Genomic DNA, 72,089 nt, shown 5'->3' with positions numbered 1-72,089 from the left:
CAAAAAGTTTCACAAGAAAAATAAATTAAAAATCGAAGACATACTAATACAAAATAATTTTCCCATATATTTAATAAAATCGTTGATAAGTCAACACGAAACAAAAAAACGAGAAAACGAGAGAACGAGAAACGAGACAGAATCGGAAACAAAAAAGATATATAAATCACTGATATATTTACCAAATATATCTGAACGATTGGAAAAATCTGATATTTACGACAAAACAAAATATACAATAGCACATAGCTCATATAAGACAACAAAATCACTATATAGTAAAGTAAAAAGCAAAATTCCAAAGATGGACAAACATAATGTGATATACGAGATAGAATGTGGTGGTAACGAGAAAGAAGGTTGCGGAAAATTATATGTTGGAACAACAAAAAATAAACTGAAAACGCGAATGTCAGCACATAAATCTGACATTAAATTAAGAAACACAAATTTAATACAAAAAACGGCGTTAGCAGAACACTGTAAACACAACAATCACATACCTAACATAGACGACGTGAAAGTGTTACAAGAAGAGAGCCATTACAACAAGAGACTAACAATAGAGATGCTCCACATTAATAGTTTACCAACAACAAAACGAATCAACAACAAAGCAGACACAGACAACACAGCTTATTGCTACAGACATCTAACGCGTAGGAGGGGATCGTGCAATTAACAAATAACAATCAGTGCAATAATAACTTTTGACCGTGGTAGTCACACTACGCTAGTTTTTAAGCTAATTATTTAATGTTTGTTATTTAAAAGTAAGCGATCACATCTTACGAGTTATATATGTTTTTAGTATTAAAAAAAGCTGTGATATATATTCTAATTAGTTGTAATGTTTATTTATTGTAGATCAACTTCCCTGAAGATGAAATTCAACGAATTTCGAAATATTGGAAAATAATAAATAAATAAAAAAACATTGACCTCAAGCTCGATCAACCATCTCTAATTTATTATATTATACATATGTTGTTTTTAAATAATTGTACCCATGGTACAATTATAAAAGGTAACAGCAAATCCCAGCTGATTTGATTCCAACGTAATACTAGTGTCAATATGAATTTGACAAATTATGTTTTTAAAAATCACCCAACAGGAAAATTGGGAACGCTTAAAATTTGAAATTGTTCTTTATTAAGTGTGCTCCCGTATTCAATTTACTCAATCTGCCTACTGGGAAAGTTTGAGGAAGCAAATCTTTCTTCATGGAATAACTTTCAATTCCCTGCATTTTCATACGTGTAAAAGTACATCTACATATACAATTTTAAATCGAGTCGATTAACTAAATCCAGAAATACACCCTAATTGTTTACACATATCTTTAATCATGATCTAAATACGGATCAGCTGATGTTTGTTAGTATACATACAAAATTATAAATTTGCTGCAAAAAAATATTTGTTTGCAATTTGAACATGAAACGAAGAATAACTACAATGGAAATGTTTTTGCAATGCTGCGATCGTTTGGAAATGATAAAAAACTACGAAAAACCTAAAAATACTATAAATAATTGTTATTTAATTTTTGTATTTGGTAACCGTTAAATTTAAAAACAAACAACATGTGAAAACAGTTGCAAATTTTGGTACATTGTGAGAGAGTTGTATTTTTTAGCACAAAAACCGCGTTGCATCTCAGTAGTATCATGATTTCGATCATGATTTAAAATAAACCATGCCGTACGATGATTTAATTTTGTATGGTAAATCATGGTAAATTTAGCCTGATTAAGAAAATAAACCCTGATTCGACCTTTAATCATGATCAAATGTTATATGTAAATCCGCTTAAACACATATAAGTGGCAATGGCTTAATTATAGGAAAGATGTGGAAGCGATAAAAATATAAATTTGATAGATTTTCAAATTTTATTGTGAGGATTTAAAAATATTTCATTTTCAAAATTTATATAATTTGTTTGTTTGTTTACATTTTTCTGCCAAAAGACACTGACACTAGTAAAACTTACAACAACAAATTTCCATGTGGTTGTTGTATCGTTTGTTGTACAACAACACTTGCTGTTACCTTCTATTATTATACCATGAATTGTACCATGTATTGAACATTAATGCGCTGTTCAATTGTAAAGGAAAAACGAAAAATTCGCTCTCGGGGTTGAAAATAATTCTGAACAAAAACAAGTAAAAATGCCAAAATTGGATGGCTATCCTTCAAAATCACCAAAAGAGCCAATTAGAAGTCCGCATTCCTGGTTACCATATTTACTCGGCCAATAAACACTATTCTAATTAGAAGGAGATTCAGTCGCGGAGACGTAGTCCATAGGAGAAAATGTTATATCCCCGGCCGATGGCCGCTATCCACAAACATATACATAAATAAATAACAGCTGACAAATAAACGTTATATCATTTTAATACTAGTCTAAACAGTCTATTAATGTGTACCCCACTTTACATACTCATAATATCATGTGCTGTGTAAACAATATAAAGCCCTTAATGTCGCTGTCATGTTGATTTGCCGATCCCTATTGACCATTATAGATTTGTAGAAACCTATTAGTCCTACTCACTGGTTTAACCAAGTTGTAAGCCCATCTGTTTTAAATTTTGGAAATACAATGAGTGCCGAACAAGTAAAGGATTCCAAAATGAACGAAAAGATCATTGCCGAGTTCCAACAGCTCCGCAATGAACAAAGAAACTTGGTAAACAATCTGAACACACTGGAAATGGATCTGAAAGAGCACAAGTATGTTGTTGTAAACATAACCTCAATTTATTTTTCCTAACGAATCCTTTTTTTTACACTATTTCTGGTAATAGGACTGTGATAGATACCCTGAAAACGGTGGATCCCGATCGTAAATGTTTCCGTCTTATTGGCGGTGTTCTGTGTGAGAGAACTGTCAAAGAAGTTCTGCCTCAACTGGTCGAAAACAAAGATTTCATTGAGAAAACCATAACATTAGTCACCGATGATTTGACCAAGAAGGGACAGCAAATCAATAAATTCAAAGAAGAGCACAATATCAGAATACGTGGAGAACAGATGGCTGGTGAAGCACAAAAATCTCAAACAGATGAGAACAAATCGGAAAATCGCAATGTCTTGGTATCCAACTGAAATTAAATCACTCACTAAATGCCGTGTTTGGTTGATATTAGAATTCTAATACAATCTGAAGACAAAAGAAGGCCTGGATGTCTTCGTCCATTCTTAAGTAACACTTAATAGCTTGTGTTGTGTATTTCATCTAACTGTATGTCGGTAATATCATTTCACCTTTGATTTCCTTTTGGCGTGATATCATCACAATGTATGATGGCTTCGATGATGGGCGATTTGAAATGAAATGTTAGCGTTCTACTGTGAAATGATAGTGATCCGATGTATATACAATCTATGCAAGAATTATTAAGACATACTAACATTACTTTAATTTCATTTGTAATTTTTCCCCTCTTCTGGCCTCTTGACAGTCTACATAAATATATTTATATGAATAAAACTAATGTGTTAACGTATTATTAGTGGAAATAAAAGCCAAAAAACGAACATCTTCATGTCTCTCCAATAATATAAAACTTTACACAACATTCTCATTTTGTCTTTTTTGTAGTGTTTTAAGTTTTGCTAATTTAAAGGCTTTATTTAATAAAAATAAAAACATAATATCTACAACGATGTTATTTGAAAGATTAAATCACATTATAGTTAATTCAATATAATGATGCAACGTAAATGATGCAGCCTATTCTACATGTTCGGAAAAATTGTCAAAATTGTCATCAGCCTTATTCTGGATGTCAAGTCCACGTGAATTTACTCGCTCTTCCCCTTCGACTTATTCTGAACAACATTTTTGTGTGAATTTTTTCGCATTCTCGCTTTCGCCTTATTCTGAATGAAGTTCGAAAGCGAAAAAATCTTTGGGGAAAAATTAGGTATTCTGGATTACAGGGAGTAGGAGAATGAGATGAAATTTTGTGCGAAATTTTTCGCTAATAAATTCAGAGTTGACTACAAAAACATAAGTTATAAATATTTTTATGAAAAATATTAACACAATACATATTCTATGACGATTTAGAATATTATAAATGATAATAAGCAAATATTTAACAAAATGCCTTTGGAAATCCTATTGATAATGATGCCTGCTGAACCAAATATTGCCAAAGAATGTATAAAGGTAATAATGAATATTTAAGTCGAGTTTGATGCATTTGGGAGGCGAAAAACAGACATTTTGGGTGAGGATCTGTCTCTCAAGAAAAAAATTATAGAAAAACCAAATTTGCCCAATGAGCCGCTTAACAGTGAAAACATAAATACAAATTATGAAACAAAAAAAAACTACAAAAAATATACATATATATTTTTTAAATTATCGTTTGCATTATTTGAAGGTAGAAATAAAGGAGTATGTCACTTTAAGAATTTGGAGAGATAAAATATCGAAATAAAATTAAAAGGCACACAATTATGTGCCTGTGTTTTTGCCATCATAAAAAAATGTTCTTTTATTTGAAATCTATTGTAGTTGTACCAAATTGCATCAAAACAATGTTTCACATGTCATATTGTAGGTTGCCATATTTTCAAACTTTAATTAATTTTCTTTTAATTACAAAGCATTTATAAAGCGGATTCTTGATATTTCACATTTGTATTGTTATAAAGTTTAAACAACAATAACAAGTAACAATTTTTAATAAAATAATGAATAAATAAAATATTGAAAAATATTACACAATTAAATTACAATATGGCAACACACATTACAACTTAAATTATAATATGGCAACACGAATCTTTTTTTCAACCACCATTTTCGAAAACTCGAATCCGCATCTCGCATTTTTTGCGTCTCCCTATTCATTCAGAATAAGGCGAGAATGTGAAAGCGAAAATTTTTGTGCATGCGAGATATCTCCCAGCGAATATATAGTTATATATATAGTAGTTAGCCACATGCCAAACATTGAAATATATTATTATTTTTAGAATAATACCTTCTAAGATATCATTAAGAAATCTTGTTAAATGGGGTAGTATAGTTTGCAATTTAAATGAAATCGGCCTTAATGGCTTCAAATTGCATTTTTGGAATAAAAATAAATAAATATCCAGAATAAGGCTGTATATTGATTTAGTTTATATAGGCTAAAAGTCTGTAAATCAGTTACTTTCAATGATTTTTTTCACGGACAAAAATTAAAGACTTGCCAGAGAGACCTACTGACAAGAAAAACGCATATTAAATTACAATACGTAGTAAAATATATAAGCTCGCGCCATTCAAAAATCAGCCAATTTTTGTAACTCCGCAAATACTGCCATGGGATGACCAACAAGCCTTAAATAATGCCATGTTCTTACATTTTTCGTCAATATTGAGCCATTTTCGAACACAAATACAAAATAAAAAAAAAATAGGTTTTATTTCGAGTTATCAGTAAATAGAGATTTTCGAGAAACGATTACTTATTGTGAACTCGATTGGAATTTGAATGAATTACCGTGATTAAGTAAATGTATTATTTTTTATTTTAGAATATTTAATGTGCTGTTGATTTTAGAATTGCTTCTGGCCTTTCAGCTTGATTCTCATATTTAAATATAATCAGCCTTATTCTGGACATTCGCTAGGGAGAGATCTCGCTTGTGAAAAAATTTCGCTTTCACATTCTCGCCTTATTTTGAATGGATATGGAGAAGCAAAAAATGCAAGATGCGGATTCGAATTTTCGAAAATGGTGGTTGAAAAAAGTTTCATGTTGCCACATTGTAATTTAAGTTGTAGCCCCATTGTAATTTAATTTTGTAATATTTTTCAATATTGATTTTCTTTTTTAAAATTGTTACTTTTTATTGTTATTTAAAATTTATAAAAATATAAATATGAAGTATCAAAAATACGCTGTCAAACTGCATTGTAATTGAAAGAAAATAAATTAAAGTTTGAAAACATGACAACATACAAAGGCAAGCGAAGCAGCAATTTGGTGCAAAAATTACAACAGATTACAAATAAAAGAATTTTTTTTTATGATGGCAACAATCGCATTGAACGATGTCGAAGACACAACGAATAATGGGAGGAAATCTGCGATTGAATTTAATAAATTCACAGTTTATTATTTCACTACATAATTGTGTGCCGTTTTCTTTAATTTCGATATTTTATATCCTCCAATTCTTAAAGAAGCGATTTATTTTATGATATGCTCTTCCTTATTTATTTTGCCTTTCAAATTTATTTGAGCTTTTCACTGTTAAGCGGCTATTCAGGCAAATTTGGCTATGTGGTTTTTCCAAATTTTTTTAATATTTTTTTTTCAGGGGAAACAGATATTAGTACAAAATGTTTTTATTTCAAAAATGGCATCAAACTCGGCTTAAGTAATAGGTACTTGTTATGTATAGAAGTATTGTGTAGATATTTTTTCACACAAATATTTAATACTCATATTTGTGTATTCAGCTCCCCTTAAATTTATTAACGAGCACAAAATGTCATCACATTCTCCAACCCCTTGTAATCCAGAATAAATAATTTTTCCCCGCAGCGAAATTTTTCTCTTTCGAACTTGATTCAGAATTAGAAAAAGTGAAAATGCAAAAAAATCGCTGCGAGTTCTAGTTCAGAATAACTTTAAAGGGAAGAGCCAACAAATTCAAAGTGAATTGATGTCAACAATAAGGCTGATAGTCTAATTCGTATTACTCTAAAACTTCATTAGGATTATTTTTTTTTACTTTTGTAAAGTGAACATCTTATTTAACAAAATTTATTATTTGCTGTTATTAATTTCTATACTACATATAGTAAGAATTGTATATTCTTTGTACTTATGATCATTGACCTTTTAAAGGTTTTTGTTTTTTATTGCCGCAATGTCAACAATAATAACAGATAATTATTAAAAAAAAAAACAGAAATCATGTATAATATTATGCTTACAAACTGTTGTTGTATACATACATCTATAGCTACAGTATATTTCAATGTATATTCTCTATCTAATATATACAAAATATTCCCTTAATTACGTTTAAAATCACCTCGTTGACCACCAGATTTTGATACCAATTGAATGTCTTTTATTATCATGTCATGGGTAACAGCTTTGCACATATCATATACGGTAAGAGCTGCCACAGAAACGGCAGTTAGAGCTTCCATTTCGACACCCGTTTGTCCCGAACATCGTACACTGGCCTCCAGTGTCACAATTTCATTATCTAAATCTAATGCAGCATTAACTTTTACCGAAGAAATTGTAATGTTATGACACAAGGGTATTAGTTCGGAAGTTTTCTTTGCTGCCATTATACCGGCCAATTGAGAAACACTTAGAACATCACCTTTCTTTAAATTATTTGAGTGTATAAGTTGTGCTACTTCCCGGCCAACATAGATTGTGGCTCTGGCTACAGCTGTCCTTGTGGTATTTGGTTTTTCCGAAACATCTACCATAGATGCTTTACCCGTTGTATCGATGTGTGTTAATTGTTTGCCATCCGAACTAAATAAACGAATTTGTGTTGAAGCTGCTGAATTAAGTGGGTTAAACAAATGTGCAAATTTTGAAGTGCAATTAAATGTTTGGTATTTGAAGATATCCGGTTGTCGCTTGTGGATTTGATGGTAACCTAATAGAAATAAAATAGAAAATAAATACATTTTTGAATTAGCATAAGAGTGTATTATATACCCACCTTTGGGGAAGGGCTATCCACCAATCAAAATCATTGGACGATTTTCCATTTGTGATAAATTCAACATGCCTACAATATTCGGTAACAATTTAATAATTTTGTTTTAATTATACAAATTCAAAAAATCTTCCAATGAATGATTGTGATTGATTGTTATGATTACTAGGTGCTACAGCATTATATTCGAATTAAGTTTTTTCGATATATTTATGGTAAAAATAATATAAAAGTCGGGCAATATTTGAGTCAGGACTTTGATTGCATGTTGTAAAGTGCGGACGGATGCACGAAGCTAAACTGAGTCAACTAGTGCAGATAAGATGGATGGTATACTAACAGGTGATCAGCGTACTGGGAACATTCAATTTTTGCTTTACTGTCTACCTAAACCTCATCCAGAAGTGTACCATTTATGTGAAATTTCTTTTAAATTAACATTAATCAGACGGTATTGTTGTATGAGGAAAGTGTGGAATCTTGAACAAGCTGGAATGTTGTGTTTATCTGAAGATTATATAGGCACTTCATAGATTCTCAAAAAAAAAAAAAAAAAAAAGTTTAAGGTTTCACACAAATATTTGGAAATAAATTCAATCATGGAGTGAAAAAATTGTAGCACCTAGTAGTTAATGTTGTTTGGATAATGACATCAGTGCTCACCTGCATGTTGTTTCTTCTTCCGTTTCACAGCAGCCGATATTAATGCGACCAAGTCATCCTCGGAGCATTTATTTCGTATGGCATCTCTCAGCGATATCTCCTTATTGCCAAATAGACACACTTTTAAATTACCATCAGCTGTTAGACGCAAACGATTGCATGATCCACAAAAATGTTCTGTCATTGATGTTATAAAACCAACTTGCCCCTTAAACCCAGGTACCTTATAAGCTTTCGATGTGTCATTTGGTCCATTAGGTAATGCTTCAAACTCTGGCCATTTCTCTCGTATTATTTTCAATGTTTCATTAAACGACAACAATTTATCTGTCTGCCATTTATTACCCATAAATGGCATATATTCGATAAATCGTACATCCACATTACGATCACGAGTGAATTCTATAAAATCACATATTTCATCTTCATTGAAATTTTTCATAAGGACACAATTGACTTTGGGTGTGTAGCCGAGTTGTATGGCCAAATCAATGCCGGCTATAACACGTTCCCAACCTTTGCGGCGTGTTATTTCTTCGAAACGTTTCGGTCGTAATGTATCCAAACTAATGTTGATGGCATCCAAGCCAGCTCTTTGCATGGGCAGTAGTAAACGTGTTAAGACCAATCCATTTGTGGTAATTCCAACATTTTCTAATCTTGGCAATTCTTTTAGTTTAGCTGCAATTACAAATCATTGTTTTATTAGATTCTTTCTTTTTTTCGATAGATTTCAAATAATCTTACCTATAATATCAACAATATCCCGACGTACAGTAGGTTCACCTCCTGTCAGACGTATTTTTCTTACACCTTGCTCAACGAAAATTCGTGCCAAATAATAAATTTCCTCATTTGATAAGAGATTATTTTTGGGTTGTAAATTTACTCCTTCGGCAGGCATGCAATATTTACCTGTAATATTAAGAAAAGTTTTTTTTTGAAATTATCTAGAAAGTATTCCTTAAATTTCATAAGCTCCACCCTAAGGTGAAGTGTATTTTAAATTGACCGATATATTGATTGGTCGGTTAAGGCAGATCTTTAAATTTACATTGTCTGCAATACTTGGATGTTTGATATTGAAAAATGGAATATTAGTCACTTTTTAGTACAGCCCACATATAACATTACTTTGAGGGTGCTAGCTGTATTTTCCCACCGAATAGACTGCAATTTAGCATTGCAGATTCGTGAAACATTTTCAATATAGGTCCCGACCAAATTCGGTATGTTAAAGGTTTAGGCAAATTTTCCAACCTGAGTCCGAAAAGTCAATGCCAAATAACGAAGATTTGTAATTTGGCATTGCGGATACGTGGAAGCCGAAAACATTTTCAATATAGATCCTGTCCAGTTTCGGTATGTTGAAAATTGAGCCAACTTGAGTCTGAAAGTTTGTATTTCGTTCGTGAAACATTTTCAATATAGGTCCCGACCAAATTCGGTATGTTAAAGGTTTAGGCAAATTTGTCAATCTGAGTCCGAAAAGTCAATGCCAAATAACGAAGATCTGTACTTTGGCATTGCGGATACGTTAAAGCCGAAAACATTTTCAATATAGATCCTGTCCAGTTTCGGTATGTTAAAAGTTGAGCCAACTTGAGTCTGAAACTTTGTATTTCGTTCTCTCAACAGGATAAAAAATCGGCAGAAATTTGATGTATTTTAAATTCCCAACCATGGTTAAGGATGTACATATTTCGAGACGGACTAAATAAACGACGGGTTTGCTTGCTTTCATTTTATAGATTGTTATTCCGCGATTTTTTAGACTTATCGATATGAGTCTGGAAGAAATTGCGATAATGGACTCAATTTTCACTTCTTGAATATTTGATACCTAAAAAGAGGCACATTACGTTTCTTTTCGGAACTCCGACACCAAATTAATTTTTGTTTTTATACCCTTCACCACACTGTGGTACAGGATTTTATGTCTTTGTGCATATGTTTGTAACAGGCAAAAGGAAATGAGATAGAGCCATGGTTTCTTTTGAGAATGTGCATAGAATCACTTTCAGAGTCGCATGTCCGTCCGTCTGTTGATGTAAAACTCTAAACAAAGTACAGGTTGCATTTATGATCCGAATAAAATGAAATTTGGCACAGCTCACATATTTGGCCCAAAGACGAATCCTCAAAGATCGGCCGATGGATACGAAATTTTGTACAGCGCGCTGAATTAGGTCCAGATTGATGTATACAAAGTTTTGTTGAAATCGGTTCAGAGTTAGATATAGCTCCCTATATAGTTTCGACCGATGTTAAGTAAATGTTGCACCAAAGACCCAAAGGAAGGCCGATTGATACGAATTTTTGTACAGCATACTGAATTAGATCCAGATTGATGTATGCAAACTTTTGTTGAAATCGGTTCAGATATAGATATATAGTATATAGTTTCGTTCGATTTTATGTTAATGGTGCACCAAACTCCGAATATTTGTCCGATTGCGACAATTTACTATAATTGTTATTAAACTGTTTACTTAACATTTTAATGTAGTTTACCGCCTTAAGATCGAAAGACTAGGCATCATGAATTTGAAAAATAAAATAAAAAATAAAAAAAAAATTGTACATCGTATTGAATTGAGTCTCGAATGTTGTATATTATTTTTTTTTATCAGTTTAGATATAAATATAGCTCCCATATACTTTTTCATCCGATTTGATGTAAATGTTGTCCCTAATAGCCTATCTTTGGTCGATTTATACGAAAGTTTACATGTTCAAAGTAATTGAATATGTGATAAGGTTGGTTATAATCGGTACAGATTTGGATATATCTCCCATATATAAGTTCAACCGATTTTATGTAAATAGTGCACAATAGATCAAAGAAACAAAGTCTGCGGGATTAACATTCAATTATTCATAAATCTCGGATGGTATGTGTTGATTTAAATTGTTCCAAATATCGATGTAGACCACGTATAATTTCGTTCGATTCATTTTCAATGGTCCTCCAAAGATGCTATGCCTGTTCTATCTGCAGGATATTTTGTAACATCTCTTGTATGTACACCAAGTAGTGTTACTAGTTTGGATTTACAATTGGCAGAAAACCTCCTTGTTTCAGCAGAAATTAAACAGTAATTTCAAATTGAAAGCTATTAATTGATTTCAAACTTCATTGTTTTTTTTTTTTCTTCTCAACTTTCATGAAAATTTCCCTTTGACACTGACCACTTGGGAATGACATTCCATAATTGTGACATTGGCCGATTTGTTTATCTTATCATAATTTACACTAAATTTGGCAATCGACCATGTTCATAGTTTTATTTGTATTTGACGAACACACTGAACATGAGCATGTGTATATAGATCTACTTGAAATTATTGGAGAAGATTTCTAAACAATTTAGTTTTGTAGTACATACTTACAGCGTAAATTACATCGTTCGGATAGTGAAATACGTAAATATGTGTGATAACGTCCAAATGTATCTGTCAGAGGTGAGGCAGGAGTAGTATTGGCCGATATCTAAAAGTAGGCGTGTTAGTTTTATTAATGAAATTTGCAAAAATAAATAACTTTAATTAGAAATACCTTTGTGTGTTCTTGTTGTTGTTGTTCTCTGGTTGCAATGGTCTCTGTAGATGTATCCAAAGCAGGAACAGGTTGGGCACTTGTTGTTGATTTTAAACGTACACAGATATATTTCAATTTTGCAATATGAGACAATGAATTGCATTTACCGGTTGTTATTGCGGCTGTTTTAAGAGCCCTCTGAAGTAGGGAAGACATACTGGATAAGGAATAATCTACAAACCGTCAGCCGTATCAAGTAAATAGAAAATTAGACAATACTAATTATTACAAATAACAAATAAACAACCGAAAAAGATGAATGTCATCTACTTACACGTTGATCGGAATCCACAAACACGCAACTTGTTATTACTTCATAGATGACGACCACCAACCACATCTAATCATCATCAGAATAAATGCCGGATTTTTGTTTTGATGATAAGCGTTCGTATTTTTTGTCTGTTGTTGTTGATTTACGCTGTATTCTTTTGCCGTGTGGTCAGTATTGATTATAGCAGTCTAACTCTCCGTATATTTACTGGACGACTATTAGCGAAGAGTAGCGACTTGTAGACTGAAAACAAAACTTGTGGAGCATGGAGCACATCGTTACGTTTCCCTCCAAACATATGATTTTGACTGATGACAAATGTTAAAAACGTGTTGCCGTTTATTTGAAAAAGTGTATAAGTCATTTGATTGCATTGCTGTTGTTCTAAATTTTGGATAGTATTAAAATTACCGTTACACTACAGCTTTTCAAATAATTTTATGAACAAATTGTGTAATTAAAAAATATAATAAACTAATTAAATATATGTAAAAATACCTTTTAACGCCAACAAATTTAAATAAAAAGCAACTTTGACACTTTTATTTTAAATTTGTGATTTGTTTATAATAAACGTAATAAATGACATAAACAATTAATTAAAAATAAAAAAAGCTTTTATACACAAATTTGTTTGATGTCTTACTTCGTGGTTAACAAGGCATTTGCGGACAAATACACACAAAATACAAATGGTATCCCAAAATAACCCGTCGAAATTACTGAATTCTTTTAGAAAAAAACTTTAAATTTTAGAGAACTTTAAATATGTACTATAAATTACGACCGAATTAACAATAATATCCTTTGAATGTTTTTAAATATCATAGGCATGGGAGTAACCTCCTACTCCTGATAATTTAGGATGCGATTTTTAAAACCTCTATGTGAGTGAGATTTTTTGTAACTACGTGAGTGAGATTTTCCAGATTCGACAACGAAAGAAAATGAAGCCTCAAAAAGGATATCCATATTGGAAATATTTAAAAAATCAAATGGTGCTTAAAGTAAAAAAGACAATAGGGCGTTTTTCGCATTCGAAACATGAAATCTATGTTAATGGAAATGGTTTTGGAAGTGTCTATACGAAAAATAGTAAACGGTACTAAATTTGGTACAATTTGAGTTTAGAGTGTAGATTGGGATAAGTAGGTAGTAGTTATTGATTTTTTTATTAATTTGTACTAACTGGTAGTAAATTTGGATTTGTGTAATAAGTGATACCAAATTTAGTATAGAGGTTTCTATTGCGGCCAGAATGTGTGTGTATTGTTGAGATATGGAGGAAGTTTTAGAAATACGTACTATAATAGATCATGGTACTACAATTTTAATGATGGTCAGTATTGGTTTTTAAATCATTTCCACACTCGTAGCGGACATATGCTAGTATTTAATATAACGCTTATGCTTCTATGATATTTAGTAGTGATAATGGAATATACACCCATTCTCGATTTGAAATCTCTGCGATTTAAACGGCTGACAAATGAACGTGCATTATATTGACGCAATTTTGTAGTTGTGGTTTTTGAGTTGCTTTTGTAATTAAAGAAAAGTCCTTGCTTTCGACGGCGAGAATGATTACGACCACTGGAACATCCTGATTCAAAACTTTTAACGGCATTTCAAAGAGTGCATGTCGCAGAAAAATTAACAAAATGGCGGACCTAGGAAAATTGAATTTGGGAAAATTCCCTATTATAGACCACAAATCAAGTTGAAAAACCAGTGAGCGGAGCAGTATAGTCGGACGGGGCCGACCATATGATACCCTTCACAACTTCCACGAAAATCTAACTTTGAGTGGTTCTATATTCTGAGCATGAACAATATTTCGCAATATTTTCACCATCTTGATCGACTAGAGGTCAAAAAATATTACTAATATTCAGTACAGCTCTTCTAATTACTTGCCCAGATTACCTTCACTGTGGGTTGTGTTGTTTGGTTTTCAATTGTGGCCTATAGATCGACTCCAAAACAACACAAAAAGTTTTCGGTACACTTCATCCTAATATTATTATCTGATCATCACCGAAAATTATAGGCGTTGTCCTTGACCATACCTGGATTCTCATGGGAAATTTCAAAGCGATCAGCGCTATATTTCCGCCCTCTAGTGTGGTAATGGGTTACGATATAATAAATCAATACGTAAGTACCAGTAATTATTTAAGTATATCTCCCTCATCCGAGTACATACGACAATATAATTTGTATCAATTTAAAGGTCACCCACTACTCTTGGATATACTATCAACTTCTCGGGTCTATGTCCTTCGGGGGTAAATATATATATAATAAAGGTAGGTCTAGGATCAATATTTCGTGGCGTTACAAACTATTGGGGCTGCACAAAGCTATAATACCCTGACAACATAGTTGTGTGGGTTACAATAAGGAAAATTTTGACAGATTACATTTCATACGATGCTATGTATGTACAGAATAAGGTGTTCAAATTTGGAAATGATTAGGTTTTGATTGTGATAATATCCCAGAGTGTCATTTATCATTTCACTAAAGAAACAATCCTTCTTTTCCAATTTAGTTACCTCCAAAAGGTCAAACGAGAATTATCTTAAGAATCCAGAAATGTTTCTGGTCGAACATAAAAATAGTCGTGTTCATAAAAATAGTCGTGTTCATAAAAATAGTAGTGGAATTTACAAATGTCATTTGAACAACCAAATACGCACATATAGTTGGTCATTGGTATAAAAATTTTGTTATTAATTTTCAGTGGGAAGAGGAAACCTTGCACGGCTGCGACAAGAGGATTGATAATAAAGCAGAGAAATTAAGGAAAAGGTACAAAGAAATTTATAATACGATTAAAATAACGCAATAACAGATAAGAAAAAGATTGAACAACGTGTTCCTAGACGTAGCACTAGAAATATGGGGGATATGTGCCTAGCACGATTGAACCCTTCAGCGACCTCTGAAATATTAAAAACTAATTTAAATTTACAAATCAATCATGTGACTGTACGCCGGAGATTGATCGAAAATAATGTATATGCCAGAAGTCCAAGAAAGGTCCCAATTTTGACAAGGAAGCATACCAATGCTAAGCTGAGTTTTGGAAAATCTCATAAAGGTTGGTTGTGTAACATATTATGGACAAATGAAAGAAAAATTGTCTTATATGGAAGAATTTCCCCAAACACATATGTCGAATTTCCGATTTTCGAATATTTTAACACATATTATGGCATAGGGCCAATCTATTGGTTTCTTCCAGTACTTTTTTAATAATAAGCTAGTAAAAGGGAAACATTTCCAAATCGCTCAAAGTACAAAATAACTTGAAAAGTTCGGGAACGCAAATCTAGTAAATATGCCAAAATCAGATGTCAATACTTCTAAATCAACATAACAGCCAATCAGAAGTAGGCATTCCTGTTCACCATTTTTACTCGGCCAAATTTCTTGAGTAAAAAGTTTACAAAGAGAACGCGATTTTGTTTTGTGCTCTCTTAAATTTTATTCAATGTTTTACCAGTTTTATAGGTTCAGGAACGGTTTTCGAAAAAAAAAGTTGCAAAATTTGTAAAATTCGTAGATTTTTTTAGGTTCTGGAACGAAACATACATTATTAATGGTATAATGGATAGAACAGTGTATGTTAATAACCTAAAAACATTAGGAAATTAACATTTCAACAGAATAAAAAACCTAAACATGCCAGAAAACTCGCAAAGGATTGAAGTAATGCCACGGCATGTGCTGTCACCGGATCTTAATCCCATAGACAATTTGTTGGCAGATGTAAAACGATGTATGTCCAATGCCAAATCAACAACAAAAGCCGAACTATATGCTGTAGTTCAAGAAATATGGACCCAGATACCAGAGCAGCGATACAAGGGCCTTATCAATCATATTCGTGCCGTTGCGAGGCTGTAATTAAAAATAAGGGATTAACAACAATATATGAAATAAGCCAAAGTTATACTGTATCAAACTATTGATTTTAACCAACATTACTACACCAAGTTATTTACAATAATTAACCAAGTTAGTTACTACAATTTTTATGAACAGAGCAAATTTGTTTTTTTTTTTCTTTTATTATTTTTTTTTTTTTTAATATAAAAACAAATGTTTTTTCCAAAATAATTGTGTTGAAGATAATAAACTACTATTTTAATATACACAGCTGTATAATCTTGTATGTATCTAACATAACTCCACTGTTATGCGTCTGCACTATGCGAGACATTTTCAATGTACAAAGCCATAGCACTTCCTGACAAAATAAATGTTAATGAATTCAGTCTAGAACGATGATAGTGCGTTTAAATCAATTATTCCACAGGCTTTTCGGCTCATACGAAATGTGACAAATTCATAAAGAATTCAAAACACGTGTACAAAAGGGGAAGAAGAGAGACCATGGTTTAATAATCATATAAAAGATCTTATATAGAAAAGAGGTTCTAGCTACAAAAGATGGAAAGTATACAAAACATCGGAGCTCCATGAATAGTTCAAATCTTTAAGACGTGAAGTAACAAACTGTATACAAAAGATGGAAGAAAATACGAGAAATAGGCATTGGATACAAATCTAGACCCCATTCAAATATGATATCGATATTGAAGAGTTAAATCTAAAATTCATTGGCCCAAACTTGGCGGTCAATTCTGATAATGTTTATTCACATTTGAATATTGTTCAAAATTGGATGTGTCGAATACACTGAAGTTCTTTAAACATTCAATGAAAGTAAATTGAATGCTAAGGGCATGGATGATATTAATCTTACCAAAAATTCTGCCCCATATATATATATATATATATATAACACCATTTTTGTTAAATCTACCTTCCCTGGAGCATGGAAACAAGCGAAAATTATTCCAAACCCAAAATTTAATCATGATTATAGTCCTATAGCAATATTGCCCTTTCGCCTATTTCAGTGTAAACTGGTGTTTATTAACTCAAGAAGTCTATAACGTAATTTTTAAAATAAAATTCACAAAAATAGCAAACGTTTTTGCCTTGATTACTTATTGTGTCCAAATTATTTTATTATTATTTAATTAAATTATGTTTTTATTTAATTAAATTATATAATGTGTAACAGCTCTCTTAGGCAACACTGAAGATCTGAGATGTAATCAAGCCAGTATGCAAGATTCCTTCCTCGTACTTCTAGGAAGGCATTTGACACCGTAAATCACAACGTTCTATTACAGAAACTTCAAATTTCTCTGGCTCTGTCTGCCGTCTTATTAACTAATACATGAGAAACCGATCACAAGCAGTTTTTCACAACAATATTGTTACGTTCTTGGACTTCACTTATTCCCGTGTAGACGTTGTTTTATTTCCCGATACAGTTCGTACCAAATAAAACGCGGGTTCGTTCTGATTACGATTATTACAATGATTTTATTCACACAACTTTACTTTGCACTTTACTTTACACAACGTTTTCAATTCGCGATCTGATTCACAACTGACTCACTGTCTTTCCATTTCCTCTATTTATATGAGCCCTGCCTGTCGCTACAGAAGTTTCTAGACGATCTGGTAACGTCTAGATTACGAACAATCTACCAATGCAACAAACACACATACAAACTTACATTGAGTAAACAATAACAACAACACATACAAACTTACATTGAGTAAACAATAACAACAACACATACACAGGCGAGGGGGTAACAAAGAAAGAGGAATTAAGCGATCATCAATGATGACGTTTAACAAGAATTGTACGACAATAACAAAAATAGAAAATGAAAGAGGAAATGGAAGGATGTAGAAAAATCTATACAGTAGTTGTTGTTGTGAAGTTATTCGAATAAACTGCGTAGTAGAAATTTACGTTACAATTCAAATTCTTAAATTAACGGAATTCATCTAAATTAATCTTAAATCTAATGTTATATTCGTAACATTGCCCCCCGCTTAAGCCTGTTCGTCCCGAATAGGCACAGTTCCCGTTCCGTAGGGGGTCAGCCGCTCCAAATGTACAACTTTCATCTTCGACCTGGGACTGTCGCTCCTCTGGATGCGATAAACGACGTCATTTATTTTCGTGACAATCTTGTAGGGTCCTTCCCAGTGCGTTTGCAATTTGGGGCATAGTCCTTTATTTCGTTGTGGGTTGAACAATAGTACCAGTTGCCCTTCTTGAAACCCATCGGTATTTGCCGCTCGATCGTACCTTGCCTTCATGCGGTTGCTAACCATTTTTATTCGATGTCGGACTGCATCGTGGACTTTACTAAAAGAGTTTTGGCTGTCTTCATCTTGGTTCACATCGTCGTTTGGGGTAGCACCGAATATCAAATCGCCAGCTAGCTTTAATTCATTTCCGAACAGAACTTTGGCTGGGGTCCGGGATGTGGAATCATGAATGGCCGATCTATAAGCCAATAAAAACTTTGGAATATGCTCATCCCAGTCTCGTTGGCCACTGTCCACCACTTTCCGTAGATGTTCTTCAAGGGTGCGATTGAATCTTTCCACCATGCCATCTGATTGTGGATGTAGGGGCGTCGTTCTGGTTTTCTTAATTCCGTAGGAGTCACACATTTCCTTGAAGATCGCTGATTCAAAATTCCTACCTTGATCGGAATGAACCTCAGATGGAACACCATAGCGACAAATCCAATTTTTGCTGAACACATCCACAATTGTCCTGGCTTCTTGATTTGGGATAGCATAAACCTCCGGCCATTTACTGAAGTAATCCATGACCACTAAGACATACCGGTTCCCAGAGTCGCTTGTGGGGAACGGTCCAGCTACATCCATTGCGATTCTTTCAAAAGGGGCTCCTGAATTATACTGCTGCATGTAGCCTCGACTCTTCCGTGTTGGACCTTTAGCTTTTATGCACCTTTCACAATTGGCGATCCAGTCGGCAATGGATTTTTGACAGCCGACCCAGTAGAATCTCTGCTTTACCTTTTCAGCGGTCTTTGCTATGCCAAGATGTCCTCCACTTGGCCCATCGTGAAACTCCGACAAGACATCTCTTATTTTGGAGTCTGGGACGACGATCAAGTTCCGGTGAGATTTACCGTCCTCACTTTCCCATTTGCGATATAGGCAGCCATCTTTTATAAGTAGACTGTCCCACTGGGCCCAATAGGATTTTAAAAGAGGGCTTTCGGAGGTAATTTCTTTACGACTAGGTCGCTTGCCCGTTTCAATGGCCGAAATTACTTTGCCCAGAATGGGATCTCTTCGTTGTTCCGTCGACCAATCTTCACCCGACTCAAACTGCAATAGTCGGACATCAACGATATTCTCCTTATTCTCAGCCTTTGAGCAATGCCTGCATTCTACCTTGCATGGCCGACGAGACAGGGCATCAGCATTACCGTGTTTTCCGCCTTTTCTGTGCTCGATTCTGAAATCATAACTCTGGAGCCTCTCGATCCAACGGGCTAGTTGACCTTCCGGATTCTTAAACCGCAGCAACCATTGGAGAGCAGCGTGGTCGGTCCTCAGCAGGAAATGCTGGCCATATAGGTATTTGTGGAAGTGTTTAACGCTCTCAAGGGCAGCAAGCAGCTCTCTCCTCGTCACACAGTAATTCCTCTCAGGCTTCGACAATGTCCGGCTGTAGTACCCGATGACTTTTTCCTGTCCGTCGATTTCCTGGGAAAGGACGCCACCGATGACGCACGCACTTGCGTCTGTGTCCAGAGCAAACTTTCCGCCAGGTATAGGGTATGCCAAAATGGGGGCTCTACATAGCATGTCTTTGAGTTTACTGAACGCCTCTTCTTGGTCGTTGCCCCACTGGAACCTCTGGCCTTTTTGCGTTAAGCGGTGTAGACAGGCGGCGATGTTGGCAAAATTTGGGACAAATCGACGGTAGTAGGTGCAGAGACCCAGAAAGCTTCGCAGCTCATGGAGATTTCGGGGCTGCGGCCAATCTCTGACGGCTTGAATTTTCTCCTTATCCGTCGATATGCCCTCCGGCGTCACGTGATGCCCCAGGAACTTCACCTCTCGTTGGAAGAGACTGCACTTCTTTGGGTTCAGCTTGAGGCCTGAAGACGAAAGCTGCTGAAGAACATCCTTTAAATTCTTGATGTGTTCGTCGAAGTTGCGTTCCATGACTATGATGTCATCCAGGTATATGAGGCATGACTTCCACTGCAGCCCTTTTAACACACGCTCCATCAGCCTTTCAAATGTAGCCGGGGCGTTGCAGAGTCCGAATGGCATGACATTGAACTGCCAGAGACCCCCATTAACGCCAAACGCTGTTTTCTCCTTATCTTTCTCGGCGATCTCTACTTGCCAGTACCCACTCTGCAGGTCGAGGGTGGAGAACCATGACGTCCCGGCTAATGTGTCCAATGTGTCGTCGATTCTTGGGAGCGGATAGCTGTCTTTCTTGGTGACATCATTTAACTTTCGGTAGTCCACACAAAACCGGGTGCTTCCGTCTTTCTTCTTGACCAAGACCACTGGGGAGCACCATGGACTTGACGATGGTTCTATTACACCACTCTTTTCCATTTCACTTATCAGCTTCTGGACCTCGTCTCTTTTGGCCAGGGGAACACTTCTTGGAGGCTGTTTAATGGGTCGCGCGTCTGCTGTATTGATTTCATGCTTCACCACTGATGTTCTTCCTTGGTGCTCCTCTGTCAACGCAAAGGTAGAGGCATATTTCCATAATAGCTGCTTAGCCTTGTTCCTCTCGGAAGGTGATAATTGGTGTGTCCACTCTTTTATGTAGCCGTCGAGGTGCTTCTTCTCCATGGCTGCTGGCTTTTCGGTGCTAGTTTCCAAATTAATTACAGCTTCAGCTGGTGTGCATTGTCCAACATCGGAAAATTGGCAAATTTGCTCTTGCTTGTTTGACAGGTTCAAAACTCTAACAGGAATCAATCCGTCCTCGTTGCTTTTCACCAGGGCATTCGCTATTAGGATGTTACTGTATCTGTTTTCTGCTGGTTCCACCACCCACAACTTCTCGGCTCCACAATCTCCATTCATTGGTACCCATATTATTGCTTCGGCACAGGGCGGTATTATCTCTGGATGGTCCGTAGTCAGACGTCTAATGGGTGTACTTTCATCGTAGCCCACGTTTAACGGAATTTCGACGTTAGACCAGGTCATCACACGCTCTCTCATATCCAGATTGATACCGAAGGCAATCATAAAATCTGCGCCTATTATCACTTCGTCTACGATATCGGCAACTATAAACTCGTAATTCACCGATTTATTGGCAATAGTCAGTCTCAGGGTAATCTTGCCGTGTACTGCCGCGGGCTCCCCCGTTGCTGTGCGCAGTCTGACTCCATTAAGTTGCGTTATTTTTCCCTTTACCAGATCTGATCTTATGATGGACTTTGATGCGCCAGTATCAAACGTCAGAACTCGCTTGTCACCATTGATGTACCCAGTTGCTGTTAGGTTGTGACTTTTCTGTTGTACTATTGCTATGGAGATTGTGGGGCCATCGTCGATGGGAGCCAGTTCATGCCCCTCTGGACTGGCTCGATTTAGTTTAACGGTGACTCATTGGTGGACTGTTGAGCAATTCTTCTAACATCTTTCGTTGGAGGTGGTGACGATGACCTGGATCGTTTGCGCTTAGCTCTGCATTCGCGCGCAATATGACCTGCTTTATCGCAGTTGTAGCATCTAACCCTGGGCTTAGTCATCCCTACTAACTTTGTTTCTTCTATTACCTGCCTCATGGCGTCCTTGATCGAGTTAACGAGAGATTTGGGTTCGCAACCTTCGGTCTCCAGTTGGCGAATCTTGTGGGTCTGGGGCTTAACAATTATTCTGGCCGTCTCTTGGGCAAGGGCAAACGACACAGTTTCGGCAAACGACGCTTTTGGTGACGCATATATTGCACATTTAATCTCAGGGTCACGTATGCCATTCACAAAGGTTTCGATTTTCATACGGTCCAGCAATGGGTGATTCTCTCCTGGATACGCCATTAGCACCAAACGTTCCACCTCAGCTGCAAAGTCTTGTAACGTCTCGTTTGCCCTCTGTACTTTTCCCCTTAGTTCCATAAGGTATATGTTTTGTTTATGTTCGCCACCGTACTTACGTTCCAGTGCATCCTCATAGTTGTTTCTAGAAGCGACAGGAATACTCTGTATAACATCAGCAGCACTGCCCTTCAATGCCAGAAGTAGTGCAACCGCTTTGTCACTGTCGTTCCACGAATTTCTAGAAGCCACTGTCTCGAACTGTAACTTGAAAACATTGAATGACGTAGAGCCGTCGAATACAGGAGGTTTGATTTTTAGTGTGTTATCAGGAACTCGCACCGGACCACCTTTAATTTCCAGTTCCTACATTTTCTTCTCCAGATTCGTAAACCTGTGGTCGTGGACCAGAAATTTCTCGTCAACCGACTGCACTTTCTTATCCAACTCTTTAATTTGGACCTCCACGGTTTCCACTCTCCTTCCAATAACTTCTGTAATGTACTCGAGTTTCTCGTTCGTTATTCTCGAATTCTCTTCGAACATTCGTCTCGAGTTTTCTTCTAACTTTCTGGAATTCTCTTCGAACATTCGTCTCGTGTTTTCTTCTAACTTTCTGGAATTCTCTTCGCTCCTTCTGAAATTTTCCTCAAACATTTTGGCCAGCATTTCTCTGAAATCGTCACCCCTGGCAGCTACTGACGAGACTTCCCCACCGTTGGATTCGCCCATTTCCGATAAATCCACTTCATCCTTACTGTCAAACTCATATGTATCGATGTTCATACCACGGCGCTCGAACTCATCCAACAGACGTTTTTGTAGTTCAGCCTTGTTGCCAGTAGAGGACAATTCCAATTTATTGAGCTCCTTCTTTAAGTCTTCCACTCGTAGATCCTTAAACTTCATCGTAGTATTATCGTAATCCCACTTCTGACACCAATTGTTACGTTCTTGGACTTCACTTATTCCCGTGTAGACGTTGTTTTATTTCCCGATACAGTTCGTACCAAATAAAACGCGGGTTCGTTCTGATTACGATTATTACAATGATTTTATTCACACAACTTTACTTTGCACTTTACTTTACACAACGTTTTCAATTCGCGATCTGATTCACAACTGACTCACTGTCTTTCCATTTCCTCTATTTATATGAGCCCTGCCTGTCGTTACAGAAGTTTCTAGACGATCTGGTAACGTCTAGATTACGAACAATCTACCAATGCAACAAACACACATACAAACTTACATTGAGTAAACAATAACAACAACACATACAAACTTACATTGAGTAAACAATAACAACAACACATACACAGGCGAGGGGGTAACAAAGAAAGAGGAATTAAGCGATCATCAATGATGACGTTTAACAAGAATTGTACGACAATAACAAAAATAGAAAATGAAAGAGGAAATGGAAGGATGTAGAAAAAATCTATACAGTAGTTGTTGTTGTGAAGTTATTCGAATAAACTGCGTAGTAGAAATTTACGTTACAATTCAAATTCTTAAATTAACGGAATTCATCTAAATTAATCTTAAATCTAAAGTTATATTCGTAACAATATTTTCTCTTCGCAGTAGCCTGTAAAAAACGGTGTTCCCCAAGGATCAGTTTTGGACCCTCTATTATTTTGCATATACATCAACGATCTACCGGAGTCACAGGCACATTGCAAATTACAAATATATACTGATGATGTTCAATTATATCTAGGATCGCACCCAAGCTATATATATATATATATATAATTAATGTTGATTTGAGAAACATATCTAACTGAGCTGAAAACAATAGACTAACACTAAATCTCCTTAAGTCAAAATGAATTCACAATTGTGCAAAAAAAAAACAATAACCTCAAATAGATTCCTTAAAACTTAATGATGCTACAATTGAATACGTTAGCTTCGCTTCTTACCTAGGCGTGGTATTTAATAACAAACTATCATGGTCGAATCACATTAACATGACAAGTGCACTGAATGCTATGCAACCTCTGGGCAGTTTAAACCTCTATCCCATGGAAATACGCAAAGTCATACTTTGTTTCGACTCTATTATACGGCTCCGAAGTTTTTTACAACTGTGATAATGCTGACCAAAGCAAGCTTAAAGTTAGGTTTAATAATATTGCAACATATATATTTAGTAAAAACGTAGTGATAGAATTTCTGAGCATGCCTATAAGATCTTTAATGTGGCATTTGAAAACTACCTTAAATATTTTCATTTCAACTATATTTAGTATTTGGTATTATCTTCCACTTAATATACAGATTATAAGCAACAACCTGCGTTTCAAAAATGAATTACAAAAATATTTTACATGAAATGATTGAAAAGCCTATTTTGTTATTATCTTTATTACATCTTTATCCATTATATAATCTTGAAATATTCAATGTACCATTAGCACTACCTTATAAGAATTTTATTATTCTCAATGTGCTAGATAGATAAATAACAAATTATTTATAAAATCTATTTGTATTTTTTTAAACTAACTAACTAAAAATATAAACAAAATAAATTCTGGCAACTCTTGTAGCATACAGATGTTTTTATCTTTGTGTCAAACAGTGTTAAGAAATTTTATTAATTTTTGTGTAATTTTTATTGTGATATGGTGTATAAGTGAAGTGTGAAATACAAATATATACTGTTGTTACTAAAAAGATAAGTGAATTGTATATTGTCTTCTTACGGTTGAACTGTCTATTTTAAATGTGCCTAACTATTGTTTTAAATGTGCTGGTTTTAACGGTAAACAATTTGACCTTATAATTAATCGGGACAAAGGACTTGGTTGGGCTTGCATCGATTGTAGGTCCCTAGAAGTGGATTTTATCGTCTTTTTAGGGAAGCTAAAATCGAAATAGCAGCTGTGGAAGGATTTCGATGATGTACAGTCAAAATTTGTTAAATTTGAAAAAATGTTTGCAAAACTTGAATACCTGAATGGTTCACCAAAGAGGAAGAAATCATCAGCTATTGCTAACGGTGATAATTTAATAACATTAAATTCACCGACGGTGGTTCCGCCACGCAAGATTGCTGAGAATGATTCCTCGGAAAACCAACTAGCGGTCCCCGCGCTGTATTCAAATGCAAAACCAGTAAATAAAATTCCTATTGAAAGTGCTTCAATCGAATTTCAATTTTTAGAAACTAATGTTCCTTCAAGTACTAAAAGGTCTCCCGCTGTTCAGTCTGTATCCGTTGGTGCACCTGTTCGGGTCCTTCCGTCTATAGTAGTCACTGAACATTCCCCTTCTTCTAACAGCAATGAATTAATAGTAGTTGCTCTTAGGAGAAGTATATTTATTTCAAGACGTCATTGTAATACTACAGTGGAAAACATTAATAATTATATACACTCTAAAAAACCTAATCTTGCTAATACCGCTAATAAAATTTAATTCTTCGGTTCAACGAGACATATCGTCTTTAAAATTATTGTCCCGTCGATTTTATTTAAAGAATTTGTAGTAGGTCATTTTGGCCTAAAGGTAATGTGTTGGTAAAGGAATTTCTGTATAGGGAACGAAATAACCCAGTGAATTTAGGGGTTATTCCCACTGTATCACCTATGTCAAAAAACCAATAAACCATTTATCCTTGCTTTACCAAGTTCTTATAGCTGTACACAAGTCCATTGCGTATTACTACGGATAATTCCATTGTTGAATTTGTTTGTGTCAAAATAAATTATTAAAATAATATAATAGTTCTAACATGTTCATATATCGTTCCAAATTCTGAAGTAGACATTTACCTAATGCATTCTCAATTAATAAAACAAGTTTATTTGATTTGTCTTGGTGTCTTTAATTTGCCTCATATCAAATGGATTTCAGGTGAGAATAACATAGACTATGTACCAGTCTTGACAACAACCTCGGCACCTGGAATGGATACCTTTTGGGACACTTTATATGATCGATGTTTGCTTCAAATAAATAATGTAAGAAACACCAAAAACCGAATTCTTGATCTTGTTTTTTCTTCCTTCCCAAACATATCATTATGTAGATGTTCACCCTTTGTAGAACCTGAAGATAAACATCATCCCACATTATGTATAACTTTAGAACTGCCAGATACCTCTTAACTGCAGTGGAAACCTGTTCGAAAATTAAACTTTGCGAACACATTATTTGAAAAGGACTTAGATTCGCGTGTTTTTATTACGCGTTAAATAATGTTTTATCAATGTCAGTCCCGGTTCTCAAAGTTAGTTTTGACCGAGTGGTTTACTCCATATCTTAGACGTTTACGTAACGTTAAGAATAGATTATTTAAAAAGTTAAAAAAAATACAATATACTGTTAAATTATACTAATTATAAAGCTAGACATAAATACAATGCAGAGAATTTAAAATGTTATTCAAATCATGTAACCAAAATGAGACGAAACCTTCTGTTAAATCCTAAAAGCTTTTATACATTTGTTAATTCTAAAAGAAAAGTTAGAGAAATTCCCAGTAGTATGATGTATGGTAGCAAAGATTCTGGTGATACGGCTGAAATAGCAGACATGTTTGCAGATTTCTTTCAAAGTACATACTCTACTTTCACATTCAACTCTAATTATGCTTTTAATATTGATAAAAAACAATTCCCCTACTTTTCTTCTAACAGAAGATGAAGTGTTGAACGGTTTAGTGTCAATAAAGTGTTGTTACTCCCCAGGTCCTGATGGAGTAAGTGCGAATATATTGAAAACTTGTGCTTATGAATTATATAAGCCCCTCACTGCTATTTTTAATCTTTCGCTGTCTACAGGATATTTTCCTCTGTTCTGGAGATCTAGCTTCATTATCCCCTTACATAAGTCTGGTAGCAGAAATGTTATTGAGAATTATAGGGGTATTGCAAAATTAAGCGCCATTCTTAAACATTTCGAGCTTCTGGTATCACGTAGAATAATTCATTTCGTTTCGCCAATAATTTCACCTTGTCAACATGGTTTCCTAAAAGGGAGATCGACTTTACACACCATGGATTTTCTACAAAGCAACAAACAGATGTAATTTACACTGATTTTAGTAAAGCGTTTGATACGGTGTTACACAAACTGTTATAATTTAAATTGGACGCCATGGGGTTTCCATTCAAAATGTTGTCCTGGATTTCATCCTACTTGCAAAACCGTACTCAAAGCGTACCTTATAATGATATTTTCTCTAGAAATATTGATGTTCATTCTGGAGTTCCTCAAGGTAGCCATTTAGGTACATTATTATTTGTGTTGCACCTTAATGATCTTACATCAGTGATTCAATTTTCTAAAGTGTTGATGTTTGCTGATGATGTAAAACTTTTGAGCAATTTTGACTCACAAAATCAAGCCCCTACTCTACAAAACGATTTGCACTCTCTTGAATACTGGTGCAGTATTAACGGTATGTCACTAAATCTTAAAAAAGTATACCTATCTAAATGTCGTTCAATCCCTACCGATTATATTATAGAATCTTACAAATTAGATAATGTTGACTCCTTTATTGATCTTGGCGTTATCTTAGACGATAAATTGCGATTTAATTTGCATATTGAGTCATGCGTAAATAAAGCCAAATCTTTACTAGGATTCTTAAACAGGTGGTCTAAAGAGTTTTATGATCATTATGTGACAAAACGTTTATTTGTTAGTCTAGTTCGGCCTACATTAGAATATGAATGTTTATTGTGGAGCCCGTTTTACAGTTGTTATTCTAAACATATTGAATCTGTCCAAACACAATTTCTCTTATTTGCTCTTAAAGGTTTGCCTTGGAGTATAGTTGAAGCACTCCCCCCTTATGAAAATCGTTTAAAACTTATTAATCTTCCAACACTAGAACGAAGACGTTTAATGCTAAGATCTATATTTTTAATAAAACTTTTACGCGGTCAAATTGACTCGAAATTTTTAATAGGTGAAATCAAGTTTAATGTATAATTATATGTTATGTAATTATGAGTTATGTAATCCCTTTAGATCACTATGTGAAATATATAACAACCTGTATAATCGCATCTTTTTATCTGATTCAATACATGCAATAAAAAATTATATTCTACGTTTAGAACTGTAGAGTGCAAGCAGTTGTTAGATGTTTGTGTTTGTCCTTATTGTTGTGTTTAATTAACTTTAAATTGTATTGCCGGCTGATTACTAACCCTCCATGATCCGGATTATGGGGTGTACGTTCTCCCTACGTTATGGGGAGGAGGCCCCCTCGGTCGGCAGGGGCGGGTAAGAGTGGCGTGGGAATGATCGATCAAAAAAAAATATATATATGTATATATATCTTAGAAGTTGTAAACATATTCACCTCCATTTCCAAACATACCTCGTACATCCGGCTAACTATTGTTTTATTATCATCATCGTTAGAAGAACTAACAACTATCAGCGACTGGCTGTGTGTTTCTATTGTTGTAGTATTTTCCTTTGTCCTTTCTGTGTGCGTCTTATCTCTGCTTCGTCATTAGCATTACGGACGATATCATGTGGATTATTTCGGGATATACCTACATCTATGCATACAATTTAGTCGCGTCTAAGATAAACATGTGTATGTGTGTGTGTGTGTCTGTGCATTTGAAAGGGATAAGCAAACAAGTGCAAATTATATTTGCCTGCACAAATTGCTGTTCGAATACATTCAAAACAGAACGAAACGGAACAAAAGAGCAGAACCTAAACAATAAATGAGACGAACAAGCAACCACCAGTATCGGCAAGATTTGTGAAATCGAAATCGTTGTGCATAGTGGGCGGTATTTGAGTAAAAATTGCGGCAACGGCATCATAGATTGTTTCTTTCTTTTTAGTTTGTGTGCTGTTTTGTTTATTTATTCATTCAGTTGTATGTGTGCAAGCAAGATCATTGCTTTTATGCAGACTTCTGCCATGGAAATATTGAGTTGAATTGTTTAGTTCTAATTTGGCTTTACTCGCATTCGCATCGATTTGAACTTTCTCGCCGGCGGGGAATACTTCGAGTGAAGAACACTTACATTTGGATTACAGAAGTTCATTATTTTTTCCGAAAACGTTCACTTCTCTGCAAAAGAACAATGAAACGTCATCGTCTAAATATTAAAAATATTTCCATAGCCGTTGTTATACTCTTGGGCATCTATTTGGTCTTTTCAAGCGGTTATCATGACTATGAGGCGGATGGCATTATCAAAAATACCAAACCGGAAGATGTTTGGAATTATGTGTCCGATTTTAGTAAAATGAGACTCCTAAATCCATCCATGTATGTATTTTTTATTAGCAAAAGTAATGAGTATATCAAGAAGAAGAAACGAATAGAAATAAACAAGTGACCAGCATTGATGCTGCTGCATGTTAATGGATTCTGAAATAAATTTTATGTATAAATTTTCTTTTTGTTTTTTTTTCATGTTTCAACTACCACATCCGTTCTCTGGACTGACTTGTTGCTGTTTGTCGACCTGTGTGTGTGTGTCTGCATAGTTTGAATTTCAAAATACTATCGGATGGCGGCAATACACACGATTTTCGTTATACCGTTGAGTACACTGAACGTCTGAACCATTGGCCCTATTGGCTGAATACGGCAAGAGCCAATTTCAAAGTTATGAAATCGATGCCGCATATTCAACCACAAGTATATTCGATCGAATCTCAACATGAAACATGTTTTTTCAAAGGCCTATATTGTTGTAAGTAGATTTTGTTAAATTATTTGAGTTGTATATATATATATATATATATATACAGTGGCTGAAAAAAATAATAAGAGGATCAAAATGGAACATTGAACTAATTATAGAACATGGTTAGATTTAAAAAATTCGTCCCTGATTTACATTAAAAAAAATACGATATGTATATCATCGAAATATCGAGTTGAGACTACAACTTTCTTTGAACATTTTTTTTCACACAATTGTAAGTCGGTTTATAACTGTCTGTCTGGTACCTCCTCCGAAAATGGTCAAAATTTTACTGTAAATGAATTTTATATCCGATTCTAATCCAACTTCGCACAATAATACTTGTTTACCCATTAATATGTAGTTACTGTAACTTTAAAGAAAGCAAAAAATGTTGCATATTTTTAGGCGTCATCATTTCAAAGTATTATAAAAATATAACAGTATCGAACACTCCAATTCGAAATAAACTCAAATGAAAAATATTCATTCAATTCAATTCATGAATTGAACATATATAGAAGAATTTTGAAATTTTTTTGTAGAATACAGGTTGGAAATTGGTGTTGATGTATGTAAATGGTTTTAAAAATTCGTACTTCTGTGTATTAAAAGTAATTAATGGAACTAAATTTGGCACTATTTGCATTTAGTTTATTAGGATTACTATTGGATTACAGGATTGACATAGCTACAAAAAATCGAACTTATGTGTACTGTAAATGTACTAAATTATAATAAATTTGGTACATGTTGGATTTAGGCTGTTGAAGTGTAGGATTGAGGTAATTTAGGAAATTCGTACTTATGTACGAGAAGTGCTAAATGGTACTAAATTCATTGCAATTTGAAATTTGAGTAGAAGGATAGAGCTGAAAACCTAAAATTTGGAATTAAAATTACTTTTGAGGATAGAGCTATAGAGACAGTTTTGGAAATTCGTCTTTATGTGTACGAAAAGTACTAATCGGCATTATAATTCTTACGTGTGAGTATGAAAAGTACAAGACAAGTATGAAAAGTACAAAAGACGTTTCGATATGAAGCTTATGAATAAAAAATTGTGGCAAACTTTGAAATCTTTAACTAATGAGATTGATGTTTTTGTAATATTTCCATTCTATTTCGTATGTATTTCGTGTATGAAACTTTTTGAATTTTAAGGCAATATTATTAAAAGTAATTATTTACAATTTATTTCCTTTTAAAAATATGTTTTTAGAAAAATGAAAAAAAAAACATAGAAAGTACATTTGGTGTAGATTCTGCATTTTTAAGTGCTATATAAATTTCATTAATTGTTTTTGAGTTTGTCTTTTAAAAAATCCTTAAATATGATCCAAAATTACATATATAAGACCAAAAGTACATCTTTTGATGAAAATGTGGTCTTGAGACGTCAACGTCCGCCGCTGGAAAATATATCCTTAAACGTCAAACATTGAGACGCATATTAAAACAAAATAGAACCTTTAGGCTATACCTATGGGTGCCAAATGTGCCGGAGCTACCCGGATAGGGGCACCTTCGACGAATTTCACTTTTTTGACAAAACTGTAAAAATATTTAACTAATTCTAATTTATTATATGTTTTTGGTACGAGTTTTTATGAGCAGCAACAAAGGTATTATATCTGTTGAATAAGTGCTAAGATATAGACCATTGGCGTGAGGTTCCATAGTATATATAATATACTAGCAAAATGCCCGCTACTTCGTATGCGGAAAGGGAATACAAAAAAAGTTTTTGTTTTTGCAAAATAGTCAGCCTGACACTAATAATACAAATAACCCACTAATAACCCCAATAATTTTGTACTCAAACGTTTGATATTTTTTTACTTATTTCCGCAATGAGAGTGATTTGTTGTTTTTATAAAAAACAACTTTTTATTAGTGGGGAATGTATGTGTCCGCCGAGGTGTAAGGCAGGGAAGACTATAGTTTTGAATGTCGCCACTGATCCTCATCACCACCACTAAATTCAGTACCAGTTAATACCAAAAACTTCTTTCTAACTTTCCGTCAGTAAACCACATTTCAAATTCAGTGCATTTTCTATTTAATTTACTGTATATTTATTACATAAAAATTCGAGTTTCTAAAGTCCGAAATCTCAGCATTCAACCAAATCCAAATTGTTTCACATTTGGAATTTTTCATGCTCATTAGTAAACATTTCTATAACTTCATCAATCCTACATTTTAACAACAATCTTAATTCCACCGATGTCCAAACTGTACCAAATTTAGTACTTTTTGTACTCATAAGTTCGAATTTCCAAATGTACCTCAATCCTGTTTTCAAATAGTGATCGTAAGTCCAAATTTAAGAATTTAAGCTCTGCCTGTTCATTAAAAACCAAATTGTACCAGATTTGGTACCATTCTATCATTTTCGTATCGACATCATAAACCTACCTAAATATTCTAAACCTGAAGTCTGAAGTCCAAATTTAATAATTCCAGCTCTGTTTATTCACCAAAATGTACCAGATTTCGTACCATTCAATATTCCAAACCTATATCAATCATACACTCCCACAGTAACCTAAGTTGCAACTTTCAGGATTCGAGTTCTACCCGTTAACCATAGTCCAAATTGTACCAAATGTTGTGCTTTTCGTACCCATAAGTAAGAATTTCCTAAACTACTACCTTATTTCCTAAACTACCTCCATGCCTCAATCCTACACTACAACTTTAATTTTAATTCCAATTTTTTGGATTCCCGCGCAAACAAAACGAATTGTACCATGTTTAGTACCATTTAGTGCTTCTCGTATTAATAAGTACGAAATTCCAATAATTTTCATTCCAAACTTAAGTTTTCCATGTCTATCCGTTCAATTAAATCTAAATTGTACCAAATTTAGTACACATAAAGACGACATTTCAAAACTACCGACATATGTCAATCTTGTACTCCAACTGTAATTTTAATTCAAAATTTCAGGTTCTCAACCCTATCCGCTCACACAAATACAATTTGTAAACTATTTGGTACCATTTAGTACTTTTTCCCAAACTACGTCAATCCTACACTTCAACAGTAATTTTAATTCCACAATTCTAAAGTCCAGATCAATCCATTCACACATAATCAAGTTGTACAAAATATAGTACCATTTAGTACACATAAGTACTATGCTTCCGTATCTTAATTCTATACTCCAACAGCAACCATTATTCCAAATTTTAGGTTTCCAGCTATCTCCGTTCATCCAAAACCAAATTGTATCAAATATAGTGTCATTTAGTACTTTTCTACATATCGATACAAATTTCCAAAGATGACTCTATAGCTCAATCTTCAACAGTAATCTGAATTTCAAATTTTATGTTTCCAGCTCTATCCGTTCAAGCAAAATCAAAAAGGAACTAAATTTTGTACCATTTAGCACTTTTCGTACCAATAAATATGAATTTCCAATCCTACACTGCAACAATCATTTAATTCCCAATTCGAAGACTCCAGCTCTATCTGTTCACCTAAATCCAACTTGCACCAAATTTAGTACCATTAAGTACTTTCGTACACATAGGTACAATTTTTAAATCTACATCAATCCTGTACTTCAATACTAGTCCTAATTCCGATTTTCAGGAGTCCATCTCTATACACTCAACTAAATGCAAATAGTAGGGGAGAGGGGGCACCTTTGAACACTTTTTGCTTTCAAGCCTTATAAAATTTTTTTATTTTATAATTTTTGGTTTCTTATAAATTTTAACTAATAGGTACATATGTAACCTTTAAAATTAATATACATATGACATACTTTAAGCTTGATATACATATTTTATTACTGTTTTAATGGAGGAAGTAAAAGTGTTCAAAACTGCCCCCCAGGGGGGCACCTTTGAACAAAGCTTGGTATTTTTGAACGGCATGGTTTTTTACAGTTCTTCTGTTCAAATATATATGTAATTTATTCATACATATCAGAAATGCATTAATTCTTTAAAAAATATATAAAAAAATGTTCAAAATTTAAAAAATTTAGATCAAAAGTTATTAAAACATAAAATGACTTAAAAACAAAAATTAATATGGTGAAAAATACAGTTAATTTCGTAATCTTATTAGCCCATTCGAAATTTTGAGAAATCGAATCCAAAAGTTAAAAACTCATTTTTTACTCGAGTTTAATGGGCATGTTCAAAGGTGCCCCACCCATGGCATTTTACGGAAATTTAAAATAACTTTTTTTTGTAATAAATATATATGAAAGAAATTACATTAGTTATGTTTGAAATGATAGTTGCAATGCAAAAAATTTGTTTGACGAAAGAAAACTATCACAGAATTCTTCCTGCGCCCTTAGGTTAGGTTAGGTTTGGGATGTACGGCTGTTGTAACAACCGTCCACTCGGAGACTATGTCCATTGTGATCATCCATTATTTATAGGTGTACCTATAAAGAGAAAGAAGAAAAGATAGTGGAAGAGTAGAGAGAGAGGTAGTCAGAATAGGAGGGAGCGGAAGCGGAAGAGACATTATTTTAGCCAAGTCAATTTTTTGACAAAGCCTAGAATTAGGTTAGGGTCTATTTTGGAGAAGAAGACTAGATTATCAATTTCATAACATCCAAACTGTTTATGTCTTCTGCTGATCAGCGATGGACATTTGCAAAGAATGTGCTCAATTGTTTCCACTTCTTCTTCATCCTCACATAGACGACAGTAATCCTCTCCACTGGAGTCCCACTTAGAAGTGAGAGATCTAACTTTGCAGTGACCAGTAATGATCCTGCGCCCTTACAACCAAATGAAAAAAAGTTTACAATGACACTGAGAAAACATGGTCACGCAAGCCAAAGTGGTTTACGCATATAGAGAACAAGATTGCCATATCCAAAAATGTGGTTGCGGGTCGGAAAAATATTAAACCAAGATTTTATGAGCGCTGTTCAAAGGTGCCCCACGTTCAAAGGTGCCCCCTCTCCCCTTCTAAATTTAGTGCCATTTTGTACTTTTTATACACATAAGTTCGAATTTCTTAAACCATTTCCAAACATTAACACCACTTCCCAAACTTTATTCCGTATAAAATTTCAAGATTCTAGCTATATATGTTCAATAAATATACAATTAGAACTAAATTTAGTAATGTTTAGTACTTTTAGTACACTTATAAGTCAAATTTCCAAAAACCCTTTTGTACAGCTTTCTAACTTTCCATCAGTAACCCACATTCCAAATTTCAGTATTATAGCTCTTCGCGTTCGGCTAATACAGAGGGTACCATATTTGGTACATTTTAGAACATTTCCTACCCTTCTAGTTCGAATTTCCAAAAACCCAGCCTTATCACACGCCTACACACCAACAACAATTCACACTCAAAATTTCAAACTTCTAGCTTCAGTCGTTTCGTCTGGGCGATGATCTGTCAGTCACTCACTCACTTAACACTAAGCACTTTTATATATATATATATATATATATATATATATTTATAAATACATTTACATTTCCTCTTCCCCACAGTACATGCGGATAGTGAAGCCAGTTTTGTGGCACGTGACAATGATACCTACTGCAAAGAAAAAATACGCTATGAATGTCCACCATTTTTGGGAGCAGCCTGTAAACGTGAATTGGAGTTTCAACGAAAAGCGGTAATACACAATTTAACCGTGATATTTAATCGTAAACATTGAAAAAAACCAAAGAGATATATTTTTTATTTAATAATTTTATTTAAATTCAACCAAAAAGAAAATAAAGGGGAAAATAACTTTAAAATATATTTTAAAACTAGATCGGTTTCCATTAATTTCAAAAAGTGAAAGAACTTAATTATGGCTAGATATGTAATATAGAACTATATACTATATATGGTATTGAACAATAAGAAAATAAAAATAGAATTAAAAGAACAACAAACAAATATAACAACATTTTTTGTTTTGCCTGGGAAATGTAGTTACATTAAGTTTTGTTGAAAGATAATGAAATTGTATTTTAAATATAGATATGTGTTAATAAAATTTGTATAGTTTTTAAAAAATCGAAAATTGTGTTTTATTTTATTTTTTCTTTTAACGGTATAACCAATGTGTAATACGAAGACATGTGTGATTGTTTCAATTATAAATTTGCTTTGCTAAAAACATTAAAAAATATTAATAAGAACTACTAAAAAATATAATTATTTTTTAAAGCATTTATATTGAGCAAATTGTTTGCCTCTTTTTTTTTTTTTTTTTTTTTTGTTAAAATAAATTTTTTTGTTACACATTCAACTATTTTATACTAATTTTAAAATGATTTTACAATTTCCATTTTTTCTTTTTGTATTTCTGTTAATTTATCTACTTCATTTTAGATATGTTTAAAACACATTTGTTTAACTTATAACAAGATAAATATGAAATGTTTTCATTTCAACTATCAAAATAACAAATTATAAAAAATAAATTTCTTATATGTAAAAAAAATATTTTGCTATAATTAATAAAATATGAAACATTTTTGCATTCTTATTATTCTTTTCTTTTGGGGGTATTACTTTTTATTGATAGTTTTTTATTATAAATTATAAAAGAGTGAAGAAAGTAAAACCTATAATATGGAAGGTTATATATTTTTATATGCATTTACAATTTTTAAAATTTAAAATTTTTGAAAAAAAAAACAAATGATATTGCATGCCCATTAAAATATTCGATTTTTTGTATATAATTATGGATTTAAATGTAATTAGTCTGACGTATAAAATAATGTTGGATGGACTGGTGAAGGCAATTCAAAACATTAGAAACCTCGTCGAAATCATGGTGGTGATATTCAAGCACTAACAATTTGGTAGAGTAATTGATGAAAGACTGGGGATGATGCTGATATGGCTAAGGTGAATAATCTCACCATAAAACAATACGATTATCTTACATTCTACCCGAATCATAGATATGTACTATTCGAAGTCTACAACTACAAGATCATCTAGTTCGGTTTCAGAAGTGCAATGAAGTTCAGAACCTATCGGACCAGATACTTTGGAAATGTTAAATAAAGGCTTGCCGACAGCTAATGGAATTGAGCCGTTGACCACATGTCTGCGTCGGACGGACTTCCACTATATGGAAAATTAAACTTCTGTAGTATTGAATTTGTGTTTAGTGACTCAAATTTACTTGACCCTTTGTTTTCTTTTAACTCTCCCTCCCGCCCCTATCTAATCACCTTCTTCAACTATTTCAACTCTTCTATATTCCTACACACCAGATTCGAATATTTTCATAAACTCCAATATTTTACACAAGCACTAACGAATGGATGGCCAAAATAGATAGATGTACGCATTAGTATAAAACACTTCATGCAATAGATTTTTTTAATAAAAACTTTTCCGAACATTTAATAAAATCCAATTTTTAACAAAATATTGAAACAAACAAATTGAAAACAGAAACTTTAAAAAATCTATTGCTTACATTAAAAATATATTCATTTCATATAAATCATTTGTTTCCATTTTGTTTATAAATTTTATTTTTTTTTTTTAGGATGGAATTTGTACTTGAATTCAATGTTGTTGTTGTCGAATAAAGATGAAAAAAATGAAATGAGAGAATTTAAATTTTGTAATAATTTGTACTAGGGTTTCACCGGCAGGGTTAGCTGAATATCCACAAATTTTCTTTAAATATATAAACATAAATATTTATATGAATTTACAATTTATTAAAAGAAAAACTAATTGGCTGATTGTTGCAGAATAAAATGCATTACTTTCGAAAAAGTAATAAAAAATAAAATAGATGTAGACGAAGAAGAAAAACTATTGCTTATCAATGGCCATCATCAATCGCTGTCATTTGTTACCTGGGTTAAATCTAAACGACGTCGTCTTTTACTGGCTTGTTTTACAGCTCCGGATAAAGATGTTCCGATGATTTTTGAAACCTGCGTTTGTATTTCTTTATCCAGATGATTGTTTGTGGTAAACCATTTTGTTAATTTGGTTGCTTGTGTCGTGGTGGGACATCTTTGTTTTGGCGACTTCTTTAAATTCGCATATTGGGTGCTGGTCATTTGCTGTGGATTGTGTTGCTGATGCTGTTGGTGTCTTTTACTCGGAGTACCAGCCTCTGAGTTGTTGCCACTGTCCTCCTGAGAACTAGTTACAACATTTTGTGTTAAACCACCCTGAAAATATTTGGTAATTTTATTATTTTGTGTTTGGGGTTTTTGTGTCTGATGGACGGGTGAGATCTCGCCATTTGAGTGTAAACGCAAAACACTGCCAAAAGTACCATTATTCGTAATTTCGAATATCTCGTCTTCATTTACTGAGGACGGTGCCAGGGAACGTATTCTCCGCTCCTGTTGAGCTTTGGCCTCGGCAATAGCTTCTATTGGATGGTGAGGTACTATGGGTGCTTGTACTTTTGTCTTCTGTGCATTACTTCTCAATGGCTGGGTAGTACTGCTGCTCTTTGCCGATGCTGCAGATTCACTATCGTTCGTAGATTTGGTTTTTTGTTTCTTATTCGGTGGTTCCAACATATTCTCTAGAATATCTAAACAACTACGATCTCTGTGTGACTTGCCCTTTCCCTTGCTGCTGTTTTGTGTAGTTGACGTTGCATAATGTTGCTGCAATTGCTTAACTTCAGAGCCAAAGATTTTGAAGCCCTCAAAGGGTGCACTAGGCTCGTCGTTGATATTGGCATTTTGTGAACATGGCAATGGCGCCAAGTCGGAACAATTACTAAAGAGATCTGGCGATTTGGCACTAGCACGAGTGTTATGTTGGGCCAATAATTGTGAAAACGTTGGCACTTTGCTAGCCGCTGCTGTCGACTCCTCATCGGCTTTGTTTTGTACTTTCTTGGATTTTAAGGCTCTTGTGCGTCGACTGGTTGCTGTTGATTGTAGTGAGGAGCTTAGTGGTTCGTTTTCTTCTGACTCCGACAGAACAATAACATCATTCTTCTTAGCCTTTGTTGTGCTGGCAGGTGGTGTTGGCGGTACAAATACAACCTCTGAATCACCGAAGAAACTATTAATAGAAGAGGGTATTAGAGAATTTCTTGCTGACACCGGTGTTGGTGGTACAAGAAATGATGACGACTTCCTTTGAACGTCACTATTACTTTCAGAAGCAGCGCACACACTACTCAAACGTTGAGCACATTGTAATGGGTCAAAGTCTTGGGAGCATGTCATCGAGATAATAGGCGCCTGTGTATCAACAATTGTATCCTTTTCATTAACCTTGGTATTTTTCGCCGGTGTATTCGTTTTCGGGGCATTCGTCGTCTTGTCATGTTTGTCGTGGCTGGTCTTTTTTGTTTTGTTTGGTTTGTCATTGTGGAATAGGGAATTTTTAGCTTCATATCCACTGGGGCAACCAGCCGATCTTGTTGTACGTTTTGCACTTCGCGTATCTCTGGTGTAGATAACGACACGATCAACATCAAGTTCACGTTTTATACGCTCCAATGTTGCAGTCATTTCTTTTGTTAATGCGGTCTTTTTTGTTGACGATGCTGATGATGTTGTTGGTGTTTTTGTTTGTGGTGTATTATCTTCGGGCTCGGTTTTTATAACAATATTGGGATCTAGTGCGTTGGCTGTTTTATTTGCTCCATGTGGACTATTGTTTCTCGCCGTGAGATTTTTTTTGGTTCTACCCCTGCCAGGAGTTGGGGTTTCTGTTGATGAATTATTATCTGATGTTAAATCAATTTTCCTTATAGACCTTGATGTTCGTGGTGTTGAATTATTTCCTGATGATGTTTTGGAACTTTTATCTTTATCGTTCGATTTACCACCAGCATCTTTTGTCGAAGATTCTTTTCTGTGGTTTTCTCTGTCAGTAACTTCTTGTTTTTTCTTCTCCGATGAGGATGATCTTTCCTTTGTTCCACCGGTTTCCATAGCTCTTTGTTTGGGTGTTGTTGCACCTTCACCATCATTTTTGAGCCTTTTACAATGGTTATCGTCCGCATGACGAGTTCGACGTTTTGGCGTTGTTTCATTTTGAAATTTCAGGTTTGTTGCAACATCTGCTTTCAGTCTATCAATTTCATTGCGCACATTTTTATGCCGTTTTACCGTTTTCGTTGGTGTTGTTCTGTCATTTGACGTCTTTTCATGTTCATTGTTTCCATTTTGTGTCTTTGACGTTTCATCGTTATCCTCATTTTCATTGTCGCCTACTGTTTTCCTTGTAGTCACATCTTCGTTTGTCTCATTACTGTCGTCATCCTCTGTTCTCATCGATGTCCTTTCATCGGGTTTCTCATTATCATCGTCCTCTGTCGACAGGTCAACAATGTTTGCCTCATCACTGGGATCATTGCAAATTTCTGGAACATCTTCAGTATCCTCAGAATCAGATACTAACAACAATGGCGACATCATAATGACTTCATCGGTATTATCTCTCGTTGCAGGAGGTTGTTTGTCGTGTACAATGGGTGGTGGTGGTGAGTAATTAATAAAAGCTACTTCGTCATCAACATCACTAGCTGATTCCAATTGTTTTTCTTTTTCTCTTTCCCGTTCCCTCTCCCTTTCCTTTTCTTTCTCATCGTTAAGTTTTTGTTGTTGCAATTTAGCTTGTTCTTTCTTTTGCTGTTCCAGCAGTTTCTGTTTCTGTAATTCCTGTTGCTTGCGCCTTTGTCGACAATATTCCTCGAATAGTTCTTGGGTATCCCGTACCCTATCATCTTGACGATTTTGAGAAGATATCTCAACGCTACTGTTTTCGGAATTTGTCGAATTTTGCTTTTCACGAAATACATCCAAATTGATCTTGTAACGATCAGGCGTGACTAATGGTAAATGTTGTTCATACTGATGGCAATAGCGACGCAAACGAAAATTTCTATAAAGAAAAGAGAAATCGAAATCGGTTGTTAAGTATGGAATTTCCATAAGGACAATTCTAGATCGAAATAAGGACACTTATAGATCAGGCTTTCAGATCTACAAATGGTATACATATTATGTTGATATATCAGGGTATGAAGTACCATTTAGTTCAATCACTGAAAGCCCTTCGAAATTCTGAAGGAATATTCGAGTCCAGTAACATGAAACCTATTCATAATGGTATGTATATAGAGATTATGTAAATAAGTATAAAAGAGAAAAAAAGAAGTTGAATGCGCCAAGTTAATAAAGAAGCTACAAAATATAAATAATATCCTAAATCCATAAGTGACCTAATTCCGATTAAGAGAGACTTGACCTGCTATCAGCTATTCAAATTCCGTAATTTTAAATTAAGTAATTTTCTAAATTTGGAATGTAAAACAGTACAAGAATTTCCTCCACCCTAATCGAATGTGTTGACAAAATGAAGATATTTGGAACAATTTGCTCAACAATTGAAAGGCTCTGTAACAAAGATTTCAATAGGATTGCATCAAAAGTGAGTTGCTCTCACCTCTGATATGGATCCATGGGATAAACAAAATACTTGTGAAACTTTACCTACTGAGAAATAAAATGGGGGCATATGGAGTTCCAAACATATCGAAGGGGTGAACTAGTACAACTGTAAAGTGGGACCCAAAAGTAAAGGCAGAATTAAAACTCTTCATTATTAAGTGTAAAATTCCAATATATATATTTGACCGATTTTAGATAAATGGTGCACCAAAGACCCAAAGTTTGGCGAATTTATACGAAAATTTGTATAATGTTCTGAAGTTAGTATAAAATATTGTGTGGAAAGTTTCGCTGAAATCGGTACAGATTAAATATAGCTCCCATATATATGTTGCACTAAATTATCTTTAATTTATAGAAATTTGTAGAAACTGGTGCACCAAAAAAAAACGTGTGTTCGATTGAGATTTTGCCCAGTGCGCTGTGCTGCAGCATACCAACTGACCGAATAAAATGAAATTTAGCATAGATTGCATAATGGCATGTGTATGGATTGATTGATTGATTTTACCAAAAGTGGTAATGAACAGATGCATCCTAAGGGCCCCGTTCGATTTTACTACTTTCCCTACTAGTTTTACATATACTATTCAACATACTTGCAATAATCAGCCAAACGTTCCCGTTTAAGAAAATATTCCTCCAAATCGACTTTCTTGTATGTTAACTCCTTGGCATCGGGCAGTTTAAATTTCTCTTCGAAATGTTTAAAATTTGCATAACGTGGTTCCAAACGTCCACCAAGTTTAAGAATATTATGTAGAAGTTTTAAGTCGCCCTAAAAAGAAAATATACATATATAATAGTATTTATTTAAAATATATCTATTTATTTTGCGTTTACTTACTGTTATATCAACACTTGAGATCAATATATTAATTTTACGTTCATAATGTTTCAACAACATTGACATGCAAAATGTATTGTTCAGCATTTGCCCCCGATTATCCAAAATGATATAATCGAAATCGAATTTACTTAAATCATCAATGTTCCTCAGCGTACTCCATTTGGCAAGGTATATATTGTGTGGAGAATCGGTAGTATCTGAAAATCAAATCGGAATGTTGATGCATTGAAAAAGAGGTGAACAAAAATAATAATATTAAAAATAATTAAAATAATAATACTAATAATAGATTAAAATTTGTTTCAAACACCTATTATTTTTCATATAATTACCTATTACCTATTGTTGGTAAGAAAAATACTTATAAGAGAAATATCATATCAGATAGAATTCAGGAAAGTCTATAGCCAACTCCACTATCACCCTATTTGGATTGCTGTTATTTTGGGTTAAAAGATACACGGCTGTCAAATTAGCCATCGCTTTACTCGGTTACCAACAAATATCGAAAAAAAATAAAAACTTTTTTCATATAAAATTTATATTTAACAGGTAATTTTTCAGATTATCAACTCAGTCTCAATTACTAAAAATGATCAAGGATTGTACTTTTGGAATTGACTTTCAAGAAGAGTGAAAATAACACTCCACCCAAAAAGATAATTACAGCAAAAAAAAATCCCTTTACTTGAGTTCTATAGAGAAAAGAGAGGTGAATAATATTAAAAATATATATCCCTAATACACATGTGTATGTACTTAATCTACATTCGTGAATTGTGAAAACCGCACATTTATACATATTTAACATATAATAATTAATGGACATTAAAACTACGAATTGCGATAAGACTACTGTAAATATTAAAATAAAATTAGAGATTTTTCATATCGCCCTATTTGCATGAATGTATTTGTGAGTATGTATATGCTAAAAACCAAAGTTGAACTCTATAGAGGCTAATTTTATGTTTATTTAAAATTATAAGGATATTACCTAAATAAAGTGATAACGGCAGGTCAATTGTAAATCATTAAACAAAACTACATCGGGTTGGTGAATGAAACACTGCTTGTTAACCGCAACGAGAGTAGATAAGAGAGCCCACTAAAAATCAAAAATGTCCCTTAACCATTTTGGGGTTTGTCTACTAAGACTCACAATGTTTAATATTGTTGGAAATTTGGTAAAGATATGCTACAGAAAAATGTTTTATTCGAAGAAATAAATTCAAATTTCCCACACTTTATTCGCCACAATAAACTCAAATAGATATGAACATTGAATTGGATCCATTTAACCCTCAACTGACTCATTGAAAGGGCATTTTCGTTCTCCTTTTGCAGAAGTGATTGAAAACTCATTCAAAACGAGATTAAAGGTGCGCAGAATATTCTACAGAAATGTTCCCCATAATGTTTTACTATAAGTTTCAGAAATTTTTAAGAAATTCACAGTATAAAATTAATTGAAGTCGGCATCAAAATTTTTATTATTACAGATAATTTTATTTTTTAAATACAATACTGTTGGAAACGTCCGATAATAATAATTTATTAATGAAAAGAATAGAATAACCGCTTAAATATATACATTTTGTTTAAATAATATAAATTTACTCAACTTTAATACAAATTAATTGAAAAAATTTTCAATTTTTTTAATTTTATACCACAAACTTGTTCAAGAGTTGGATATAAGACATAAAAAAGGGTCTTTTCAAGAGTTTTGATAATTTTCGAATTATGATTTCTTGAAATCCTTGCATTTTAGGTATATAGTGTCTTCGGCAATATTACTGATAAAATACCGAGGAATATTTTGGCATACAACTTTAACCCTCAACTGACTCATTGAAAGGGCCTTTTCGTTCCCCTTTTGCAGAAGTGATTGAAAACTCGTTCAAAACGGGATTAAATGTGCGTAGAATATTCTACAGAAATGTTCGCCATAATGTTTTACTATAAGTCTCAGAAATTTCTAAGAAATTTACAGTATAAAATTAAATGAAGTCGGCAACAAAATTGTTGTTATTATAGATATAGTTATAGTTTGTTTTCGGACGTGTCTTCTTTTTTTAGCCCCTCTCTCATAAGCTGTTGGAATTTCCCGGTAATTAAAAAAAATTGAAATTTGTCGCACAGTGTTATTCATCGGTTTGGTTTCTACTAATCACATCGTTATTATTTCATAACATCCGTACTTTTACATCCTAAGCGGAATCACATATTTTTAGAATGCCTGTTTTATTTTTTTGAATTTTAGTAAAAGTCACTCGATTCGATATAATTACTTATGTTTGTAACAGGCATAAGGATACGAGATAAACCCATGGTTCCTATTGAGAATATGCACATAATCACATTCTGAGTCGATTTATGAATGTCCTTTCGTCTGTTAATGTTAAATTGTAAACAAAGTACAGGTCGCATTTATGATTCGAATGAGATGAAATTTGACACAGCTCACTTATTTGGTCCAAGGACCCACCCTATTGAAATTGGTGATTTTGTTCGATTTTGGGCAAATGGAGCACTAAACTCGCAATATATTTTCGATTGAAACAAAGTTTTGAAATGAGTACAGAAGTTTCGTTGAAATCGGTTCGATTTCAATTTTACTTTCAATTACCTTTTCATTGCAACTTCGATCATCTCGAAAGATAAATTAATAAAAACATTTACATGAATGCTCCTTCGCCCCAAAAAGGGCAGAAAACTTAAAAAACTCAATTTATTTTCTAAGTCAGCCAATCGGAGAAATGATCGAGCTAGGAGCTAAAAATCGACCATAAAACTATTTTGAACCATTCACACAAAGGTGGATTCAAAAAGAAGCTCGATGTTTGGGTGCTACACCAATTAACAGAAAGAAATAGGATGGATCAAATTTCCATCTGCGAAGCCTTGGCCAAACGGAATGAGATAGACCCATTTCTTAAACGGATATTGAAGGAGATGAGAAAAGCAGCACATACGATAACCCTGTGCGAAAACGATCGTGGTCAAAGAGCGGTGAAGCATCTCAAACGGTGGCCAAACCAGGACTAACGACCCGGAAGGTTCTGCTATGCATTTGGTGGTACTGGAAGGGGATAATTTATTATGAGTTGCTTCCATATGGCCGAATTCTAAATTCTTGTCTCTACTGTCAACAACTGGATCGTTTGAAGATAGCAATTGACCAGAAACGGCCAGAATTGGCCACACATCTACAGTGACTCGCCAGAAACAAGCGAATATAATATTTTTCTTGCATTGCAAAATTTCTTTAATGAAAAAAAATGGTATTTAAGGATGATTATGATAATCGACTACTAGAGTTTTTTGCAAATAGAGAGCAGGACTTTTATGAGAGAGGCATTATGAAGTTACATTTAAAATGGCAACAAATCATATACAAATCGTATACGCGACAGAATCACATTTTAAATAGAGAAGTTTTTTAAAATGCCAACCTTTGGTCTGGGATATAAGTCTGAAATTCCTTTTAAATATAAAAGGTCGTTTACATTTAACCGGATTTGGTTAACCCAGTGGGTTTGAATTTTCAATTCCTTTGAATATATGCCAAATAAATCCTCATAAAGTATAATTTATAAAAAATATGAACATTTTCGATAAAGTAATTTCATATTTGCAATCAGAACATTAACAGCTTGAAATTAACACCCTTATTGGATTCTGAAAATAGGAAAATACAAAGCTGGCTGTATAACTTTGGAGAACCATATTCCAGGAAATATGAATTTTCGTAAGAAAAAACAACACCTCTAGATCTACTTATGGTACAAATTTCAAAACAGGTCTTGAAGTATACCAAAGACAACATAAATATATAGCAAAATACAGCAATGCCATCAAAGGTATTGACGAAAACCTCACTAAATCATAAAAATTTGCTTGTGACATATTATTACGTATTAGGAAGCTTCTACTGTTTTAATTTTTGAATTTCACAACAACTACCTATTTTTAAAATCAAACAAAAACCACACTTTCATTTATGTAAATCTATATAGCCATCTGAAATGAATATTAATACAGTGTGAAGAAAATGTGGCAAACATAAAGAAAGAAAAAAACAATTCTTTATAAACATAAAATTATTTGGAATACAATACATCCAACAATTCAGGGAGCAAACAAAGAACATCAACAGTGAACTAACTGGTGAACAACATTCGACTAATCACAAATCTGTTTAAAAAGCTTAAGTAAATTAATTAAAACATTTCAATTCTTACCCTTATTATCCTTTATGACGGTAACACTACAATTCGTCAGTACACTAAAATGGAATTCCCAGCCATGAATGTAGATGTCATCGTTCTGTACCACAATCAGTGATTTTTTATTGCCACAAGCCGAATCCAAGAGCACAGCCACGGCAGCTTGTTTGCCCAAACCACTCTCATCGTTGTAACAGCAAAATTCTCCCTTCGCCAGAAAATTATGCATAAACTGAATGGCATCGACCTGAAATTGTTTAAGATATTGCCGGACATGTCCCAGAATTTGGGCGCGAAACGATAGTCGCACCGGAACCGGCGGATGATCGGCCACAAAATGAAACATTTTGTAATTTCTACCTCCCGGAGTTGTGAGCAGCTAGGTGTTGCCAGCTGTGTGTATGGGGGTCAATACCTTTGCTATTGTTGCTGCTATTGTATATAGTGTAACGATAGATAAATGGCCACCAATATGTAAAGTAATTTTAAATAGAAGAATATCACAAACATGGAAAATGAACCGATTAGCAAGGACGAAGGAGTGTCTAAATTTTCCTGATTAATTCGATATGTGGTAAAAAACGGCATATGTATTTTTATTTTTTGTATTATTTCTTGTTTTGAGGTTTGTTGGAGGCCGTTGGTGCTCTTCGTTCTACAAGTTTCTATTTTTCTATGTTTTTATGTCTTTATGTTTTTATTATTGCCTTTGGCAATTTGTCTCTGTTTTACGTTTTTCTTTTTGTAAGCGTATTTACAAAAATGAAATATTTTAGATTTCCGCACACACGCACAAAATTAAGGTTTCTCTTCTCCGAGATTAGATGGGCAGCGAACGAAAATTAGAATTTGCCGTTAATTTGTTTAATTATTATTTGGTATTTCGATAAAGTTTATTTAGGTCAGTCGTCATTTGAAGCGGAGAGAAATTGAAAAATGAAAAATTAAACGTAGACGTAGCTCTTCTTTGTTACGTGTGGGTTGTTTTTGTTTTGTAGCGCTACGTCTTTGCTCTGCTGGCGTCGCTGCTTGGTTTTCTTGGTGTGACTCTGTTGATTTTCTTTTTTGTTGTTGTAACAGTATTTTTGGAGCTATGCCTTCATTCGGTATTACAACGTGATATTTTGTAGTTTTGTTCGGAGTTGTTGTTGTTGCTGCTGCTCGTTGTGGGTAGGTAGAAGGAGGTTTCCCGCCATTTTTTATTTTCTCACTGCAGCACCCGCAGAGAAATAATTCACTTCACTATATTATTCTTTTAATACACTTTTCTTCATTGATATTAAACACCCACAAAATATACTATTTCAATTCGATTCTTTTTTATCTTATATTTGTTTTAATTCAATAATTTCTATATTAAATAAATAATTCCTTAACAGAATATTGTTGTAATTTTATTCCTCAATATGAGTAAAAGGCACAAAGTGAAAAACGAATGAGAGCAAAACAAAAAATCAACTTTCTTCTATATACGTTTTGACGTACTGTTCGATGAACACAACCTTCTTGCTAGATTTTTTTTTCTCGACTGAAGAAAAATTGAAAAACGTTCCACGTGCTAACGAATGGGAGGCACCAAATGGAAATTCAACAGGCACATAAGGGCACATTTAAACCGAAAGTGTTTTATGGAAAATCACAATTTAATCATTCTTTATGTTGTTGCTACCTATATATTTACTTCAACAAATAATCATCGTGATCATTTATAATAAACTCGTATCACAATTCGCCATTTCCTATGTTTATAAGTGAAAGAGATCCGGACTTAGATTGCCAAATATCTTTCAATGCGATAAAATAAAGGTACGTTTATATTCACTAAATCCACTCGATCTCAAATGTCAATTCCATAGCGTACACGTCAAATATAATCCACTGGATTTGTGAACTGGATTAACATGACGTATACGCAACGAAATTGACGTTTGAGATCGAGTGGATTTAGTAGTCAAAACGTAGCTTAAGGCGTGTTTAGGCTATAGCTTTTATCGTGATAAAGTGCATTATCTCGATTTTATTGCAAAAGAGAGCTGAATTTACCTCGATTTACCATACAAAATTAAATCCACTTAATATATCGATTTGCTCTAAATCCTATGATAAATTGAGATAATTTCAAATACAACCTTGCTTTTGTCCAAAAATTAATCGTTTCTCCTTAAAGCATGATTTAAAATTAGATAATGTTCAAAAAAATGCTTGACAAAAATATGTTAACTGCTGAAAATTAATGTTTTGTTTGCATTCATAATAAATATTACTATAATTTAGAACGACAAATGTTTTTATGCATTTCTAACCTACTACAGAGCAATTTCTAACAAATTTATGAAATTTTTGTTTGAAAAATTGCTACAGACTAGTAGTTATGATCTAGTCTAAACTGTTATGATTTGATATCTCGATTTACAAATCGAGTCTATTTAGATGGCATAATCTAAACACGTCTTTATTATCCTGATTTAATTTGGTTTATCATAGACGACATCCTATCCTGAATCGAGATATTTCAAATACAACCCTGCTTTTACACAAAAACTAATTACTGCTCCATAAAGTATGCTACAAAATACCTTACAATTCAAAATAGTTGCTTTTACACAAAAATAATTACTGCTCCATAAAGTAACAAAATACTTACAAAAATTGCTATTATTATTGTATTTCTAGATTCTAGAACAGACATTTTGTGATACAGTAGACATTTTTGGTATTCAAAACTAAGGTATCCAAAAGTCACAATCAAGATCTATTAATAAGATCACCCAAGACGTTTTATAAATTCGAATTGTCATATTTATATTGACATGAGTTTACGTTGGAATCAAATCAGCTGGGTTACTGTTACCTTTTATAATTGTACAATGGTTCGTAAGGGAGAAAATTAAAATTTTTAGGATAAATCAGTTGCATTTGTGTTTATTTATTTAATCATACCAAGCCTCAAGGTAGATGTGTATTTTTTCTCTTTTTTGACTAACTAAAGCTACTTAATTGGCTAGATTGCGACAGAACAGTTGTTTCATAAGACGAGTTAAAAAAAATTTCCAGGCGCGTCTTGTTCGCAGTTCTTCCAATTTGAAAGTTCCTAAATGTTGTCTCCCACTTGATATTTCTATCGAATTAATGATCTTCCCCCCTGCAGTTCGATACGTCTGACTATGTCGATGTCCGAGAATAGATGGTACAACTCATGCTTCATTCGACGGCGATATTCACCAGCGACGGAGATCTCTCAAAAACTCCAAGAGCAGCCTCATTTGCTTGCGCAAGTACCCATGCTTCAGATCCGTACATCAGCAGGGGTTGTATAAGCGTTTTGTTGATATTAGTTTTGTTTATGGCGGTATCGAGGTATAAAAATCGTTCACTACCTCGAAGCTGTAGTTTTCAAGTTCCACAGTTGGTTGGAGAATTTGGACTTCCGGCCAAATCCACTCCAGTATTGAAATATGTGTAGAAAACGTTATTTTCCCGTGATCCCATATATCATTCTAAGAAGAAAATTCACAACCTATATTAGTTTGAAACTATCAAACTAGAAAGATTTTTAAAATAACTCTATAATATTTATATAATTATATATATTCGCCATGCACTTTTGCCCACAATTAAAAAGTACCAACAGTTAAGTACCATCACTAGTTTATTTTTACTACCTATTTCAAGATCAGCTGATCTTGTTGGAGCCGGTAAAAGTAAATATTTATTAAATAGTAAAATATTATTTGTAAACAACGACTCAGCGATGGCCTTTGCTCGTGTCTTCAAAAATTCCAAATGTAACATAATTGGCATGATCCATGTGGATGCGTTGCCAGGTATTGCCAATGAATTTGGAGCATCGCCCAATATTAATTGTCATTATAAATAATTTTAGGAACTCCCCTATACAAAGGCAACTGGTCGGAGATAATCGATAAAGCTAAATATGAAGCGAACATTTATCAAAAATATAAAATGGTATTAATCACAAATTGTTCCAAATACATATGGCTCCTCTTAGGTTCAGGTAATAATACTGAAGAAAAATGTATGTGATTTGTATGTTTTTATTTTCAGGATTCAATACTGATAGAAAACATGCATGACATTCCTTATGTTCAACACCGGCAGTTTGGACCCGAAACTACATCATGTATGACCAGAATATGTCAAGAAGTTCGTAATATTATTTCGAAAGAATCTCGAAGAATACCACTCGGTGTTCAGGTATTAGCCTGTGGGAATAAACAGGCATTAGCTATTGCCAAAGCATGTGATTTGCAATATATACGAGCAGAGGGTTTTGTATTTGGTCATGTTGCAGATGAGGGTTATACCGATGCTTGTGCTGGGGAAATTTTACGATATAGAAAATACATTGATGCTGAAGAAGTATTGATCTTTACGGACCTTAAGAAAAAGCATAGTTCACATGCAATTACACAAGATGTGACACTATTGGAAACAGCCAAAGCAGCAGAATTCTTTTTATCTGATGGAATTATAATAACCGGTGAGTGTGTGTGTGTGGATATAAATGATTTAAATTGATCTTTAATAAATACTTTTTGAATGAATTATCTAGGCAATTCAACTGGAGATGCGGCTAAGCCTAAAGATTTCAAGGATTTGAAAGGAAAAGTTAATGTCCCACTACTGGTGGGTTCTGGAGTAACACTGGATAATATCGATGATTATTTTGAGTATATTAGTGCTGCCATTATAGGTTCACATTTTAAAAAACAAGGACTATGGTCAAATGATCTATGTGAAAAAACAATCGAAGCATTTATGTCTAAAGTTTTAGAAATGAGAAAGTGAATGTTGCATTTATTTAAGAGGGATATATCTTGTATCCTGCGACTGAAAATAACAAAAAGTTTAAAAAACAAGGACTATGGTCAAATGATCTACATATGTGAACAAAAAATCGAAGCTTTTATGTCTAATGTTGTAGAAATGAGAAAATAAATTTGCATTTATTTAAGAGGGATATATTTCGTATCCTGCGACTAAAAATATACCAAAACTTTATTTTTTTGACAGTCTCCGATTCAAATACAAAATATTTGCCCAACTGTTGGCTTTTCGAATGTGAAAAATAATTTTTTGATGTAAAAGGGTTTGTCTACATTTTCCAAATACAGCCACAAAATCGGATGTGGATTTGCAACACATCATTAGAATTGAGCGGCGTGTAACGCCTGCAGGAAGTCTCTAATACGAGCGTGTCGCTTAAATCTTCCTTGATGATTACTACATGCATTTTCTATGCCCCTTCTGGCATCCAGTAAGTAAAAATGTATAATTTTAACATTTAGTCACTTTGTAGCTATATTAAATTCTTAGGAAACTTAAGCTTCAGTGATTCCTAAAAGAGATAAAAAAGCTGATGAACCGATAGTGGATGTTTCCGATTTTTTATCGGAGTAAACTTCAAATTTACTGTGTTGTGATTTGGGTTCGACATGGACATTCAATGCAAACATTAAGTTACAAATTAACACAAAAATGTTCCAAAAAACACTTCAATTATATTCAGTCACAAGTTCTTTTATTATAAAAATGTATGTATCTTAATTTTCCATTGCAAATTAAAAAAACTTTCAACCATCGCGGTTTCAAAAAGACGTGAAGGAAAGAACGATCAAATACTAATAAATATTTTTCATAATTAGGCATTCTACTTCAATAATATATGTATGTGTGGTTGTATACTTTTTCAAAGTCCAAATTTTGTATACTAAAAATATCAACATAATAAGTAGTTAGAAATATATAAAATGTACCCATCATAAAGTACTGGAGATAAAAAAGTAATAGCTAAAATTTACTGGGCATATGTCTTCTTTTTAAAAAGAAAATGTTGCTGTAGAACCTCTCCATATTCATTCCTAGTTTTCTAGAACAAATTTGCAAAGAAATCGTAAATTTTTTCACGCAATGAAGCTGAATTTTTGCCGTTTCCTTGGCTCATATCTCGTTGAAATTCAAATGTTGGCTGTTCATATAGTGCATCCAAAGAATCATCAAATTTGACACGTTTCTTTCGAGGCGGCGAAGAAATCTTAATATTTGTGAAAGTATTTCTTAAATTTGTAGGCGAATCACAATGGCTTTTATTACTGCCATTACTGGCCCGAAGTGGAAAAAGAACATCACGAAAATTGCCACCTCCTTCGATGGGTATTTCATTGTTGAGCAGATCTTCACGTTTTACCATTGCATTTGGTATTGTGGTATCAACATTGTGGGCTTTAAAATAAGATTTCGAATCGGAATAACGGCTGGCGAAACCATAAGTGGGGTCATTATCTGAAAGGCGATTTGCTTGTTGTTCCTGGCCTGGAGCAGGGCCGGACAATGCACCGGTGTTCGTGTGCGTAGTTGTGGTGCGCGATTGTGTTTTCTTCAATATGCCACGTGTTGTGGCACGCATTTTATCATTTGATATAAATTTATATAATTTTGAGAGGCGTTTTTCCGGACTCATGCGTACCGCATTTTGCTGTTGTTCAGTCTTATCGCGCAATATAGATTCATGTTCTTCTTCAATGTCTTCTGGAGCTTTGCGTTTTGTTGCCTTTGCCATAGCTGAATTGTTATTTGTTATTCCTTTGGGGTTGCTGGTATCAGTTTTACGTTTATTACCACCACCGAAACAATTTGTAGCGGTAAATGAATTTTCCATTTCATCTTCAGAATCAATAGTTCTATTTCTAAAAATATTTTCAAAATCCTGTAAATCAAAAGAATACGATTAACAAAAATAGAAAATAACACCCAATTTATTGCAACGACTTACCGATTTCTTTTGTTTCGGACTAAGCATATAATCTTCGCCAAAGTTTTTCACCTCCTTCTTTCTCAACGGTGTACGTTTGCTACTTTCCTTTCGCAGTGTCTTACGGCATTGAATGTGCAAATCAATGGCGTCCCTTATGAAACCCACCCAAATACGACTCAGCTGCAAATCGCTAGAACTAAATATAATGCCATCACTCTGGCAGGTTATTTTAAATGAGCCCGGTAGCAGTTCATACACCTTGCACTTCTTCAGGGGAAAGATACAACAGCATTCCAGGGAATTTTCCACAACCGTATTGGGGGCACGTTCCTTGAGTATTTTACAATACATAAATATGTCTGAGGTTAGGACACAATAGCGCTTAATTTCACTGCCATTTCGTGTAACTTTATTTAGAACTCCTTCCTTTATAACCTTCCGTGATGGCTTGACAATATTCGGTGTTCGATTTACCAAAGAATTTTGTATATTTATTAACATTTGTGTCACCTCCTGATCTTCCACACAGGTATTGATGTGAGATACTGTATTTTCGATTTGTTTTACCGATTCCTTCAGTAGCTTGAAATCTGCATCTGCCGGGCTTGTGTAGAGTAACACTTGTTCCAAGAGCAGCTTGTATCTTGGTACTCTTTGTATTGGAGCTATCATAAGGGAATTCAATTTGCGCTGCACTTGGGGACAGAATTCCGTTGTTTCCAGAAATTTTCGAAATGCAGCATTTTTCGACGTAAGTTCCTGCAGCACAAGCAACGCATGGCGGTAGTCAAAAGCATACACCGAATACAATTTGAAAAATGGTGCCATTTTCAGGAAGGCCTTGGCAACATTATCCATATCTGATTCGAGTTCCTTGAGAAACTCCCCATTTAAATTATGTATCATTTCTATTTGACCGAAGAGCGTGGTATGACTGACTTCATCGATGATCTTTTGTTCCTTTAGAGGCTTTACAAAATAATCCATAAGTAGTTGTAATTGCTGAAGATACGTTTTTTCCGATGTAACAATTTCATGTATGGCCTGCAAGCGAAATGTTTTTCTTTTGTCCATTTCGGTGTTGGGAGAATTGATGGGCGAACGCCCTGTTCCACCAGCTAACATTGAACAAACTAAAAGAGGAACTCCATTGCATCAATATCAAAGAGTCAACACACGCACTCGGTTTATACATTTACCTTTGTTCCTTGTTTTCACTGTCAGTAGATTACGCTCCTGCAACACCTGTCGCAGTTCGCGGCTAAAACTCAAAGGTGTTTCTGGAGTTCTGGGTGAAGCCATTTCGTTAATGGCATTACTGCACTGTCTCTTGATGGGGGTATACATATTTTTTTTATTTATTATTGGATTTTTACATAAATGGCAATCGGATAAAATATAAAACACTATTTGAATTGAATGTATAAAGAATGCTTCCTGTGGCATACAGCAACCTTTAATGATGATGATGATGCCGGGGCTTCTTTAAAACAATCAACTGCTGCAATTTGAAAATTAGTGGTTACTTGGAAGGTAACCACATGGCAGTGGTAGTACTCGACTACTATTGGAGTGTTTACACGTAGAGTCTACAAATAATTGAAGCCAGTTTACATGTATGGGGTAAGTGTACCAATAGTCGGCACTTTAAGGATTTTCGCATTTAAACTTTTTACCATCCCGAGTGTATTTTTTCTACTTTACTGTTTCAAAATTTTGTTTACTCCAATTCAAATTTGTTGAATTAATTTGTGTTAAAGTGGAGTATATTGACAATTAGGTAAAATAGTGCCTTTTTGCCAATAGTCGGCACTTATTTCCAATTGTCGGCATGTCGCATTTTAGTTAAAAAAATTATATATTTAATCGATTTTTCTGTTTTTTATATTAATTATTATCGGAAGTTGGCACTAGTGTTGTATTGAAAAAAGTTATATAAAATAATTTTATTTATTAAAATATAGCAATGATAAAATATTGTTTCGACTTTCGGAACCAATTCTCGGCATAGGTTAAGGCATGGTACAATAATACAAGGTAGGACAGCTTGAGGTGAATAACAAAAAACCAACTATGCACGTGTGGCTTCTTCTGCCAAAAATAAAATAAATATACGCATCAAGTGATCGTGTTTATTTGACATTTTTTCAACACAAAACTAAAAACGCTAAAAATGAACGAAAGTTTATGATTTCTTCCCAAAATCCAGTAGGGAATAGCATCAAATGTTTGTTTCGTCCATAACAAAGTAATTACTTTCAGACGATCGTGCTAAAAACATAATTTTCATTTCAATTGAACTTGAATATATTTCAATTTATTTTGAATTTATTTGACATTGTATTCAAAACAATACACACATACACAAAATATGTATTTTGATTTGATGGAACAAATTACCTTGAAAAAATTTGTAATTAGTTGGTAGTTGTGCCCTACCTTGTAATAATTATACCATGGGTTAATGAACGTTTAGATTTACGAAATCCACTCAATTTCAAATGCCAATTCCATTGCGTATACGTCAAATATAATCCACTGGATTTGTGAACAGGATTAACGTAAGGTATACGCAATGGAATTGACATTTGAGATCGAATGGATTTATAGGCTAAACGTAGCCTAAATTACACATTTCTGGTTAAAGGAATTTAATGCGGTGTACACACTATCATTTTTGAATGGCACTCTTGCCCAAATTTTGCTTGTTTGATAGTGTGGCCTCACATGTTTGTCATTCATCAGGCAACCACAAAAATATTTATGGTTGTTGGACAGTCAGTAATCGATAAAAAGTCGAAAGTCAAAAATGATAGTGTGTACACCGCTTAAGATTAAAACCACTCAAAACTGACTTTTTTATAAATTATTCGGTATTTAGAACTAATATTTATCAGTTTTTCCAATTTTGAGCAAAAATTATCGAAATGCCATAATGTATTGTTTGCGAAAATTATTTGAATGAATGATCTTCCGTAGAATTGATCACCAACTAGAATCGACTGACAAATTCCACAATTCACAGTAAGGATTTCGCAAGAAACGTTCTACGAGAGATAACGTCACATGTTTATGGTCAGCAGCATTACTTGCAAAACGGGATTGCAAATACCTAGTAGCAACGTTTCTTGACATCAGAAACGCTTTCGAAAATGTCTATATAAACATTCTAATTGAAAAATATAAAAACCTTGGCATAAGTGATCATTCGTGTTTAATTTTACATCGCCTCTTTCAATGCAAAGTGCCATGGCATAATTATATAAGGTAGTCTTATGCAGTCATATATTTCCAATTTTTCCATAAATTTGCCTTTGACAGTATTCAGATTAGATTTATATGTGATTCACGCAAATATTTTAAAATGTTGGTGTCAAATAAGAAACAAACGGTTTGAAGAATATAAACTCTGACGACATATATTATGAATAGTTTGTATGAACGCATGGTACAATTATAAAAGGTAACAGCAAATCCCAGCTGATTTGATTCCAACGTAATACTAGTGTCAATATGAATTTGACAAATTATGTTTTTAAAAATCACCCAACAGGAAAATTGGGAACGCATACATATTGAAATTGTTCTTTATTAATGTGCTTCCGTATTCAATTTACTCAATCTGCCTGCTGGGAAAGTTTGAGGAAGCAAATCTTTCTTGAAGGAATAATATATTTTCATACGTGTTTCACATATATATGGCAATGGCTCGATTAAAGGAAAGATGTGGAAGCGATAGAAATATAAATTTGATAGATTTTCATTCATGTTTTCAATTTTTATTTTGAGGATTCGAAAATATTTCATTTTCAAAATAAAAATAATTTGATGATAATTTGTTTGTTTGTTGACATTTTTCTGTCAAATGAGTTGACACTAGTAGAACTTACAACAACAAATTTCCATGTGGTTGTTGTATCGTTTTTTGTACAACAACACTTGCTGTTACCTTTTATTATTATACCATGGTATGAACGTATTAATTCTTTTTTTTAATTCATGTACGTAAGTCCGCTTTTCCACAGGCAGATTTTTATTTGGAAAATTTTTTGTTTTCTCTTTTGAAATTTTCGCTTGCTTTTCCATTAGCAAATTTTTCTTTGTCAAATTTGCGAATCAAAATACAAAAGAAAGAAAAAAAAAACGTCAAAAGTGTTTGCATTTTAAAGATTTTTTTAATATTTTATTTATTTTTTATATATTTTATTATATAAATTGCAAAAATTAAAAATTAAATTTCACTTGCACAAATTAAAACAACAGGTTTGTAAACAAAAGCCGGCTGTGTGTCAGTAAAGCGAATAGGTTCAAAAGGAAATGTTAACAAAATTGTTTTCAACGAACAGAGCAAAGCAGAATTTGCGTGTACGGCAAATTCTGAACAGGCAATATTTTGTTTTTCTTCCTCGCACCCCTCTCGCCTACAAACTCAGTATTTGCCAAATAAAAATTTGCCTGTGGAAAAGCAGACTAATTGTGAGAGCGAACAACGTTATTCAAATGCATGTCAGAACATTGCATTATCTGATATTCACAACTGATGGAACGCTTTTAATTTTGGTCGGTACATCAAATTTGTAAATAAACAATTTTAAAATTTTGCGAATTTTGATTGTGCGGCACAATTCTTACAATTGTTAAAAAGATTTTGATTGTTGATAAAAAAATGTCTTCCTTGAAGTGTCCAGGTTAGTTATTGTCATTAGTCAGACTATTTTCAAGAAACTTAGTTTCTATTCATGATGTTTTGAATTTGAGAACATCGTGACAAATATCTATGGAAAAGTTCTTTTTAGGAATCAAATATTTTAAATCATTCTGAAAACGCATATTTAATTTTACGAGGAAGACCATATGCGTCTCTATAAATTCCAAAAAATGCAGTTGCCTGTAATTACATCCGATTTCATGTAAATGACATGCAAAACATATCACGTCTGTTTCTTTGGAACATGCAACTTTTCGCATGTTCAATGGCTTTGTCGCAGAGGTAAGGATAGATCTGGAGAGAAAGCCTAAATATAAAAGAGATGTGGAATTAGCTAAAGCTAAACTATGTGGTCTAGGTTAGCTTTAGGGGTGGAATGTGTGCTGTATTGAAAACCCTATCCAATTGCACATTCGTTAATTTACAGATATACAGTTCCTTTTTTTGGAATTTTGAATCTTTGAAATTGCTGATTGTGTGAATAAAAAAAATATATATAGAAATTTTCAATTTCTCTTTCAGATGAAGTTCTTCATTTTCCCAATAATTCGAGTATTGAAATTTCATATACAAATGCCTTATCATATTCCAAGTGTACAAGCTATGATACCAAACTTATGAATCAAGGTTTTCTTTGGCATCAAATCGTGGTGCAACATAATTCCAGATCTTTGGGAATGGAAGATAAAAATAAATTATTAAAAGCCTTATTCGAAGCCGTTGAAGGTGAAGAATTGTATCCAGTGGCCTATAGGGTAAGTGCTATGCCGTATTGCATATACGCATGTAATTAAAAATATTTCTGAAAATAGCGTAACGCATACGAAGATCGTTTCTTGGTACGTCAGTGTCAGCCGGCATTGGATAAACTTTTTGAAAAAAATCTTCGCATTCTAATGTCAAATGGAGATACGGTCAATTTGGAGGTACAGCTTAATGTTGCCGATTTTAAATACGGACAAATATCACCAATTAATCAAATTACTAAAACTATAAATAAACTATACGATCGCATGGATAGTCTGGATGGAGAAAGGGGCATTTTAGATTTAACACGCTTCGGCCAGAATAGTGAGCTGTTCGATGTGATTGTTTATTTGGGCAATCGAAGTGTGCTGGAACGCATATTCGATTTAATATATCGTAACGATGAGCGTTTTCGTAATGTAACTGGTATTATATTACGTGATAATGATATAACCACATTGTCGCCATTGAAATTATTTGCTGGTATTGAATTTGGCATATTGGATTTGAGAGATAATAAGGTGAGTTTGGAATTAATAACATTATTTAGATTATTTTTAAACATTATATACATAGGTAGATAGCGTTTATTAAATTTAAAGAGTAAAAGAGAATATTAATTGCAAACCAAATGTATACTGCATTATTTGCTTTATAATTATAAAAAATGACGTTTTATTACAAAAAGGATACAATTGATTAATTTAAATATTGTTACAGATTGAATCATATATACGCCTAAATCGAGATTTAGAACCAATAAAAGCTAATGAAATCAAATTAATGGGAAATCCAATAACACAATCACCAAATTATCCCGAATGTTTACGGCCTATTTTGAAGAATTTTAAAATGTTGGTAAGTAATGACAATCAATTTTTTTTGAAAGTTAATATAAAACAAAATTTCTTATCTTAGGATGGTATTCCCACAGAAAATCTTTCTAAAGATTACCGACCCACCGATACAAATGTACATGGAGCAGCAGATGGTTATCGCATCGATTGGTCTAATAAACTGGATATTAATCAATTTGAAAATAGCTCGGATTGGCATGCAATAATGGTAAGACGGGTTAGGAAAAAATATTCACATTTACTGAATGTCATATGGAAAATAGTAATGAAAATGTCTTTCAAAAAAAAATTGTTATTTTCTAGATACCTGATCCTGAACAATGTTATTCTCAAGAGGAAATAATGGATTATTTCTTTTTAACTGTTTCGACAAAGTTAAGCGATATATATCCATGTTATTATAAGGTAAGTATTAATTTAATATAATTGTATACCTTTTAGGTAATGTCAGGGCTGATTAATAATAGGGTTGACTTTTCGCATTTGTTTTCTGTTATATCTATTGGCTATATCAGCTATTTTCGATTGCCAGTTTGTTTTTGACAGATTAAAAAATTAGTCGAGTTTTGATAAGATCTTCGATTTTTTTACTATTCGAAATAATGGATCAATTGATAGGTCAATAAGGGATACTACATTGATTTGTGTAAAAGCAATAGGGCTGTTACAACAACAACATTGATTTGCTAATTTAAGTGATTCGCAATGGAAGAATATACAGACCTGCCAGAATTTTGCCCTAAGAACTGCAACAGGGCGTCTCCTCATGACTCCAGTGGAACATCTTCATGATATGACAAAGATCGACACAACTATATGTTGCCAATGCAGTACTTGTTTGGATGTTATATAAGCAAAGATATAAGCATGAACCCCTAGTCGCTCAGGCTCATCTATCGCAGCGGAAGAGAGCAGATTCCTTGACAAACAGAAGTAGTCTTAGCTCAACTAAGATCAGGATGGGGCGTCAATTCCTATTGGGCAAGAATTGACGACTCGATGCCTAACACATGTCCTGCATGGACTAGGACCACACGACACGTTGCACCTTATCAACGGCCCAACGAAGCCGAATCACCTATCATCAAATTTCCTATGGACACAACGCATTCAAGTTGCAACATTGCAACATCACACATGTGTTGTGATAGAGGTAAATTTTGCACCATTGAAGATACTGTTACAGACGTTTTGCATTTGGCAAACAATGACTCAACAAAAATTAATGGAACAGGAGTTGTCAAATAAAAATCAAAAGATGGCTTCATTGCTAGATTATAGGATATCCTGTATGTACCAGATCTACGGCCAAATTTATTATGTGTTGCAAAAATGACGAATATGGTTTACCTGAAACCAACAAAAGGCTTCTAAAAGCGAAAAGTACTTAGCGGGGTTTTACACTTATTGGGATTGGTATTGAAGTTTCTCTCTCATTGGTAAATTGAGAGTAATTAGAGTTGCACTATTTTTAATTTTGTAACAAACGTACTTTTTGTTCACAAAAGGTATAAACGTACCAAAACAAAAATTAGATTTTTTTATTATTCGTGAATACATTTACACTTAAATTATAAAATATATTATTTATCCAAATAACTGGTATAAATATTGGCCAATATTTCTCGATAATTATGATTTATTATTATTTGAAGTAAAAGGTGCCAATGTTTTCCAACTCTATTAATGAGAGAAAGAGATAAAATTCTCAACACCAATCCCAATAAGTGTAAAACCCTGCTTAAAATCTGTATTACGTCGAAGAAGGACATGAAGGAAATTGCAGATCAGCCCAAGAAAAAGACTGACATAAACGTTTCGGACATCCTAATGTGAACGATTTGAATGATATAATTCGGAATAAAAATTTAAATGGTGTATATATCGATACTAATGTGAAACTACAGGTGTGCGAGACATGTATTAAGGGGAAGCAAGTCCAAGCTCCATTACCCAGATCAAGAAATTTTAGGAGCTAATTTTCGAGTGATCCAGTGAAGTAATGCCCGCCATCAAAAATAAGGACTTTTCTTTAATTACAAAAAACAACAACAAAACAATAACAAAATTTTTTTGTAAAAAACTTCAAATATATATGTGCAAAGATGCAAACCTTAACAAGCATTGGTAATTTACGTTGAAAATCTTGAAAAATTAAAATCGTTTATAGATTACGATAAAACAATTGGAGTTAGGTGAAAACGCAAATATATTTTTATAGACGATAAAACAAGGTGGTGCGAAATATATTTTCTGGAAAAGAAATCAGAGGTATTGGAAAAGTTCAATGAATATTAAAGAATGGTTGGAAAACGAACTGGACGGAAAATAAAGACATTAAGATCAGATAACGGCACAGAAAATACGAATAATGAATTTAAGCATTTTATGAAGAATAAAGGTAAAAAACATTAATTTACTGTTGCGTATACGCCTCAGCAAAACGTATCGAACTTTGGTCGAAATGGCTCGATGTATGATAATTCAATCAGGGCTTGTCCCTAGGTACTGGACTGAATCCGTGTATACCGCAAACCAAATACGTAACAGATGCACTTCAAGACACCTAAATGGAGAAATTCCGAAGGCGTCGTAGGAAATTTGAACCAAAATCTAAAAAATGCATTGCCATTGATTATTCCGTATAGTCAAAGGCATATGGATTGTGGGCTCCTCAACGTCGTGTAGTATTTTGATCACGATATGTTAAGTTTACGAATATGTACCAATCAGAAAACAATTATTGCGATCTTATCGATCTTAATGTGTTGTAAAGTTAGAATTTTAAATGTGTTGTAAAGTTAGAATTAGTTAATATATATTTAACATAAAATGCTTTGCATTGAAGAAAGAAACAATATAAATACACATTTTTGTTTTTTCGGTTAGTCTTTAATAAAAACTCATTTCTCTCATTAACCGTGTTTTGGTGTTTTATTTCTCGGACTCCTCAAATAATCACAGATGCAAACATTAATCTTTTCAAACCTTTATCCACACCATTTTTGTAGTATACAGCGGGAGAACATCAATTTCTTGTGCGGCAATGTTTTGATCAAATTAAATATTTGGTAGAAAATTGTAATCTTGAAATAAAAATTCCACGATTTGTGGCACCACCACCACCCACACAATCTACAACAGATTTCACGCCACAATTGGTTATGGACACAACAATCGCCTATTACCTACGCATGAATATAAGTCCATTTCGTAAGGGACAAATCGAACCAATGGAATGCATTGAAAAGGCTCTGGATCGACGTTTTAGTGCCATGGATAGTATGTTAAATTTAAATAATTTTCAAAGCACAGAAGGTATACAAATCAATATTTAATTATTATTGTAATTAATTTAAAATGAATAAATGTGTGTGATTTTCTTTACAACCAGGCCTGGAAAACATTGTGATAAATTTAAGCTCAACGAAAATATTGTCGCGTGTTTTAATGCAAGCGTCGCGTAAATTCCTATCCACTTGTCAGGAACTACGTTTAGCTCATAATAAAATAGTCAATGTAAATTTTCCCAAAATCCTGGCACTGATGAGTAATTTAAAGGCCTTGGATTTGGGTAACAATTGGATACATTCCTTGGATGATATCAAAGGACTGGCGGTATTGGGTATAACCTCATTGCGTTTGGATGGTAATCCTTTGTGCAATGAATATTCCTTTGCTGGCGAATACATCAAGGCCATCAAGAGACATTTTACTGATCTAACAAAGTTGGTAAGATAGCTTACAAAATATAATTGAATTTCAATTACAATTCCATAATTAATGTAGGATGGCATTGGCATAACCAGTAAAGACAATTTAACATCTCCCAAAAATTTCCTATGTGATGTAGCTGGTTATGATTTTGTTGAGGAATTTGTAACACGTTATTTTAATACATTTGAAAGTGATCGGGAGGAACTTAAAGGTCTGTCGAAATGCAATCAATTTAATTCAAACATATTTTTTAATAATTTCCATTCCATTTGTAGATTTATATCATAGAAAATCGATATTATCTTTGTCATGCAATTTCAATGTACCAAAAGCAACACCACAAACATTAAAACGTATTTCAAAATATACACAATTTTCGCGTAACGTTTTGAATGTCGATAACGCTCAAGAAATGTTAGCAACAACATATATCGGATCAAGGGAAATAATGCAGGTTTTTATGAATTTACCATTGGTTACATATGATATGTTAAGTTTTTGTACGGACTGTACGATATTTGATGTAAGTACCTTGTAGGATAAAAAAATATATCCATATATCAATAATTTCACTAATTTAATATATATATATATATATATAACTCGGTTATAACGATGATGAGTAAATTCCCTCAGTTCTTGAAATACACAGATTTCCCTTAAGCTCGTCTATAAAGACTCCCTTCAGCTCGTCTATAAAGACTCCCTTCAGCTCGTCTATAAAGACTCCCTTCAGCTCGTCTATAAAGACTCCCTTCAGCTCGTCTATAAAGACTCCCTTCAGCTCGTCTATAAAGACTCCCTTCAGCTCGTCTATAAAGACTCCCTTCAGCTCGTCTATAAAGACTCCCTTCAGCTCGTCTATAAAGACTCCCTTCAGCTCGTCTATAAAGACTCCCTTCAGCTCGTCTATAAAGACTCCCTTCAGCTCGTCTATAAAGACTCCCTTCAGCTCGTCTATAAAGACTCCCTTCAGCTCGTCTATAAAGACTCCCTTCAGCTCGTCTATAAAGACTCCCTTCAGCTCGTCTATAAAGACTCCCTTCAGCTCGTCTATAAAGACTCCCTTCAGCTCGTCTATAAAGACTCCCTTCAGCTCGTCTATAAAGACTCCCTTCAGCTCGTCTATAAAGACTCCCTTCAGCTCGTCTATAAAGACTCCCTTCAGCTCGTCTATAAAGACTCCCTTCAGCTCGTCTATAAAGACTCCCTTCAGCTCGTCTATAAAGACTCCCTTCAGCTCGTCTATAAAGACTCCCTTCAGCTCGTCTATAAAGACTCCCTTCAGCTCGTCTATAAAGACTCCCTTCAGCTCGTCTATAAAGACTCAAAATGCTCGTTTTTAAAGACTCGCTTCAGCTCGTCTATAAAGACTCCCTTCGTCTATAAAGCTCGCTCTATAAAGACTCCCTTCAGCTCGTCTATAAAGACTCCCTTCAGCTCGTCTATAAAGACTCCCTTCAGCTCGTCTTTAAAGACTCCCTTCAGCTCGTCTATAAAGACTCCCTTCAGCTCGTCTATAAAGACTCCCTTCAGCTCGTCTATAAAGACTCCCTTCAGCTCGTCTATAAAGACTCCCTTCAGCTCGTCTATAAAGATTCCCTTCAGCTCGTCTATAAAGACTCCCTTCAGCTCGTCTATAAAGACTCCCTTCAGCTCGTCTATAAAGACTCCCTTCAGCTCGTCTATAAAGACTCCCTTCAGCTCGTCTATAAAGACTCCCTTCAGCTCGTCTATAAAGACTCCCTTCAGCTCGTCTATAAAGACTCCCTTCAGCTCGTCTATAAAGACTCCCTTCAGCTCGTCTATAAAGACTCCCTTCAGCTCGTCTATAAAGACTCCCTTCAGCTCGTCTATAAAGACTCCCTTCAGCTCGTCTATAAAGACTCCCTTCAGCTCGTCTATAAAGACTCCCTTCAGCTCGTCTATAAAGACTCCCTTCAGCTCGTCTATAAAGACTCCCTTCAGCTCGTCTATAAAGACTCCCTTCAGCTCGGCAATAAAGACTCCCTTCAGCTCGGCAATAAAGACTCCCTTCAGCTCGTCGATAAAGAATCCCTTCAGCTCGTCGATAAAGAATCCCTTCAGCTCGTCGATAAAGAATCCCTTCAGCTCGTCGATAAAGAATCCCTTCAGCTCGTCGATAAAGAATCCCTTCAGCTCGTCGATAAAGAATCCCTTCAGCTCGTCGATAAAGAATCCCTTCAGCTCGTCGATAAAGAATCCCTTCAGCTCGCTGATAAAGACTCCCTTCAGCTCGCTGATAAAGACTCCCTTCAGCTCGTCGATAAAGACTCCCTTCAGCTCGTCGATAAAGACTCCCTTCAGCTCGTCGATAAAGACTCCCTTCAGCTCGTCGATAAAGACTCCCTTCAGCTCGTCGATAAAGACTCCCTTCAGCTCGTCGATAAAGACTCCCTTCAGCTCGTCGATAAAGACTCCCTTCAGCTCGTCGATAAAGACTCCCTTCAGCTCGTCGATAAAGACTCCCTTCAGCTCGTCTATAAAGACTCCCTTCAGCTCGTTTATAAAGACTCCCTTCAGCTCGTCTATAAAGACTACCTCCAAAGAAAACATTTCTGCGGCTGAACTTCAACCCGTCTATAAAGAAGACATATCGTCAACAAGACTTACTAGTCTTAGAGAAGACGTCCTGCTGACATATAAAACGGACGTCATTTCAGCTCCTTTGTGAAGATTCTCGTCTATATATTCGTCCTTCTGTTCTTCCTTTATATTAACTCCATCCTGATTTAAGATTTTTTTGGTGATCTATAAAGTTTCTGTTTCTTAACACGCTTCATAGGAAAATAGGGTTGTAATAACGGTCAATGGTGTATTTTTGGATCAAGCTCCTAGCATTGTGGAGACAGATATATTAATGGCATTTTCAAGGACATTTGTGCTAAAGCCAATTAAACGCAAAACGGTAAGATTACACGAACAATATCTAAAAACTGGTTTTGTTATTTTATTTACACTTTTTTAGGGATCTCTAAGGTGTGCCACCCTATATAGGATTGTCAACGACCAGTATAGTATAACAAATCCAACAGCTACACAAACCAAAAGAGCATTTAAATATTTTAAAAATATTCAATCTGCCAAAAAAGATGAAATAACTGTGGCCGATAAGGAGGCACTTTTGGTAATGTTCCAGGAAACGACTGCTCTAAAATCCATATGGTGTACAAGGTAAATAAAATCATATGTAAGGACTTTGATTTTTCTACTGAATTTACGGATTTAATAGTTTATTATTTTTTGACAATTCAATGTTTTCCAAATTTATTTATTTGTTTTTAATACAGATGCCTGGAAGAAGCTGATTGGAACTTTACGAAAGCCTTGGAAATATTTGTTCAGCTATGTGAAAAGAAGGAAATACCCGATGCTGCATTTAAGTAAATCTACAATACGAAATCTCTACAGATCGTGTAGTTAAAATAAACGAATTTATTTTGAAAGAAAATAGTTACAAATACTCGAGTGATTTATTCGTGTTTTTAAGTAAACAAAACTTATTTTTATTATTATGATATAACTGATAATTATATCACCAATATATATATATATATATACGCATTTTTTATATTTAGTAATAAATCAACACTTGACATGTTGTAACGTAACGGTAATATTCAACGCAATTTTTCATGTTACACTATTTTCGTTAATTATAAGAATTGAAGATATCATCTCATTTCAGAAATCCATTTTATAGTTATTTTTGCTTATCATATTTGCCCTTGGTCATATATGTGTTCTTGGATTATCATTCATATTTGATCATTCAAGATAACATTATCGTAGAAGGTGTCAGTTCCTTAAACATTAATTTTATTTGATTAACTGTGACGACACTTCTACGAAATCGAATCGACCGATCTTGACTCAATCTTAACAAACGTTCAATATAATTTTCTTTCTAAGAATGTGTTGGAGGGAGACGAAGAGTGGTTATACTTAAAGACGTCACTTCGTTGATAGACAAGGTGAGCATAGGGAGAGGGATATTTTATATAACGTAGGACCTCTCTATCTCTATCCAGATCATGGAGCTCATTCCTGGCACGGTCGGGGAGTTGTATCAACCATATGCAGCCAACAGTCATTGTAACGATAGCGTATGGGTATGCTGACGTAAGTGAAGGATCTTCGACTCCTCACGAAGATAGTCCACCGATGTCATGAGGATACGCCCAGTTGAAGATATCAAGGCGGCGTTCTGACAGGTCTGAATACTTCTCCATTGCGTAGCACAAGTATTCGCGGACCACACTGGTACCGCATAGCTGGCCACATACCGATATATCGCTTAAAACTCCGACCATACCGCATAGCTATACTTATCTGTGGTTGAATTAAGATCATGCTGTCTAATTTTGAGAAAAATATATAATAAATGCAAAACCAGACATTTTAACCAACTATGTATTCTCAATTCATTCAATTTTATTTAACTTGACAAATATAGGAGGCCAATAATGTTTACTTATCTGTGGCCGAGGACCTACCGACAAGCGGCGTGAGGATTTTGATCATGCTGTCTAATTTTGAGGTAGTGGGTGGTCGAAATTGTATGCTCCGCGACCTACGCATTCCAGCGGATATTTTCATTTGGCAGCGGATATTTTCATATTCCTCGCGTGGAAGAATGGTGCCAGATCGGCCAGATAGACATTTAACCTTACGCATATGTTCTCAACTATAGGACTCCACGTCATGGTCGTGCAATTATCTTGATACATAACGATCTCAATGAATGACAGCTTCGGAGATATCACTCAATACTGAGGAACACCCTGCTTCACTCTACAGGATTTGAAAATTCGATAAATATTATGTGTAGACGCCACATAATATTTATTATCCAAAATTTCAACTTAACCGGGGGGAAATATTCTCTATATCCTCAAACAATGTGACATGATTGATTGGTATCAAATTATTTTTATTGTTCAAGCGCTACCAATATTGTTCTATGACACTTCTGGTTCTGGTGGAGTCCTCGACTTATATGTGTGGAGATGGCGGGCAATGCTATTGGTGTGCTCTACACTACATCGTATAATCTTCGCTTTTCCATGTCGCTCCCGGAAGGCTCGGTTAAAATAAAAAGCGCATATCTTCGGATCAGTCACAGTTTTGTCCTTAGATGTGACTGAGAGGTCCGATAATTGTCCTTATCAAGGTTCTAAATCGACTTAACCGTTGCAAACAGTATACTGATGTTGTAACTCTTCAGATGCTCCTACCATTTATTCCGCTTGTGCTAGCGACTAATCTACTGATTTCCAACGTGAGTTCTTTAATCTGCTGCGTTAGGTCGACGGAGCTCATCATGCACATTTGCTAAACCAATTGTCTCTGGTGGGAAATTAGGTATCATCTTGGGTATTCGAGCAGCAGGTATAAATTTACCGGCTGCAGCGGCAATGATGTCCCGTAATTTTCTTTCTGCTACCCGTACATCAGAAGGAATATAAAGTTCTCTGACACGTGAACTCTCTAAACCAGTGGGGTTTTCTTTGTTTAAGGAAAACAAGAAGATCGGGGAATCTGCTGATGGAAACGATTATGGTGAGGTGGTTTAAGTCAAGTGAAATGACGGGCTGCTAGTTAACTTAATTTATCAGACCGGGCGATACGGTGCTTATGTCTGTGACATTCTGGTGGGGGCATCCTCATTTACTGTGCAGAACATGTCCTATAAGTTTGGTCTGCCAGCACTGTTCCCTTCTGGTCATTCCTAGGACTGAGTGCCACAGCTTATGGTGGGCAGCGGTATTCTTTCTATTCATGAAACCCACTATATCTATTTTTCCTCGAAGACCTTTGCAATTAAATTGCAGAAATGATGCACTGCCAGGAGTAGGAACTGAAACATGTTGGAATGTGCATGTTGAGCTGCTGTTGAGAAGACTTTGGATTTCTGTGGACTGCTTTGTAGCAGCACGATGCAACGTAATTCGCTGTTCTGAACAGGAACAGTTCCTGAAGTGCACCCCTGCACCCATTACACCTCACCGATTCTAATCTGTGGTGTATAAAGTTGTGGCAAATCGAACAGAGCTACAGTAATAGGTTTTGTTTGATTTCGGCACGTTGTGCATTGTATCTCCCATTGTCGAGGAAACGAACTGAAGGTTGTATCAAGGCCTATTAATAAGTTCATCCAGGGAGACCAGCTTGATGTCAGCTGCCTCTCAAGTTTGCTGCCAAAAGCCATTATTGTAAATTGACTTCCATAATGACAACGTAAACAAAGTCCAAATTTTTGACATTAGACTTGAGAAATAACAGCAGATAAAATAACGCTGGATGGGTGACCTTATTAATAGATCTTGGGTCGTATTTATTATTGCGAACTGGAGCTCGCACCAACACTATTAGTTTGTGAGCATCAGATTTAAATATAGCTCCCATATATATATATACCAAATACCATATGTTTGTCCGATTGACACACAAATTTGCACAGCGTATCAAACTGACCATTGAATGATGTATGTGAGGTTTAAGTACACTTTTTCTTATAATGAGATATTTAACCCTTTGAGCCCCGAATTTCATTTTTACAAGAATCGAAAATAATTCTGATGGCAGAATTCGTACAATTTGAATATGAAGCGATTGTATGAATGTGGACTGTATACACAAATTAGTACTGTACACAAATTTACCCTCTTCTCTATATGGAAAAGCTCATAACTTTACCAACATTTTGAATTTTTTTATTTATCTTTTGATGTGTGTCGTCCATAATCAGGTCTTGACAAATGAAATAAAAAATATGTAATATATATCTACTAGCTGCATATTAAATATAGTCTATAAAACATTTTGTTGCCTGTGGGCAACATTGGGCCACAAAGGGTTAATGGTTTGTGTTTGATTTGTCTGTGTGTCGATACCAAGCAACGGCTATGATTGGCTTTAACATGGCGAAGCCCAGACTTATCTTATAGACGAATTGCTATAATCCGTATAAAAGCGAAGTTATTCTACATCAGTCTTATTTGCGCCCATGCTCCGACGGAAGACAAAGATGAACAGACCAAAGACATTTTTTACGAGCGCCTAGAAACTGCATATGACCGCTGCTCTGGCCATGACATTAAAAATTCTGCTAGGATATTTTAATGCAAAAATCGGAAAGGAAAATATTTTGATCTCACCGTCGGAAAATTAAGGCTCCATGAAGAGGTTGATTGAGTTCGCGGCAGCAAAAAACATGGTAGCTGGCAGCACCAGATTCAAGCATATCGATATACACAAGGCCATCTGGATTTCTCCTGATCAAGCAACGAGAAATCAAATTGACCATGTTGTGATAGAGAGACGGCATTCGTCTGGGGTTTTAGACGTTCGATAGATACGAGGAGCGAATATCGATTCGGACCGTTACCTTGTGGCAGCCAGGGTTCGCACCTGGCTTAGTGTTGCTGCAAAGGTGCGATCTAATATAAGACGGAAACTCGACATCGAAAATCTGCAAACATAACAGGTAGCAGAGACCTACTACGCTCAACTTACCCACCTGCTTGACGAAAGCACTCCTTGGAAGAAGCTGATTGGAATTTTACGAAAGCTCTGGAAATACTCGATGCTGCATTTAAGTACATGTATAATGAGAAATCTCAACAGATCGTGTAGTTAAAATAAACGAATTTATTTCATAGAAAATATTAGTAATTACTCGAGTGAATTATTCCCGTTTTTTGAGTTAATATTTTTTTTTTGTAATATAACTGAAGATTTATAACCTATGCACAGTTATTCGATTTTTTTATATATTTGGTAATAAATCAAATCAACGAATTATGTAACATAACGGTAATATTGAAAGGCACTTGTCATGTTACACTTTTTTCATTTATTGCGCAAATTATAAGGAATTGAAGATATGATAATTGTCAGAATTTCATTTTATAGATATTCTTGCTAATTATATTCGTCAATGCTTATCATATTTGATCATTGACGTTCACATTATGTTAGAAGGTGTCAGTTCCTTAAACATTAATTTTATTTGATTAACTGTGACCACACTTCTACGAAATCAAATCTACCGATCTTGACACAATCTTAACTAATTTTCAATATTCAATAAAGACTGATTGGACGACTAGCTGGGTGGTTTATGAATTGTCTTTCTAAGAATGAGCTGAAGGCAGACGAAGTGTAGTCATTCTTAAAGACGTCACCTCGTTGATACACGAGGTGAACACCTGGAGAATGGTATTTCTTTGTTTATAAAGTAGTTGGAGTGTTGTCGTTTTTATATACGATATGGTGATTGTGGGCTGAAGTGGTGCTCGCTGGCCGAATAGGACTCTGATCGTTTCGTATTGCTGATTTCATTGTCGTGGAAACGAGTTGAAGTTCGCATTTATTATAGTCAAATTGAAGCGACATAGTTTTTCATAGACGCATGATCGTATTTGTACCCTACACTACACTGTGGTACATGCAAAAGTAATTAAATTATACTCATAGTTACTATTGATGATATACTTAAGATCAATTTTTAATCGATTTATGCATTTCCGTCTGTACATTTATTTTCTAAAAAATTGCAGGACCTACGCACGTTATTGAAATTGGTCGGAATCGGTGAAGATTTGGATATACCTACCATATATATTTTCAAAGCAACTGAAATTGCTTTAGTTTTGCCCACCAGTGTATATAGTTAGAATCTTGAAATTGTATATGGAATACAGGTTGGGAAGTGGTGTTGATGTATGGAAATGGTTTTAGCCATTCGTACTTATGTGTAGTACTAAATAATGTACTACTAAAATTGGTATTATTTGCATGAGCGTATAGAGATGGAATGCGGAATTAAGATTGCTATTGGAGTACAGGATTGTGG

General features: G+C 34.3%; 7 protein-coding genes across 7 annotated transcripts; 4 read left to right on the top strand and 3 right to left on the bottom strand.

Moving 5' to 3' along the window:
• The first annotated feature begins 2,594 nt into the window (after window positions 1-2,594).
• On the top strand, window positions 2,595-3,123 carry LOC133326004 (probable prefoldin subunit 2). Its single transcript, XM_061534682.1, has 2 exons — window positions 2,595-2,748; window positions 2,823-3,123. Exons 1-2 carry the CDS (start codon window positions 2,618-2,620, stop codon window positions 3,121-3,123), a joined length of 432 nt encoding a protein of 143 aa, XP_061390666.1. The 5' UTR covers window positions 2,595-2,617.
• A 3,898-nt stretch (window positions 3,124-7,021) lies between these two features.
• LOC133326003 (molybdenum cofactor biosynthesis protein 1) lies at window positions 7,022-12,142 on the bottom strand. Its single transcript, XM_061534681.1, has 5 exons — window positions 11,945-12,142; window positions 11,779-11,878; window positions 9,133-9,300; window positions 8,386-9,066; window positions 7,022-7,605 (listed from the first exon to the last, which is right to left on the bottom strand). The coding sequence occupies exons 1-5, from the start codon at window positions 12,140-12,142 to the stop codon at window positions 7,049-7,051; spliced, it is 1,704 nt and encodes a 567-aa protein (XP_061390665.1). The 3' UTR covers window positions 7,022-7,048.
• Window positions 12,143-25,159: 13,017 nt separating this feature from the next.
• On the top strand, window positions 25,160-35,573 carry LOC133326002 (uncharacterized). Its single transcript, XM_061534679.1, has 4 exons — window positions 25,160-25,323; window positions 29,292-29,483; window positions 29,705-29,913; window positions 35,401-35,573. The coding sequence occupies exons 1-4, from the start codon at window positions 25,160-25,162 to the stop codon at window positions 35,571-35,573; spliced, it is 738 nt and encodes a 245-aa protein (XP_061390663.1).
• Window positions 35,574-37,719: 2,146 nt separating this feature from the next.
• On the bottom strand, window positions 37,720-46,775 carry LOC133326001 (protein suppressor of underreplication). The gene is made up of 4 exons (XM_061534678.1): window positions 46,420-46,775; window positions 42,170-42,369; window positions 41,922-42,100; window positions 37,720-40,753 (listed from the first exon to the last, which is right to left on the bottom strand). Exons 1-4 carry the CDS (start codon window positions 46,748-46,750, stop codon window positions 37,720-37,722), a joined length of 3,744 nt encoding a protein of 1,247 aa, XP_061390662.1. The 5' UTR covers window positions 46,751-46,775.
• A 3,380-nt stretch (window positions 46,776-50,155) lies between these two features.
• Window positions 50,156-51,215, top strand: LOC133326005 (uncharacterized protein F13E9.13, mitochondrial). Its single transcript, XM_061534683.1, has 4 exons — window positions 50,156-50,228; window positions 50,288-50,370; window positions 50,470-50,905; window positions 50,978-51,215. Exons 1-4 carry the CDS (start codon window positions 50,156-50,158, stop codon window positions 51,211-51,213), a joined length of 828 nt encoding a protein of 275 aa, XP_061390667.1. The 3' UTR covers window positions 51,214-51,215.
• Window positions 51,216-52,294: 1,079 nt separating this feature from the next.
• On the bottom strand, window positions 52,295-54,529 carry LOC133326000 (uncharacterized). Its single transcript, XM_061534677.1, has 3 exons — window positions 54,379-54,529; window positions 53,198-54,312; window positions 52,295-53,131 (listed from the first exon to the last, which is right to left on the bottom strand). The coding sequence occupies exons 1-3, from the start codon at window positions 54,524-54,526 to the stop codon at window positions 52,295-52,297; spliced, it is 2,100 nt and encodes a 699-aa protein (XP_061390661.1). The 5' UTR covers window positions 54,527-54,529.
• A 264-nt stretch (window positions 54,530-54,793) lies between these two features.
• LOC133325998 (nuclear RNA export factor 2) lies at window positions 54,794-66,623 on the top strand. Its single transcript, XM_061534676.1, has 13 exons — window positions 54,794-54,802; window positions 58,388-58,642; window positions 58,700-59,155; window positions 59,355-59,492; window positions 59,553-59,699; window positions 59,795-59,896; window positions 62,503-62,809; window positions 62,886-63,223; window positions 63,281-63,419; window positions 63,484-63,731; window positions 66,015-66,137; window positions 66,198-66,403; window positions 66,520-66,623. The coding sequence occupies exons 1-13, from the start codon at window positions 54,794-54,796 to the stop codon at window positions 66,614-66,616; spliced, it is 2,565 nt and encodes an 854-aa protein (XP_061390660.1). The 3' UTR covers window positions 66,617-66,623.
• Window positions 66,624-72,089: the final 5,466 nt, after the last annotated feature.

Source organism: Musca vetustissima, unplaced genomic scaffold (assembly GCF_032173495.1).
Source record: "Musca vetustissima isolate MV318-11 ecotype Yass unplaced genomic scaffold, APGP_CSIRO_Mvet_v1 utg2070, whole genome shotgun sequence".
Taxonomy (NCBI): Eukaryota; Metazoa; Arthropoda; class Insecta; order Diptera; family Muscidae; genus Musca; species Musca vetustissima.
Note: the sequence above shows the minus strand (reverse complement) of the source record. Positions and strands in the feature narration are given on the sequence as shown.

Coding starts and splice junctions, on each gene's coding strand:
- LOC133326003 (XM_061534681.1), bottom strand. CDS start 12,142: ATGTCTTCCCTACTTCAGAGGGCTCTTAAAACAGCCGCAATAACAACC. Junction 11,879..11,944: donor AACAACAAGAACACACAAAG/GTATTTCTAATT, acceptor GCCTACTTTTAG/ATATCGGCCAATACTACTCC. Junction 9,301..11,778: donor CGAACGATGTAATTTACGCT/GTAAGTATGTAC, acceptor TTAATATTACAG/GTAAATATTGCATGCCTGCC.
- LOC133326000 (XM_061534677.1), bottom strand. CDS start 54,526: ATGTATACCCCCATCAAGAGACAGTGCAGTAATGCCATTAACGAAATG. Junction 54,313..54,378: donor AGTGAAAACAAGGAACAAAG/GTAAATGTATAA, acceptor TTCCTCTTTTAG/TTTGTTCAATGTTAGCTGGT. Junction 53,132..53,197: donor GTCCGAAACAAAAGAAATCG/GTAAGTCGTTGC, acceptor TTTGATTTACAG/GATTTTGAAAATATTTTTAG.
- LOC133326005 (XM_061534683.1), top strand. CDS start 50,156: ATGGCCTTTGCTCGTGTCTTCAAAAATTCCAAATGTAACATAATTGGC. Junction 50,229..50,287: donor CCATGTGGATGCGTTGCCAG/GTATTGCCAATG, acceptor AAATAATTTTAG/GAACTCCCCTATACAAAGGC. Junction 50,371..50,469: donor TTTATCAAAAATATAAAATG/GTATTAATCACA, acceptor TTTTATTTTCAG/GATTCAATACTGATAGAAAA.
- LOC133325998 (XM_061534676.1), top strand. Junction 58,643..58,699: donor TGTATCCAGTGGCCTATAGG/GTAAGTGCTATG, acceptor TTCTGAAAATAG/CGTAACGCATACGAAGATCG. Junction 66,404..66,519: donor AAATCCATATGGTGTACAAG/GTAAATAAAATC, acceptor TTTTTAATACAG/ATGCCTGGAAGAAGCTGATT.
- LOC133326002 (XM_061534679.1), top strand. CDS start 25,160: ATGTTTGCAAAACTTGAATACCTGAATGGTTCACCAAAGAGGAAGAAA. Junction 29,484..29,704: donor AGACTCCTAAATCCATCCAT/GTATGTATTTTT, acceptor GTGTCTGCATAG/TTTGAATTTCAAAATACTAT. Junction 29,914..35,400: donor TTTCAAAGGCCTATATTGTT/GTAAGTAGATTT, acceptor TCTTCCCCACAG/TACATGCGGATAGTGAAGCC.
- LOC133326004 (XM_061534682.1), top strand. CDS start 2,618: ATGAGTGCCGAACAAGTAAAGGATTCCAAAATGAACGAAAAGATCATT. Junction 2,749..2,822: donor ATGGATCTGAAAGAGCACAA/GTATGTTGTTGT, acceptor TTCTGGTAATAG/GACTGTGATAGATACCCTGA.
- LOC133326001 (XM_061534678.1), bottom strand. CDS start 46,750: ATGTTTCATTTTGTGGCCGATCATCCGCCGGTTCCGGTGCGACTATCG. Junction 42,370..46,419: donor CGTCATAAAGGATAATAAGG/GTAAGAATTGAA, acceptor TTTGATTTTCAG/ATACTACCGATTCTCCACAC. Junction 40,754..41,921: donor CGTTTGGCTGATTATTGCAA/GTATGTTGAATA, acceptor TTTTCTTTATAG/AAATTTTCGTTTGCGTCGCT.